Source organism: Silene latifolia, chromosome Y (genome assembly GCF_048544455.1).
Source record: "Silene latifolia isolate original U9 population chromosome Y, ASM4854445v1, whole genome shotgun sequence".
Taxonomy (NCBI): domain Eukaryota; kingdom Viridiplantae; phylum Streptophyta; class Magnoliopsida; order Caryophyllales; family Caryophyllaceae; genus Silene; species Silene latifolia.
Window position 1 is genome coordinate 189,924,822 of NC_133538.1, and position 72,089 is coordinate 189,996,910.

Below are 72,089 nucleotides of genomic sequence, written 5' to 3' on the forward strand. Positions count from 1 at the left end.
CATACCTTTGTTTTGTTTGATTCGGGGGCGTCTCAGTCGTTTGTATCTTCGAGTCATGTTAAACGGTTGGGTTTGAGGGTATATGAGTCTGTTAGTGAGGAAGTTTTTATACCTTCGGGTGAGCCTGTAACATCTGGGAGGTTATATAGGGATGTACCTATGATAGTTGGACAAGTTGATCTACCTGTAGACTTGCTAGAGTTTCCTTTTAGCGATTTTGAGATGATAGTTGGGATGGATTGGTTGGGAAAGTATAAAGCTAAGATAGACTGTCATCAAAAGAAAGTGTCTTTAAGAGGTCCTAAGGGTGTTAGTGTGTCTTATCGTGGGTTTCTGGTCAAACCCAAAGTTAAGTTGATTGCAGCTGTTACTTTGAAGTCTTATCTGAGGAAGGGATGTCCTTTGATCTTGTGCCATGTGAGAGATGACCGGATAGAGAGTCCGACGGTTGATCAAATACCAGTGGTGGGAGAGTTTGAGGATGTGTTTCTGGAGGAGATTCCGGGGTTGCCACCGAAGAGAGAGATAGATTTCACAGTTGAGTTGAAACCGGGGACGGGGCCAATCTCTAAGGCACCGTACCAGATGGGTCCTAAGGAGATGGAGAAGCTTAGGAAGCAGTTAGATGATCTGATAGAGAAGGGATACATTAGACCAAGTGTATCGCCGTGGGGAGCACCGGTCCTTTTTGTGAAGAAGAAAGATGGGAGTTTGAGGTTGTGCATAGACTATAGAGAGCTGAACCGAGTGACAGTGAAGAATAAGTATCCTTTGCCAAGGATAGATGACTTGTTTGATCAGTTGAGTGGCGCATCAGTCTTTTCCAAGATTGATTTGATGTCGGGGTACCATCAGGTGAAGATTAGAGAGGTGGACATACCAAAGACAACTTTCACGTCGAGGTATGGCCATTATGAGTATGTGGTGATGCCGTTTGGGTTATCTAATGCACCGGCAGTGTTTATGGATTTGATGGATAGGATCTTCAGACAGTTTTTGGATAAGTTTGTGGTGGGTTTTATCGATGACATCTTAGTCTACTCCAAGACTAAGGAGGAACATGAGGAGCATCTGAGGATTGTGTTGCAGACTTTGAGGGAGCATGAGTTGTATGCTAAACTGTCCAAGTGCGAGTTCTGGTTAGAGAAAGTTGCTTTTTTGGGGCATGTGATCTCTAAGGAGGGAATAGCTGTGGATCCGGCGAAGATTGAGGCAGTGACAAAGTGGGAAGCACCAAAGAATGTTGCTGAGATCAGGAGTTTTCTGGGTTTAGCTGGGTACTACAAACGGTTTGTGAAAGATTTCTCCAAGATAGCTAGACCTATGACAGCGTTGATGAGAAAAGAGAACAGGTTTCATTGGGATGAGAGTTGTGAGACGGCGTTCCAAACATTAAAGGAGCGTTTGACCACAGCTCCTATCTTAGCATTGCCTGAAGGGATCGAGAACTTTGAGGTTTATACAGATGCCTCAAAGAATGGGTTGGGATGTGTGTTGATGCAGAACGGAAAAGTGATTGCCTATGCTTCTAGGCAATTGAAGCCTTATGAGGAGAACTACCCTACTCATGATCTGGAGTTGGGTGCAGTGGTGTTTGCTCTCAAGATATGGAGACATTACCTTTATGGAGCAATCTTTAAGGTATTTTCTGATCACAAGAGTCTCAAGTATATTTTCACTCAAAAGGAGTTGAACATGAGACAGAGGAGGTGGATGGAGCTGATTGGCGACTATGACATGGAAATTATCTACCATTAAGGGAAGGCCAATGTTGTTGCGGGTGCTTTGAGTAGGAAAAGTGTAAATTCCTTGTGTACATCTCTATCTTTGATGAGGTTGAGAGATGAGGTAGCGAAGTTTGGTATACATATGATGCAGAGAGGAGATGCCGTGGGAGATTTGACAGTACAGCCTGATCTTTATGAGGATATTCGTGGTAAACAGGCTTTGGATCCTAAGATGGTTGAGTGGAGAGCTGGAGTAGAGAAAGGGACAGTGTCTCGATTCTCCATTCACACAGATGGTAGTTTGAGGTTCGATGGTAGGTGGTGTATCCCTAATGACGAGGAGCTGAAAAAGACAATCATGACAGAGGCACATTGTACACCATATTCAGTACATCCAGGTGGTGACAAGCTATACAAGGATTTAAAGAACATGTTTTGGTGGCTTGGGATGAAGAAAGAAACAGCAGAGTTTGTGGCCCGTTGTTTGACATGCCAGAGAGTTAAAGGGGAACAGCGATGACCACAAGGTAAGATTCAGTCTTTAGAGGTACCTGAGTGGAAGTGGGAGTCCATTTCTATGGATTTTATCGTGGGTTTGCCAAAGAGTCAACAGGGTAACAACATGATTTGGGTAATAGTGGATCGATCGACAAAGTCGCTCACTTTGTTCCAATGAAAGATACATGGACTAAAGCACAATTGGCTATGACCTATCGAAAGAACGTGCTTAAGTTACATGGAGTCCCTAAGGACATAGTGTCTGACAGTGATGCGAGATTTATATCAAGGTTTTGGAAAGAGTTGCAGGAATCGTTGGAAACAACTTTGAAGATAAGTACAACATTTTATCCTGCGACAGACGGTCAGACTGAGAGAACGATCAAAACTCTTGAGGATATGTTACGAGCTTGTGTGATGGACTTTGGTGGTAGCTGGGAACAGAGGTTGGATTTGATAGAGTTTTCTTACAATAACAGCTAGGCCTTACTCTGTCGAGTAATGGTGAGTTGCGTTTTAAAATAGTTTCTGACCTGTTGGGTACTCGATCGAGTAACTGGGATACTTGATCGAGTAAGGGGGCACTCGATCGAGTACCTTAGCTACTCGATTGAGTAGCCGGTTTACGGGGTGTTATTTCTCGGGTTTTGTTAATTATGCGATTAAGGTATATAATCTTTTTCGTCATTGTTCTAAACACTTTTCAAAACCTAAATTACTGTCAAGAGAGAAAGCAAAGTACGTTCTTCACTTTAATCGCATTGTTAGCAAATCCCGGAGTTTGGAAGGTCGGTTTTCATCGTTCGTTATACCGTTGAGATCCTTGCGTCGAGGGTAAGACCGATGTACCGTTTTTATGGTATTTCCTTTAAGTTGTTTAAACCCTAATATGGGAATTTGGGAGTTTTGTGTATATTGTGATTTGGTAGTGTTTATGTGTTTGTATGATAGGAGGAGGTTTTGTAGAAGAGGCTTTTTGATAATGACTATTGAGACCGTCGATAGTTGTGCTTTCAGGTAGGATTTCCTACTCGTATTAGTCCCATAATGTGATGTTGATGTGTTGTGGTTGATTGAATAATATAGTAATTTTATTGTGACGGTTTGTTGATTGTGATTGTTTGTCTCTGGTTCTCGATGCGTGTCCTCGGCTAAGTGGGGTCACTTGCGGGAGTGGCTTCACGCCCTAATTTCGCCCTTCGTGGAACCCGCCACGGAAGGGGATGTGCACATTAATGGACAGGGTTATCGCTCATTATGAGGAGCGGGGATTTGGTGGGTACGGCTGCGGTCCCCCACTGGCAGGGCTGGTCCAGTGGATAGTCGGTGATTGAGATTGATGGGACTGATGTGATTGTGTATGTGATTAGTACTGACTCCGTGTTGTTGTTTGTAAAACCTGCGGTGATCCATTCGGGGATGGTGAGCAGTAATTGAGCAGGTTTGAGTTGAGTCACATGGGATTGTTGGGATGTGCCACTGTCAGATGATAGAAGTCTTCCGCTGTAGCTTAGTCGTTTATTAAACTTTACATTTAGTTGATTAGACAGTTGGTTTGAGAACTTGTACGCGTATTTTGGGATTTGGCTTGATTTGTACTTTTCACTAAATTTATACCATTAAATGTTGTTTCGTTATTGTCTTATGATTATCATGCCTCGGGTAACCGAGATGGTAGTATCCTTATATCTGAGTGGTCCTGGTAAGGCACTTGGAGTATGAGGGTGTTACAGTTTTGAGGTGAGGTATGAGGGCAAGAGAAACGAAATACCAGGCCGTATTTTATAGCAAAGGAAGAGAAAGTACTGTTGTCAAATTCGCGTCCCATGTCGCATTGAAAGGACTTAATTGTTCGATTAAATTGTGTTTTGACAAAAGTGTGAAATTGAAGAAATTTATCGAAAACTTGTGATTTATAGGTAAGAGGATACACCCAAACAAATTGGGTTAAATTATCGACCAAAATCATGTAATATTTGTGACCGGATTTACTAACTATCGGTGACGTCCACAAGTCACTATGTATTATATCGAAAGGTGCAATAGATTGAGACGATGAGTCAGTAAAAGGCAATCTTTTATTCTTAGTAAGTTGACAAGAGGAACAAACGTGAAGCTCATTAATTTTATTACAATTAATATGACTTTGCGATCTTAATAAACGAAGAATAGATGAGCCGGGATGACCAAGACGAGAGTGCCAAACGTCATGGGTATGGGCAAGAATTGCTTGAGGCTGAATCGTGGAGGGGAAGTGGTGACTTGAAGATTGAATTGTGGACACGGGGTAGAGCTCGCCGTTACTGTCACTCCGCAAAATCATTTTCCTAGTCGGAATATCCTTCACAGAAAAACCAAAAGGATCAAATTCAACACTAACATTATTGTCTTTGGTGAATTGGCGTACGGAAATGAGATTTTTAATTATGTTCGGGGTGTGAAGGACCTGGCGAAGATGTAGGGTACGGGAATTTGTGGGTATAGTTGTAGTGCATGATCCCGTAACTGGAATACTATTGCCATTGCCGACATAAATTGAACGAATATTACTCGTATTAAACGGAGCATAGAGCATACCTGGGTCAGACGTAAGATGTGATGAAGCACCCGTATCCATGTACCAAGGATCGCCTTGTGACTATACTGAGAGTGCCTGGAATGCTTGGCTTAAGTCAGTGGGTTGAGGGGCTTCAGATTCGAGCATATAGGCCTGACCTTGATTGTTGCGATTAGAGTGACCACCACGAAAGAAAGGGCGAGTTGAAGGAGCACCATGGGAAGGCCACGGTTGAACCCAACCCGGATAAGTGGGTTATGGGCATGGGGGAGGCGTCCACGGAGATGGCCAAGGAGCTGGTGGTGTCCACGGAGACATGGGTTGCGGGGATGGCTGTGGTGTGGGATTGGTCGTATTATTACTGGAACGGTTGTTGGTATAGGAATTGTTATTGCGATTGTTAGTACTGGAATTGTTCGAATTGTTGTTGTTGCGACGATTATTTTTATTATGTGACGGACGAGGAGGACCCGAAGGGGTGGCCTTAGGAGAGGGTCGACCCACGTATCCGAGACAGGTGTGGCAGGGGCAGCCAAGGTAGTGGCGGGTTCGTCACTGTTGTTTTTGCGATGGAGTTCAAGCTCGAGCATGCTACGAGCGGTTTCAAAATTAGGGGATGTTTGATTGATGTAGGAGGCAACAGTGTTGTATTCTTTTGTTAGGCCACGAACCAACTGAATGACGAGACGACGATCTATGACAGGAGCATCTGCATCCTTGAGCATTCCGGCTAATTCGCGGAGGCGTTGACAGTAGGCCTCAAGCGATGGCAAACTAGCGAGACGAAGAGTGTTAAATTATTCCTCGAGTGCAGCAGCGCGGGCACCCTTATTGTTGTTGAAGATGTTTTCAACACGGACCCATGCTTCGCGAGCAGTGGATTAATCTTCAAGAACACGAGGGATGAGATCGTCGCTGAGCGTGCCATATATCCATTGAAGGACATGGGCATCAACTTCATACCACGAGTCATATGTAGCATCTGACTTGTCGGGCGCAAGTGTGCCATCGATATGTGACAGTACCTTGTACCCACGGGCATGGAGTTTAAATAGGCGAACCCACGATGCGTATGTCACTTTGGAGCCGTCGAGAACACGGACCTTATGCTGGATATTAGACACGGTAAACACAGGATGCAAGCCGGATTTAGATGAGGATGACGAATCATTGGTCATGGTAATTTATGCGTGAGGCAGGTAAAGGGGACTGCTTTAAAAAACAGTACGAAAGACACAGGCAGGAGTCGGGATAGATCGAAATACTATCCGAGTAAAACTGATACCATGTTATGATTTGAATCCCTGAAGTGGGATAGCTTTCTCATTGATATATATATATATGAAATATACAACAGAGTTAGCTTAATTACCTTCCTACATACAAGGGATATGATACACTTAGATAAGGAGTCAATAACTGACTAAATCAAAACTAATTATATACAAAAGATATCATTGACTAACAAAAATAAACACGTCTCTAGCTTGTACTTACGAGCTCATATTAAACATGAAATGCATTCCCCTTAGCTCGGGACTTATAAATTAACATGGCACATCAATTTTAGCTTCATTACTCGTAATTAGCTCCGCCTTACTTGGGATTCTCTATACTGTAGGAAATTGATGGAAAACCCCCTTCAAATCCTACAAATGACACTAGACTTGATGACACTAGACTCGATAGAGGTATGGAAGGGTGAAAACCCTTGCTTGCTAGACTAGGGTTCAGACTCCGGTTCGGACTCGGCTTCCTCAAACATAGGCCCTTCTCCCAAACTGATTTTGATACTCTTTCCATTAGTTGTAGTCCACTTCCAGGTTTTACGCCATCCATTCTCCATGTTATTGTGGTTGTGATTAGCTTAGTGGGGTCAAAGTGGCTATCTTGAAGTGCCATGACAAAATGGTCCGAGTGCTTTATGGGTGCCTGTCCAAAGAGTAAACCAAAGGCATTATTATTTGTGTTTGGAATCCAATCTTCGGTTGTCATTTTTAATTGGAGGGGAGGTGCCTCCTCATAAAAGTAACATTCCTCGAATATTTCAAACCCGGGAACTTTATGTTTTGTTTTTTTCACAGAGAATGGTTCTGGAAAGTTAAAATATGGAAAATAATCACCTTCTTTGACAATTTTTCCATTTAATGTGTGTGGATATGCACCTATTGTATGGCTTGTAGATTTATTATCTTTCTTAGCTGCTTTCTCCTGCATTCTTTTTGTCAATGCTTCTCTTATTTCTTTTTTGGATGGCTGATATCCTAACCCAACGAGGTCATGCTTGATTCGGTTAAATGAAGGGTCGGATGCGCTTTTAGGCGTCTTACTAAGTGTTGTCCCATGCATGTAGCCACTGTTTTTCATTATCAAATTTACAGTAGTGTTTGCATAATAGGGGCTAGTTTTATTATCAATGGGATGTGATTCATCTTCAATGAGAGCGACTTCTTCGCTGAAACCCCATAGGTCTATTTCATCTTCACCATGGTTAAGTTGTAATACTGGATTTGGTGTGACTTCAACTTTGGCACGGGATGCGTCTAAAGTAATTATTGATCCTTGAATAATCATCTTGACTTTTTGATGCAGAGATGAAGATATTGCATTAAGCTCGTGAAGCCAAGGAAGAGAAGATTATCCGAAGCAGGTATGTCAATTACCAGGAACGTGACTTTCTTTTCTATGGGTCCAGTGGTATTAGTTGTCAACAGTCCAAGTACGTCTCTACGCGTGTTGTCATATGCGCGAACTATTCGATTAGTCTTCTTAAAGTCTATTCATCAAAGCCTAAAGTTTGGGCTATTCTGAGTAGGCAAAGATTTACTGTCGATCCATTATCGACTAGTGAGAGGGGAACATATTTTTTGTTGCATAGTGTAGTAAGGTGGAGTGCCTTATTATGCTTTATACCCTCTGGGGTTAAATCTTTATTAGAGAACGTGATAACTGGCGCCTCTCTGTCCGTTGTCAAATAACTAGCCAATTCAGCCGGAATAGTTTCAGATGGGACACTCATATTTGTCAATGCATTTAAAATAGCTTGTATGTGTTCAAGCGAGTTGCATAATAAGTCCCAAACAATAATGTCAGCTTTTAATTTCTTGAATAACTTAATGGGAGCATCATCTTCCTATGCATTTTTACTTTCGTCTTCTTTATTTTGCATAGCCTAGGATAGGCTTGCCTCAGTAGGTTTATAGTGTCTTTCAAAGCGATTCAAATATTGTACATTGTCTTGGTCGAGTTCATTATCTATGTCGTCTTCACCTTCATTATCTGCCCAAATGTCACGAGCCTCACGTTCTTCATCACCCCAAATATCATGAGTCGTATCATCATCTTCCCATTCATCTTCCTCATCACTCACCCATAAACCCATAACATCAGATATAAACTAAGTCGGGTCAGCATAAACGGAGTCATTAGCTAAGATGGCCAGAACGTCTCTGAGTGGATTTTTATTATTGTTTGGCTTTCGAGCTGCTTTGGGTAAAGGGATAGTGCGATTGTCAATCAAATTTTGGATGGTATGCCTTAACGTGAAGCAATAATCCCTATCGTGCCCTTTACCTCTGTGGTATTTGCAATATTCATTTTCTCTCCATTTCTGACTTTTGTTGGCTGGATCTGGGGTGGGTCCAATAGGCTTTAAGTACCCCTCCTTAATTAATTGGTCGAGTGCTCATGATAAAATATTTCCTATGTCAGTAAAATCCCTTCTTGGTTTCTGTTCCACATCATTCACCGTGTCTCCCCCTTTAGAAGTCGAAGCAAAATTTTTCTTGTCCTTGTTAAAGCAACCTTGGGACTGATTTTGGCAGTAGACTCAACAACATCATCTTCTATTTGTATATCAATCTTGTTTAGCCGAGCAAATGATTCAATGCCTGCATATCGCAAGTGTGATTTATAAGGTTCCCGTAAATTTTTCACAAAAATATCTACCTGCTCTGCTTCTGGCGGCCTTTCGATCATCTTTGCAGCTTTATTCCTCCATCGTGCTAAGAAATCTGTAAAACCTTCTTTCTCAGTCTGTTTCGTAACCTCTAAATCCTTTCTGGTGATGAGTAAGTCTGCATTGCTGGAGTATTGTGTTAGAAATTCTCTTTTTATGTCTTCCCAATTAGAGACACGTGTAGGATCTAGGGAGAAAAACCAGCTTCGGGCTACATCTTCTAGAGTGGAAGGAAAAATAGCCGGAAAAACTGATGCATCCACTTCTTTTAAGGCCATTTCTTATACAAATCTTCTTATGTGGGGAGCTGGATGCTCGGTACCCTTGAATTTTGGTAGGTCAGCGGTCGTAAATTTAGGAGGTAGTTTGCCTCGCATGTTCGGCATGTTACATTCAACATCGAGTAGGTCAGCATACTTTGTGTTCCGTTTGATAAGTTTCTCCATGTCTTTGAGCTTTCTGGCTACTTCATCGTCGTCATTACTATCATCCTTAATTCTATTTTCGAGGGATATTAACGGGTGGTCAAAGTGAGCAGGCTTTCCTTAAGGTCCTTGACTGATTCTTCGAGTAACATGGTTACTGGTGGTTGGGTTATGAGACTGCCTGCGGATGGAGAGTACGGAGTTGTGTGAGTAACGATTATTGTTTGGGGTATGCTAACTAGTCTTCTTGTACCCCTCTCTCGTCCCCAAGCTGGAGTGACTACTAAGTTAAGGTCTTTTTTACGCCTGCCTATCCTAGATCATGACATAGTAGCTTTTAGAAAAACATTTTATATCTTTAATAACAGGACTAGAATGGAGTTAAATTAAATAGTGAATGCACATGTATCTAATGCTAGCTAAAGCTAAGACCTGAATGCATGGACCTTTTTTTTTACATGAATGCAAACGTTGAGCTAAATCAGGTACTGGTATTACTGTTGACGCGTGACTGATTGAAGGACTGAACTAATATTTTTTTGGTTTCTTTTTAGTGTGCAGGACCGACAGACAGAATGACGAACTGACGGACTGAGAAAGTGACGGGCTGACCTGTGAACAGTTAAATGCAAAACCTGGTAAGTTGATGAATGGATATACTTATGTCCTACGATGCCTCCCTAAGTGGAATGGTTCATGATGATACGAGATCTTATATGGAAACAGGCACAAACAAATGTGGTGATCATGCTGGACGCTACCATTATGAAGACATAACGGCAAATGCATGCTTAGGCTAATTTATGGCTGTACGTACGTACGTGAGTGGACAATGCATACTAGCTATCCCGGTTAACACACGTCTAGAACAATTTCTATTTATCATTATTATTTTTTTGGGTTAGTTTATTACGAGTAAGATTATGTTAAAAATTATCAACAAACATGACACATAATATAGCCTAACAAAGGTTCTACGGGTGTAACGCCCCGTAATTCCGGCTCGTTTCGATAATAATTAGAACCGTAGGTCAAATGCAAATTCTGACAAGACCAAAGTTTTTAAACACGAGATTACAAGAAAATTGAATACTCATACGACCCATTTCCAAATTCGTTTACCCAATGTTCAAAAGAATTGTCATTTTCCCCCCGATACGCCCTTATTTCGAAATAAAAAGTTTTACACGGTTTAAACTATTTTTAAACATCTCGAAACTATCAAAATAAATACTTTTCTTCAAATTAACGCCCCGTAATTTCGGACCGTTAATATATTTCGAAAATAATTTATTAATCAAATAAAATTTGATATTTAAGTATTTAAAGTAAAAATAATTCAAAGAAATATAATTTTATTATATTTTGAAGAAAAGTATTTATTTTGATAGTTTCGAGATGTTTAAAAATAGTTTAAACCGTGTAAAACTTTTTATTTCGAAATAAGGGCGTATCGGGGGGAAAATGACAATTCTTTTGAACATTGGGTAAACGAATTTGGAAATGGGTCGTATGAGTATTCAATTTTCTTGTAATCTCGTGTTTAAAAACTTTGGTATTGTCGGAATTTGCATTTGACCTACGGTTCTAATTATTATCGAAACAGTTTTAACCGACTCGTAAAATCCCGACTCAAACCCGCTCTCTTCCTTTCCTTTCTCCCTTTCCCGCGGACACCCCTCCCCCTTCCTTTCTTTTTCTGTTTTTTTTTTGTTCTTTTGTTCATCTTTCTCTACCTTCTCTAATATTCCATCATCAAACACCATTTTTATACATTTCAAGCTTAAAATCATCACATCTTTCTCGTTTCTTATCGGATTTTCACGAAATTTACATTTCCGGAATCCCCTCGTCGAGATCTACAACCTAGTATGTTTTAATTTCAGTTTTCTTGAAGTTGTTTTAAGACGAATTTTGGCACAAATTCGGTATTTATACTTATTGTTGTGTTTTTATTGTTTGTTTAGGTGAAGAATTGGAAGACGAGTTTGGGGACTCGTATATTGTCGAGGATAGCGGCTAGTGCTTGTTAGGGTTTGGGTTTTAAGGTGCTAATTGCTCATTTTCTAGCTTAAGGTAACATATTTCGAGTTACTCGACGAAAAATCGTCACAATCTTTGTTGTTTTTGTATGTTTTGTGATTTTTGTTTGTGTAGTAATTTTCACATGATGAAATTTGATGCATGCATGCTTAATTTATGTCTTTTGTTAATTTAAGTTAACATAGTTGTATTGGGAACGATTAATTAGTGTTCAGACGATGTTATAATGAACAAAAATGGAAAAAAAAAGAGGAGTAAGGGTGGCGGCAGCAGGCCGGCAGGCCCATGGCAGGCCCCACGGCTGGCCCGGGTCGGCCCGTTGCTTGTTTCGCGGTTTTCCATGCATTGTTCGTCTCTTTAGGTTCATTAATGATATAATTAGAATAAGTAATGTATGGGTAAACTTTTGAATTAAATCAAGTTAGTAGTAAAAATTATGTTAAAGGTAAAAATTATATTTATTTTGGTAGTTGCACATGTTAGTATAGGTTAGAAAATGAAATTGTAAAGATTAGGCTCAAAATGAATTATATAGCGATAATTGTAATGTTTTGTTGATTGTCTTGAAAATCGAGCCTTAGTCCCTTTGGTCGATGCGATGTCGATTAATTGAGTGATTGGTCACCCGCAATTTAACCTGCACTGTCGCAGGTGGGGTTGCGGGTAAAAATTCGGTTGAATGAATTAGATAATCGGCCTTTTTCTTGTTTTAGGCCATTTATTATATCTCTATTTCACATGTGTAGTTAGTTGAATTTAAGTAGCTTCTTATATTGTAGAAACGGCCCTAGATTCCCTGAAGCCTTTAACATGGTTAATATTGTTAGAATTGGAAATTAGTATTGAATACTTATTGAGGATATTGTTGGATTGTTTGCTGAATAGACATTTATATAGCCTTTCACATGATAGAATGTTAGCATTTATGTTGGTAAGTTTGACTCTTTGCCCTCTTATGGTTAAGTGGGTGTCTTACTTGTCTTGTGTGGTGTGGGCTAAAGTATTCAATTTGGGACTAGTGGGACTAGGTCCTAGGTGAGTATTTCGGCCTTCATCATAGACAGGTCTTTATAGTCTTTGACGAGTATATGTTCACTGCTTGATAGCCTTTGTGTTCCTGACTAGTGGATTTATATCCAAGTCGGGGCATGACCTCGTTACTTATTTTGAGAGTAAGTGGTCAGCTTAAGTACTAGCCAACCCTTTGGTGGACTCCTTAGGGTACTCACTTTGTTTTAGAAAAATTGTGGGTCTTGGGTGCGGTGGTGTGTATCCGCATGTCTAGGTCTGCGCAGATTTTAGGCTAGGGTTGTGTTGTGTCTTGGCCATGTTTTATTAATATTAACCGCTGAGCCAAGATACCGGTTCGATTACCTTCCCTACCTCGTGGTATAGACTCGAGTTCTGAGTGACTATTGACCGTGCTAAGAACTTATGCCTGTCTTTGATATATTGCCCTTTCTTGTATGGTGACTTTATGAATTGTAATAGGTGAGATGTAAGCTGGTTACAATTGATAAAGTTTGGATTACAATTTGTTATATGTTTCACATGATAGTTTAATTTGGTCAATTTAGTATTCATATGTTATAATACTTGGAAATTAGATTAATTATCTTCTTGTTTACATGTTTTACTACATGTTACATTAATTTTGACGATTCGTGGTTGGGAGGACTCGAAGTTACTCCCCATTGAATTGTGGCTTTCGTGTTTGTATAAAATGCGATTGTGGGTTGTTGATGCTTTGTTGGGGTCACGAGACGAGCTAGTGAGCATAAGGAACCTTGGACCTAGTTTTGGCTATTCTTATAGTAAACCTTTTAACTTTTGGTTTTGTATATAATTTGAAGGGACATATATCTCCCTTTTCTATTTTGGGTTTGTATCATTACATTTTCTTATCGTTAGCTATGACATGTAAATTAGTTCGTTAGCATTGCAGGTTTTGGCACCCGCCTCTTGGGAATGTTGGAAATGTTGTGATTGGTTTAGAAAATTTTTTGAAATTACAGGTTTTTACATAGTTGGACCAATTACAAACATATCCTACCAGTTTTTCCGTAGATTTTAGGTGTTAATTTATCGCGTTATTTAAGGGTGTCACAACGGGATCTATGGTTAGGTTTATAGTTGGCGATTGGGTACTCACAACATTAAAATACCCGAGGGTATCTGTGACACCCCCATACTCCAAGTGCCTTACCAGGACCACTCAGGTATGAGGATGTCACCATCTCGGTTACCCGAGGCATGATAATCATAAGACAATGAAGAAACATACTTTATTAAATAAGTTTAAGTGATTACATTACAAAACCAATTGTAAGCAAAATACAGTTTGTCCTCAAACTATAAACCAATGAAAGGAACTGTTCTAATAAACACAACGGAAGACTAAAGACTCTGATATGTGATGACTCCATCCCGAGCTAGATCCCACGCGTATCCAAGATATACCGCTTAAGCAACCGCTCACCACCCCGAATGGATCACCACGTTTTTAAAACATTTAAACGGGGTCAAGTACTAATCACACAACTTATATATATATATCATTAATAAGACAAACAGACAAATTGAATCACACACACACACACACACCACCAACCAATCCCCATCATCTCAATATCGATCGTCCACCGGACCGACCCCGCGATGGGGGACCGCAGCCGTTCCCACCTAAGCCCCGCTCATCGTACGAGCGATAACCCCGTCCATTAATGTGCACATCCCCTTTCGTGGCGGGTTCCACGAAGGGCGAAACTAGGGCGTGAAGTCACTCCCGCAAGTGACCCCACTCGGCCGAGAACGCATCTCGAGAGCCATAGAAACCAATCACAATCACAATCACAATCACAATCATCATATCAAACAACTAACTACAACACATCACCAATATCCCATTATGGAACTAATGCGAGTAGGAAATCCTACCCGGAAAGCACAACACGCACACGGTATCTACAAAATTGCCTCAAAACGCCTCTTCTACAAATTCTCCTCCTAACAAATAACACATGAAGGCTACCAATTACTTACTATTCATAAAACCCCCAAATCCTAAATTAGGGTTTCACCAATCTTAACAAAACATTATAGAAATTATATTAAAAGCTTACCCTCGACGCAAGGAATCCAACGACACGAACTACGATACGAACCGACCGTCCCAGTCGAACTCAGGGAATTGTCAAGAACGCGATTAGGAAGAAGAACTAGTTGCTTTCTCTCTTAAACAGTTTTTAGGTTTTGTAAAAAGTGATTTAAAACAATGACGATTATGTTTAAATACCTTAATCGCGTAATTAACAAAACCCGAGAAAACTCCCCCGTAAAACCGGACACTCGATCGAGTACCCAAGGTACTCGATCGAGTACCCCCTTACTCGATCGAGTACCCCAGCTACTCGATCGAGTACCCAACAGTCGAAACTATTTTACTTCGCAACTTGCCCATACTGACAGAGTAAGGGCTACTCGATAGAGTACCCCAAGACTATAAATACGGAGTATTACAGTCTTCCCTCCTTAAAAAGAACTTCGTCCACGAAGTTCAAACCATACTCTAAAAACAACCATACTAACTCGACCTAGACACAACAACATAACTAAGAACTCAACAACTCGACCAAACATAAAACATGAACTCTTAACACCCACTCCACCAACTATGTTTACTTCCTTAACATGACTCACGATATCGTATCCACCACATATATATCTCTCACGACACCAACTTCATACATAACCAACCACCATCCACTAACACTGCTAGCTCCATAATATCATCCACTATCAAATCCAAAATCAAGACACTCCTAGACATCAAACGGAATGTTACATTCTACCACCCTTAAAAGGAACTTCGTCCTCGAAGTTTACTCGGACTCATAACATCATCCTTCAATCTGTCAACACTATATAAAATATTCCCACACTCAAGCATCACCCTACTACAAGCACGGCCATGGCCTTTTATAAGTATTGTCCACAAAACAAATCCCTCCTTTACGCTACGCTAACACTCTACTTCCAATTATATTGCCGCATGCACCACCATGAAACTCTCTTTTATTGCATCCTACTCCTCTTAAGACAAATGTTACGTCCTCGTAACTCACTAATACTAAACCCTTAGCTATATTATCTCATTATCCTCATCACCACCATATGTCAAAGGTAACTGCCTATAACCTCATTTCCATAATCACTCCTATTTCTCAAGGCTCTCTTACTTCAACAGTTCTCATACTTCAAATCAATATGCACACCCCTAACCTATACCATAAGGCTCGTAGCAAAATCACCATACTAACTCTCCATTATCACCGCAAACCAGCATACCTCGCTATGTAAAGCACTTATCTTCCAGAAGCATAACTCCCGATCCACACTCGTTACTTATACTCACACTAGATCCTCAAGTTCTTTCCTTCATTACCGCAAAGCTCATACATAACTTAATATGACACTAATTCCCCCAACACCCTACACTCCTTTGTCCCAACAAAAGATTATGAACTACCGCCGCTTTGGATCATTACAACACATGTTCCACGAATCATTTTCCATTACCATGTCTACTAAAGCCTTATCTAGAACAAGATCAAAATTACTGTAACAACCTCTCACAACCGTGTCCCATCAATAGAACATCACTATACCATGACAACAACGAAAACATATTCAACTCTATTTCATATCATACTCTACCTCATTCTTAACTTAACCTGGTAAAGAAAACATCAATAAGCAAGACAACTGTCTACCTGTTCAACCAAAACTCACAAAGAACAACAGCAAACGAAACAACAATCTATGTATAACTGGTATGCACTTTCGAAAACTCGTATCATAATCATCCCGCCTACTCCACCACAACCAGTGACGGCATCACAACACCGCCACCAACAGCCACACCACAATGCGAAAATACCCGCATCACAATACTAAATACCGTGCCCGGATCACCACCGGAGGCACCACAACCACATCGATAGACATCACAGCTACATACAATTCCATAAATACTGACTCGGAAATAACCTTTCGGACAAGAAAACTTACTCACATCCACTTTACTCAATCACAACGCAACATATTATATGAATTAAACAGATAAGCATCTCATGAACATCATCTCTACCATTTCACGGAATACACATGTGTTATTAATACACATAAAATTATAACTAGCCATGTCAAATTAATCAAATTATTACCTTTTTGGATATCATTCAATTAAACTACCGTGTCCAACATATATATTACAGAACATTCATAAAACAGCTTTATAATTATCACACCATACCACTTCTTGTGAGGTCAGAACCTCACACAAACATTTATACATATCATAGACCCGTAATCACAACCAACTAGTCAATCCTGACCACGTAAGTTACCACTCAACAAAGGTTACCTGTTGTCCGAGCTTAACTCGCATGCCCCTTATCACATTCTTCCATAAGCATCACCAAAGACCTTCGCCATACATAACCATACAAACTAACACTCATTATGAGAAACCACCTCCTAAGACTATGTCTTATACTTCCTGACAACCATACTTTTATCAATTCGGTCTTTACAAAATCACCTCTTTAGAATTGCCACTTTTCTAATATACCCTTAACCTTAACCACTAGTCAAAGACCATAACACTACCACTTTGTCCAGGACATCAAACCTCTTCACTCATCTCTAAACATCATGATTTCTTTTCTATCTTTGGTTAACATCCCAAACAACGAACATCGAATCCATGAACAAAATTACCTCAACATTCTTCCCAATATTTTCCTTAATTGAATCATCATCCATTTTTCCACCAAAATCTCATATCATGCAGATATTCTACTAACTTCTTACTTTCCTTAATTTCTCGAAACTCATTATTAAACATGTTGTCCTGAAGCTCCCATATAACCATTAACTAACATCCTCATGATAATATCACACATTTCGATGATTCCTTACCTTTATATCACATAACTCCAGGTGAATATTTTCCTCGACTTACTTTTATCCTTCTTTTCTCTTTACACTCAATAATACCAATTAATAGTTCAACTCCTTATTCCTTCTAGCTAACTCTTTAGAAATCCAGTTACCCTTTCGTTGCTCCAAAACTCAAATTCCATTATTTTCTACCGACATCATCCCACTCTTTCTTACCATGGATCTTCTCTTATTATGCTATCACTCACACTTGCCACTAATCTATCCAAAGAATCAACGTTTAATGTTCAAACAATTGCATCTCCCTTTTTACATCTCTAGAAATCATAATTCATTTAATACCGTTAATTACCCAAGGAAATCACACAGTAGTTTCGTCTCTCGATAACACAAATTTCCAAACTCGGTCACTACACCGCAAATCCACGTCGCGACATGTCCCATTAAGTTCGCTATATACCACTATTTCCAAACGACCTTTCATTACATATGTTCTTACTCAACACTATTTCTAGCCATCTCCCTCCATAATTTATTATACATCTCAAGTTGCTACTATCCACATCCTTTCTTTCAATCTTTTCATTCTCACGTTCCTTAAACTTACATCATGCCTTGCCCACATTCACTTACATTTTCATTACTCAACATACAATCATGTCACTCATCTCGTCTCACACAACATGCTCTATGCCTCAATTAAGTCTTACTAATCCCAACACATATAAATCATGTCCTCCCCACCAAACTCATACTCATCATAGGTGCCACTCTTTACACCACAAAATTGGGTAACTTACGCGTCAAGACCAACATACATGTAAAACAATGCATAAAGAAGCAAAATAACGCCTTTGAATTAAACATAATATGCAACGAAGTCAAAAGATAAACATATGACCCAAAATAGGGGTCACTAGATCGAGATCGAGCCACTCGATCGAGTAAGGGACTTACTCGATCGAGTAGGTGAAGATCAGAAGCACGTAAAACAGTTACCGGGGCTACTCGATCGAGTAGCTAAGGTACTCGATCGAGTGCCCCCTTACTTGATCGAGTACCAAGGATACTCGATCGAGTACCCCAATTCTCAAGACTGTCCAGCTTTCGTAAAACAGATCATAACTCACTCATTTCTTGGTCGTTTTGGACGTGTGACCTATCGTTAGAATCGTAAAAGAACAAGCTATCACCTCCAATTGGAATCACATTAAAATCATTTACGCATCTCAAGTTATAACAGTTTAAAGACAACTTTGTCAGAATCGACGACATAATTATTTGATTTTTACTTCCAAACAACTTAAACAACAACCAAGTTAAACGAAAACAACCCAAAACTCATAAAACCAGTATTCATAATCATATGTTACTATTTTCAAAAGCCAAACAACAACATTCATCATGCACTTAGCTTATCTAACTTGCCAATTATGACTTACCCACATGTTTTTATTCTATCACTTTTCGTAAACAAAATCACAAATACATGACATCAAGTCCCCTATTAAAATGTTACTACCACGATGATTCATCTTTTCCACTAATTCATCCATCATACCACATATTTATCCACCATATACGTTCAACATATTCACCCAAAGACATGTTCAATTCATACAACATACTACTACATAAATACACACAAAGACACAATAAGCACATAACGATCCCGACACATATCCCATGGTGACCGGTTCAAAATTGTAGGGCGAGTTCGCGACTTTAGGACGTCTCCCAAGTCTTTGCATTAGCTCCTACAACCTTTACCCCGGGTTCATTTTAATTGACTCCTTAGATTCATTAGATTCATTGGTTACCGGTTTCAGGATCGTCGCTCTGATACCATTTGTAACACCCCATACTCCAAGTGCCTTACCAGGACCACTCGGGTATGAGGATGTCACCATCTCTGCTACCCGAGGCATGATAATCATAAGACAATGAAGAAACATACTTTATTAAATAAGTTTAAGTGATTACATTACAAAACCAACTGTAAGCAAAATACAATTGTCCTCAAACTATAAACCAATCGAAAGGAACTGTTCTAATAAAACACGGCGGAAGACTAAAGACTCGATATGTGATGACTCCATCCCCTGACTAGATCCCACGCGTATCCAAGATATACCGCAAGCAATCGCTCACCACCCCGAATGGATCACCACGAGTTTTTAAAACATTTAAACGGGGTCAAGATTAATCACACAACTTATATATATATATATATCATTAATAAGACAAACAGACAATTGAATCGTCACACACACACACACACCACCAACCAATCCCCATCATCTCAATCTTCGACCGTCCACTTTGGACCACGCCGCGATGGGGGACCGCAGCCGTGCCCACCTAAGCCCCGCTCATCGTACGAGCGATAACCCCGTCCATTAATGTGCACATCCCCTTTCGTGGCGGGTTCCACGAAGGGCGAAACTAGGGCGTGAAGTCACTCCCGCAAGTGACCCCACTCACCGAGAACGCATCTCGAGAGCCATAGAAACCAATCACAATCACAATCACAATCACAATCACAATCATCATATCAAACAACTAACTACAAAGACATCACCAATATCCCATTATGGGACTAATGCGAGTAGGAAATCCTACCGGAAAGCACAACACGCAGACGGTATCTACAAATTTGTCTCAAAACGCCTCTTCTACAAATTCTCCTCCTAACAAATAACACATGAAGGCTACCAATTACTTACTATTCATAAAACCTCCAAATCCTAAATTAGGGTTTCACCAATCTTAACAAAACATTATAGAAATTATATTAAAAGCTTACCCTCGACGCAAGGAATCCAACGACACGAACTACGATATGAACTGACCGTCCGAACTCGGAATTGTCAAGAACGCGATTAGGAAGAAGAACTAGTTGCTTTCTCTCTTAAACAGGTTTTAGGTTTTGTAAAAAGTGATTTAAAACAATGACGATTATGTTTAAATACCTTAATCGCGTAATTAACAAAACCCGAGAAAACTCCCCCAGAAAAGGACACTCGATCGAGTACCAAGGTACTCGATCGAGTACCCCTACTACTCGATCGAGTACCCCTGACTACTCGATCGAGTACCTAACAGTCGAAACTATTTTACTTCGCAACTTGCCCATACTGACAGAGTAAGGGCTACTCGATAGAGTACCCCCAAGACTATAAATACGGAGTATTACAGTATCTCTCACTTTTGTGCTCCCCAAGTCATATGGACTAGACGAGTTGTCAAAACGCGATGTCATGAGGTGGAAAATATGCATAAGGCCTAGTCGGTCGAAGGAACCTTCTAACTATACAACATACTTACCGAGGGTAAATAGGGTAGCTTAAATGGCGTAATATTGGCTAACGAGAAGCCTACACCTTTTATTTTGTCCGAAATAGAGCAACATAAAATATATATATATATATATATATATATATATATATATATATATATATATATATATATATATATATATATATATATATATATATATATATATATATATATATATATATATATATATATATAGATAAGATCTTGTGAGTTTGGTTTACGGTGAGTTGTGAGTTTGTCTTTGAAATCTCACCACTAGATTATATTAGAGATGAATGGCTAAGATCTAATCTTACCTGTCATATAAAATCACTGTCATTTACTTATTTTTCTCTTCTTTCTAATGTTAATTTTTTTTTTACTTTAATTTTTTTTATCTCTTTTTTTACCTCGTGTTATTATACTTTTTTTTTTCCTCTAATTTTCTCATTATGTTACCTTTTTTTCTTTTTCTTCTTGTACTAGATTTTTTTTTACTTGAATTTTTTTTACTCTTATTTTTTTTTACCTCGTGTTATTATGCTGTTATTGCGCTTTTTTTTTACTACGATTTTTTTACGACTTTGATTTTTTCCTCATTTTTTTTACCACATGTTATTATGCTGTTATTGTTATTCCGCTGTTATTGTGATGTTATTCTGCTATTACTTTGATTTTTTTACGACTTTGATTTTTTTTTTCTTTTTTTTTTTACCACATGTTATTGTCTTTGTTATTCTCTTGTTATTCTCTTTGTTATTGTGATGTTATTCGGTGTCACTTTGATTTTTCTACTACTTTGATTTTTTTACTCTTTTTTTACCGCATGTTATTGTCTTTATTATTAGGTGGTATTGTTATTTATTTGTTATTGTGATGTTATTCCGGTGTCACTTTGATTTTTTTTACTACTTTGATTTTTTTAATCTTTTTTTTTACCACGTGTTATTGTGCTGTTATTCTAGTGGTATTGTTATTCTGGTGTTATTGGTATTATTGTGATGTTATTCCGGTGCCACTTTGATTTTTTTTTACTACTTTGATTTTTTTACACTTTTTTTACCATGTGTTATTGTGTTGTTATTCTGGTGATATTGTTATTCTGGTGTTATTGTGATGTTATTTCGGTGTCACTTTGATTTTTTTTACTATTTTGATTTTTTTTTTACTTTTTTTCCCGTGTTATTATGCTGTTATTGTAGCGTTATTGTAGTTTTATCCGTGTGTTATTGGAGTATTATTCTGGTGTTATTGTAGTGTTACTCTGGTGTTACATATTAGAGTGCGAACAGTACATACTGTAGCATAACGGTGGTCGGAGGATATTCAAATATGGACATTAAAGATTTTGATATTCATAAAAATACACCAAGTCTACTCATTTACCGTCAAAACCTCGGCCAAACTAAAAACACAAGCCACATAAAACTGAAAATATGAATTTTTTACATAGTTCGAGAAAAACTGAAAAAAATAAATAAAAAACCTAACAAACAATGTGGCATTGCAGTATTTCTAAACTTTGAACATTTCCTTTTAAGTAACTATAACATTAACCTAACTAGTTACAACACCCTTAAAATTACATCAACCTGAACAATATGTATACCATACAAAGGGGGTGAAACATGACCACTTGTCGAGCGTACTATTTGAAGATCCTAATCACTGGCAATCGAGTTTTGTCAGAAACTTGTAAACAACGGCTCTAGTCCCGAGGTCGGGGGAGCCAGAGAGAGCTGAGTGCTGTTGCATAAAACGATGCCTATAAAACGAATAAACGATGCCTATAACCACAAAAGACAAACAGTAAAAATGCTGTCTAAGGATCCTTAAATATATAAGTGTCTTAAAAGTAGAAGAGATCATTATAAACACCCAAAAACGAATATGTGAATATGGATTATAAGTTAGATAAAGAGCATCTGAAAGATGTGCAGGTACTGACCATCGAAAGGCATTACACAGGTCAATAGGTCATGCTATTTAATCGATAGGGAAATAAACTCCAAAAACCAACACTCTCTGCTCTACCAAAATACAGTCTTACAAGAGGAGGCGAGGCATAATTTAAAAAACAGAATTGGGAGACTTACAGCATTTAAGAGGTGATCAACATGCATTGTTCGGAAATGCTGATAACTTTTAAAACACCCATCCTTTGTCCAACCCGCACAAAACCATTAATGCCGTTAAGTCTCACATACGCATCCTTTGTCCATCAAAAATTGACGATATTGTTGAATTTAATGGTAGAATTCGTGAAATTGCAGGAGATATCATTGCTAATATACTAATTTTGCCCAAAATTCTAGGTATTTTTTATTTTTTAATCGTTTTTTTTTTACCCAAATCTGGGGTTTTTTTTGGTTTTGGAGGTGGAGGGAGAATGAAGATAGAATTATGAGGAAGAGAGACAATATCGATGTCAGGCTTTTTTTTTTCTTTTTAGTTTCAATCTCAGGCGTTGGTTTCCCTTAAATCAATGGTTGAGATTTTCAAACTCACAACTCACCGTAAGAACCAAACCCACGAGATCCCGCCTCTATATATATATATATATATATATATATATATATATATCCAAATCAAGGCACAAATTAGAAATAAATAGAGACAAGGGAATAAGTAATGATAATCACGTTTCTATTACACAAAAGAAGCCCCTGCAAATAATTCAATATGAGTTCCGACATTGTTTAACACGTTAGTTCCGGTAAACTCGACGTCAAATATATATTATTACAATTAAATATCAAGTCTTACCCTCTTAGAAAGTCCCCAGCGGAGTCGCCACTGTAAGATCCTGTGAGAAATCTCAATTTTTAAATTAATTAATAATAGGAGTGGCCAGTTGGTTTTACAAAAAACATACAAAAATAATTTTAACGAAAAAGGCCCCTTTTGATCCTTGCAATGGGGACTGATTTGTCACTCCGATCTAAACCAAAGATTGCGGATTCGGGGGTAAAGGTACGGTCAGGGAAGGTGTTAGGCACCCAGACCGCCCATCAAACTGACGGCCTCTACTATTTATTTTTAATATTATACATCTGACGATTTAAACAAAAGAAAACGCTTTTAAAACAATTTTATACAAATTATTTACAAACAACGAAGCTAAATTACGATAATATGAGAAGTAAAGAGTAGATATGACACCCCCAGGCCAACCTGGGTACGGCGTTTCGAGAATTATTTTACTCGAACTGACTTTAGGGCGTCTTTATGCTCAAAATAGGATGGATGTATGTATGTGAAGGTATTTTGGGAAGGTAGTATTTTGTATGAAATAGTATTTTTATGTAGATTTTCTGTGTTTAAATAAATAAGGTTGTAGAGGGGAGTATTTATACTAGTTAAGATGAAGTGTTTGACAAGAAGTGGAGTTTCTGTAAGATAGAGTTGTCCTATGCAAGTCCATCCGTAATTCATGAACTCGTACCATAATTCCTTGTTTTAGCTGGCTTTTTATTCTCTTTGATTTTTAATTGTCATTCTCCAATATTCGATATGGCCTCCGCCACTTCTTATGCATACCATACTTTATCCGCATACCAACATGTTAGTTTTTGAATTAAAACCCAATTTCTTATTTTGCCAGATGCCAATTCCGATCACTGAACTTTATCTAACTCTTGTCATAAGTTGGGCTTTTATGATTTAACAGGAGGGGCCATATGGTATAATTAACTTGGGCCAACGCATAAAAAGGTTGATTGCCTCTATGTTTTACTTACTTATTATTTGGCCCGATTAAATGTCGTCTTAAGTATAAAAATCAGGGCAGAGTATGGATCAGATACCTGATCCGAAACCATACTTCGGTTCGGATATCCGATCCGAAAATCCAAAATTTCATTATCCATGATCTGATCCGAATTGATCGGATATCCGAATTTTACTATCCGGAAATTTCGGATCAATTATCCTATATCCAAGATCTGATCCGTTTAGATATATTGTCAAAATTGGCATCTAAAGCTCTAAACCACTTCACATAATATTAATTTCATTCGAAATACATTACAATAACATAAATCCGCTACAAAACAAAGAAAACTAGCGTAATAGTTCGCCAAATACAAAGATAAATATCCATATACATAACATTCCGAGCATAATAGTCCACCAAATACAAAAGTCCTCGTACATTACAAGAAAATGAAGCAAGTCACCGCCATGGCGCCATTGACATGAAACTACCACTACCATGTATGGCTTATGCGACACTTCAATAGTACTCTTCGCAAGTCAAGTCCTCGTCTTGAACCTCTGCCAGCTCTAAAAATTAAGAAGAATAAAGAGCCTTAGTGAATCAATAAAAAATCAGAATGTACTCTTCAGCTATGAGACAATATAAGTGACGATATAAGTGAAAATATAAGTATAATAACAATATAAGTGAAAATAGTAGAAGTACATACTTTTATCAAACTTCTCAACCTCTTCAATGTACTCTCTTGACTAGGAGCGGACCATGTGTGTAGTAACCGGTCTTGTGCGCACACTAATACTTCCACCATCCTTGGAGAGAGAGAGCTCCGAAATGGGTCAAGGATCCTACCACCAAGTACAAAATGCGATTCGAAGCAAACCGTCGATACGGAATTGCTAGAACATCCCTAGCCATCAAAGCAACAACAGGATAAATCTCCTCATGTCTTTTCCACCAGTCAAGGACATTAAATTTCCTAGAATTCACTTCTCTAACATCCTCTAAATACTTGTCCATAACACTTTTCTTATCATTAGTAACTTCGGATTTACTTACGTCTCTCTCAAATTGTGACTCCACCACATCTTGCCAATCATCCATGTTCTCACACTTATCGGGACACACTTCTACTTCGCCGGTGGAGTACGCACTTGTGTGGGTTGAGAGCCCTTGTAATGATCATACAAAGAAGTTAAAGTTTTCATAACTTTAGAACGCAAAATCAGAGAATTATCACTGTCAAATTCTTTGATTAATTGCCCAATTAACATAATCAATTTTCCGTCTAGGATCAAGAACCACGGCAATATACTGACAATATGTTCACCTTGTCGATTCTCGCCAATACTTGGCATGTTTTGTCTTCATTAGGAAGCCATTAATTTCACACCAACATCCCTACTCTCACATTTCTTATCAATCATCATACCAATACCAACAATCTCTTGCAAGTAGACATTTGAGGTAATGTATAACGAGCCGGAAAGTCTCAAGGTAGCATTGTAAAAGATTTTAAGAAAAGGTAAGAGAGAAGAAACAGATTCCCAATCAAATTCATCTGGGACACCTAGATTCTTATTCATCTCAGTTACAAATTTACCACCGTCAGAAGTTTGAAGTTTCAAGAAAGCTTTACGATAGATTAAATCACTATCCAACATCAAATAGGTGGAGTTCCACCTAGTTTCAACATCCAAACAAAGATGACGACTTGACCTAATTTGTTCTTTTTTCACGCAAACATTAAACTTCATTAATTTGGCAGGGGAAGACCTCACAAACCTGACAGCATTACATATCCTCAACATTAAATCATCACTATCTTTCAAACCCTCCTTCACCGTTAGACTAAGTATATGAGAAACACACCTCATTTGTAGAAATTCTGCATCTAAAACAGCACTATTCCATGACTGAAGTCTGCCCTTCAAGTACTCAACTCCCACATCATTTGCACTAGCATTATCCATCACAAGATAAGCACTTTAGTAGTAATCCCCACTCAATCAAACAGTTTTCAATTGATTTGCCAATTATCTCACCAGTGTGACCAACAATAGGACAAAAGTTAATGACCTTTTTATGCAATTTCCAGTTTTGATCAATAAAGTGAGCCGTGAGACACATATAACTCAAATTTTGACAAGACGTCCAAGTGTCAGTGGTTAGGCATATACGAGAAGACAACTTGTTAAAGTAAGTTTTGAGCTTGCTCTTTTCCTCCAAGTACATATTAAAAATATCTTTAGCAATCATCCAACGAGAGGGTATCATAAAATGAGGACAAGCAACAGAACAGAACAATCGAAAACCATCATGTTCAACGGTTCTAAATGGTTTCTCATCCATTATTATCATTTTACACAAAGCAACTCTAGTATCAGCTTGATTGAATTTCCACAACTCAAGCTTACCTCTCTTCTCAACCAAACTTTTAATACTATTGTTGCCAACACTAGTACCCCGACTATCCCCACCATCCCCACCAGTCAAGTCACTTTGCAAAGAAATAAGTTTTTGTTTTCTATCAACATTAGGAGGGTACTTAGGACATCTAAGTAGGTGATTTTTTATGGCAGTGGTACCACTCTTAGAACCACCACTTACGTTTGTTGTACAATAATTACATTGAACTCTTTCAACCTCGCCTATTTTAAAAGGTTCGAAATGATTCCATTGTTCAAAACGTTTTTTACCTTTTTGACGTGGTTCATCATCCCTAACCCTTTTTGTACCTCTTCCCTTTGGTTCATTAGCTTCAACATTAGCTTCACCCATCTCAATATCCTCATTAATGGAGGGCAGCGATCCGTTATTTGGAACGTTTACACTAGCGTTACTAGAAGAGGACGCCATATAATCTTGCAAAAATTAACAGTTAAGACGTCAAATCATCAGATTAAAAAAGTAGTAGTACAAGGTCAAACAGAAAAAACAGCATCAAAAGATTAAATGATTTCACTACAGTAAGCAACACGGTCTAGACTAAGATACTACTCTATTTCGTTCATCATTTTAAGAAACCAAGGCATAACAAGTTAGATCTACAACTTAAACTCAGAAAAATTGAATACGAGATTTAAAAGTACAGAAATCGAATTATACCTGCTATCAAGTAGAAGTAGATGGCGGTGGAGAATCAAGAATGGAGATGAAGAAGATGAAATCGGAAAAAAAAAAAAAAAGAAATTAGGATAGGATTTGAGCTGGTGAGGTAGATTTGAGAGAGGTGAGACAAGAGGAGGCAGTGAGAAATGAATTAGATTAGGTTTTTGAAAATATGAGGAAAATGAATAAGAAGGTTCGGGAATGTGGGTTAATTAGAGATTTTTGTGATTTGTTTAATACTAGCTCAGCCTCAGAGTGTGTGTTATTTACATATCAGATCTCGGATACGGATCAGATATTAACGGATATCGGATATCTGATCGGATATTTGATATCCGATCCGATTATTTTCGGATATCGGATATCCGAATTTTTTAAAGATGATATCCGTATCTGATCCGATATCCGATTTTTTGGATACGGGTATCCGATCCGAACCGCTTTTCGGATCAGATATCCATTACTTCGGATTGGATGTGGATCGGATATCGGATATTGGATCAGTTCGGATCATTGGATTTTTTGCTCTACCCTAATAAAAATGTATAGTTTCTCACTAATATTTACGGCTTCGTGCCGTCAATATAAAATATTACTCCCTTAATCAATTGAGTGGGTTAAGAATGCACTAAGGTGTTGAAGTGGACCGGGATATAAAATGGTTGTGTTTTAGGATAATTTTGAGCATAGATAACCTTCTATCAAATTCCTGTAAGATTCATTCCGAATTAAATAAGGGCCTCATCATCGGGTGTTCAGAAGGCTAATAGACATTTTGAGGTGTCTTCAATATTAAAAATCAGAAGGAGTAGAAACGTTACGCTAAGTGATGTAGTGTGATTTGTAGGTGTTAGGGATGTCGATTTAGGCTAGTTTGGAGTATTGAATTGGTGAATTGGATCGGTTATTGTCTTTATGTTGTGATGTTGGAGGATTGTCTTATGTTGGATAAAATACGGGTTTAGTATATTGATTCCATGGGAGATATGGAGTGTTGGAGTTTGATCAATTGAACAAGAGAAGATAAGATGAAGCTTGGGTGATTATCCTAAAGAAGAAGCCCAAGAAGCGTGTATGGAGTATAGGCGAGCAATGGGCGAGCCATGGGAGAGCATGCGCTGATCAGATTCACGAAGAGCAGGGTAGGAGAGTAGCCCACCCTATAGGCGAGCCGCATGACCTTGGGCTAGCCGTCCAAGAGCTGAAGATGGGAACTTTACTTTTTCGTGTTTCGTTGCTTGGTTTTAATAAAAGACCTATTTGTTTTACTTAGTTTTTATCATTCATATTATCATTCATACTTTGTAATTTGGTGAAGAACTCTTAGAACCCTAATTGCTTTTGCTTAAATAATTATGAGGAACTAATCCCCACTTTTTTGGATCGACAAATTGAAGCTATTGACTAACTAATTGTGAGATTGTTCTTTCTCTCTTTTACTACTCAAGTATTGTTTATGTCACTTGCTCGTATTTTTATGATTATCGTTCCCTTTTACTAATATGATCAATTAGTAATTGTTTACTTTAATCTATTGCAAATTAAGATATTTAATCCGTAATTGTTCAATTAATCTAGACTAAAGTGGCAAACTTTACCCTAATAATTTGTATGCGTTTCATCGTTATTAGGACAAAGAGACTAAACATATAATTCGAATCGTTAACCGCGTGTGTTAAAGATCGTTATCTTTATTGCTTACTTGGATTGTTAATGCTGTTGTTGGATTAAATCTAAACGCTTGGCTTAGATTATTCAATAATGAGGGTCTTCTAATATCGCGTTACGAGTTGACAAAACTCAAGAGGAAGAAGGAAACTCGTATTTCCACAATAGAGTACTTGAGAGTAATTTAATTAAAGACAATCGACGATCAATTGGTTTGTTGATAGTGGATGTTTGTTGACCCAAGACCTTTAGCTATCTGAATTCACCCATCTTCATTACTTGCATTTCTTACTAGTTAATTAGTTAGTTAAATCAATCATAACCCTCTACATATTATTGTTACTTATACTCTGTACTTATTACACAATTAAGTTGCATTGTCTTCTCTGTGAATCAATTCTTGTTACCCTATACTATTATTTAGTTTAAGGTTTTAAGTGTTATAAATATGATCTTTGGGAGCATACGACTTCGGCTCACCAAATTTTGGCATCGTTGCCGGGGAAGGCAATAGTTAATTTTTATGTATTAGTGTAGAGAGTTTTAGTTAGTTTGTTTTGTATTAGTTTACATGATTGATACATAGCTACTAAATATTTTCCCCAATATGAGCATGAACTATTTTATAAATATTGCAATAGGCTCCATGAATATGTTATAAGATGTCGTCATCCTTATCAAACATGGGAGCTTTGTCATGTAATTTATAATGGTTTGAATAAGGAAACTCTTGGTCATGTGAGTTCTTGAGTTGGGGAAAGTTCATTAATAGGTTGAGCTATGAGGAAAAGTGGGAACTTTTTCAGTATTTGGCTCATGACACCGAAGAATGGGAGCGATACAATTCACTCCCTATACAACCCCAACCCATTTAATTTGATGTTTTGAATTGTCATGATAACTCACATATGACTACTGATGATATGATTCATGCTCTTACGACTGATACAGTAATCATGCAAAATGATGTTGTCCCCCTTCAATGAAATCCATCTAAATCTACCGAGGATACGATACGTGCTTTTATGTGTGATGTGGATTTTTCTTGTGCCAACGATGCTTTGAATTGTCATGATAACTCAACAATGTCTACTGAAAACATGATACGTGCTTTTATGACTGATGTGAATTCTTCTTGTGCTAATGTTACTCCCACCCCATGTCAGACTAACCTAGTTAGTCAAGATTTACAGGATCGAGTTGAACAAGTGACTAATCACTTTGATATGCGTGTGCCACAAGAAGATGTTGATTCTTATTATATTAAGTGGCAAGTGATAGGCTATCGCCCACCTAACAAAAATACCCTAAACTTGGCTAACAAATGAATGTAGTAAGTAGGGGTCGAAAACAAGGAGACGAGAGTTGCGTAGTGAAATGCTATGAATAGAATTCTATCAAGGTCGGTTACGATTATTTGTTTGGTTTGGTTGGTAAACTTGTGATAAAATGTTGTATAATTAATAATGATAAAAGAGTCTAGGGGAGTCGGGTCACACATGCAATTATGTAAATGCTCATGTCAAACTAGGAATTGATAATAACGATAATTTTTTAGGTCTAATGACAACCACCTCTCGACCTTATTGTCAACCAAAGAAAGGGTTCTAGAGAGCTCTGGCTATTACTAGATCGGTCTACTAAAGCATGCTTAGTCTAATTCAATTTCGTGTCTCTCAACTTTTAAAAGTGAACAAACAAATTTAATCTAAGATAATGATCAATTATCAAAACTAGCAAATAAAACAAGCATGTGATAGAAACTATTAAACGATATTATAGCATCCTAATTCAATATTTACAAGTACTACATATGCATGACTCCCCTAATCCTTAGACAAAATAGACTACTCACACATATTGAAAACTAAACTAATAGCATATGATATAGTAAACATGATAATAATAGAATTGTAACTAAATGAATAATTGAGAATTAAGATAATGCTAAATGATGATAAAAACATAAATATTAGAAACAATGCTAAATAGAATAACTAGGGAATGATAGTAATATGTAATTAGCAGAATAACTATGATGAAATATATATATATATATATATATATATATATATATATATATATATATATATATATATATATATATATATATATATATATAGGGGCGGGATCCCGTGCGAACTAACTTACGGTACGAACTGCACGAACCAACCCATTATACACTTTCGTTATCTTTTCTTACGCGCTTCCATCTTCTTCCACAAAACAAGAAACAGACTTCCATGGTTCTCTTCTTCAACCTCTCGCGATTCTCTTCTTGGTAAACTAGTTTCTACCATCACTATCCTCTACGAAACAAGCTTCTAGATTTACAACATTCAGCTCATCATTAATTCATCAAACAAGGTTAGCTTCAATTACTGTTATTTTTTCATAAAATAATTTAATCGAAAATTTTACATTTAATTGATTTGGTATTTTAGATCAATGCACATATATGGATTGTAGAGTAGTTTATGAGGTTAATTTTATGAAGAAATTTCAAATTGTTTGATAAATTAGGGTTTGTAATAACCGAAAAATTCAAATCGTTTTTTTAGGGTTTCAATTGGGTTAAATTCTTTAAAGATGGTAACAGTCTCAACCAATTGTTCTTCAACTTCAGGTACAAATTCTTCATTTTGTTGTGCGATTAACATTTTAATTGCAGATTTTTAGATGCACTTACTAAGATACTATTGTGATTTTAATTGCAGATGTTTGTACTCAAGAACATGCCTCAATAACTGAAACCGTAAATGATGAAGATGATTCCCAAATGGTAGATGGTACGAATTCTTTCACTCTTTTTGCATTGATTCTGCATTTTATATTAAAAAGAGATGGCTGCAAATTTGGTTCATAAAATCTGAAAAAGAGATCTTCTTTTTTTTGTTTGGTTGTGTGTAAGAACTGGGTTCATGATAAGTTGGTTATTATTACAGTCAAAACCGAACAATATGGGTATAATGATGAAGGCCCTCTTTTATTACCTTGTGATGTTAATTTATTCTGTAGAGTTTTAGCTGAGATGGATAATGAGAATCCGATGTTATTCATCCTCATTGTTGTGGTAGTTACGGTGCTTATAGTCTTCTTAGCCCGTCTAGATTGCTTAAACTTAACCATGTTTAGCTGTATAAACTTTGTGTTTCGACAATTTGTTCTGATTAAACAGTGCTCATCATAGCTGTATAAACTGATATTTTAATTAGGCGAACAAAGGATTGAGACGGAGTGAGTATTGAACTAGAAAATTGTGTTAGGTAGTTTATTTTTTTAAGCTTATTTACCATTGACCGAGACGGAGTGAGTATTATTTATGTATTTATTTATGCGGTCTGGAAGTTTAGTTCAGGAAAATCGAGTAATGATAGGATAAGCTCAGGGATGGGTAACTAAGTAATGCTGCACTTTTGGGTTAAAGTTCAACGCTTTATTGGGTTGTAGCTCTGTTTCTAGTGATTATACTGTCGTCGATTTGGGGAGCTTGTGTTTGAGGTGGTTTTCTCATTGTTTATTTCCTTTAAATTGAAGCTTTTCCGTTTTGAACTAAGCATTTGGACATGACATATCCCATATTTGACTTTAATAATCCCTTTTAATAGTAAACCATTTTTCTCATTTAAATTAGATTAGTGTTTTTTCTTTCTCTCTCGTTTTAGTTTACCAATGGAAATCCCATGTTTAGCTGTATAAACTTTGTGTTTCGACAATTTGTTCTGATTAAACAGTGCTCATCATATCTTCTGCCTTTTTCTCAGTATTTAGTTTCCCTGAACCTTTGTTCTTGTAATCTTGTTAATGTAAATAGAGTCACAGCAGATGTACCTTAAACTTAATTTAGTTCATAGACTTCAAACTGTCGCATCGAGTCAGGTGACTGCAATTCTTGCAACCATTTTTCTTATGAGTCTCATTAGGTTAATGTCAATACGGGTGAAGGATCATTGCATGTTTGATGTTACCCTGTCAATTTGGGTACATGCCCATTTGGGTATGGATCAATTTTGGGTTAGTGGTTACAGACTTAATCTTAAGTCTTAAAATATTTTGAGCGGGAATGGGTAATGGGTTATTTAGACGAAACGTACCCACAATATATGTAAAACGTACCTAAGACTATTTCGAAATGTACCTAGTACGTAAAAGGCAACAAAATCAAATTATGAGGTTTATGGTTTCCACAATTCAAAGGTGGAGTTACATCACTCTGAATACCTCATTCTCAGCAGCTTTTTTAAGATCTTTGATCCGGATCTGGAGCATATCGTCTCGTGCCAGAAACATTGCTTTGCTTGACCTCGATTACATCGGTCAATCTCGGAGATATCTCGAAACCAAAGATTCGGTGAATAACAATCTAGCATATCCGAGGTTGTTACAGGATGATCCAATGAGAACATAAAGAGCTATAACCCGGAAAAAGCAAATTTTTTTTTTTAGTAAATGGAGCTAAAATGGTAATTTTGATCTTGTTGGTAGTACTTGGGGATACTTATGTTATAAGTATGGGATTTAAGGACTTTACCAGCTAACTAGATGATATTTGTATAATCGACAGTGCATGCAATGACATAATGTTACCTGTCCCATCTGAGGTAAAACCACTGTGTTTAGAGTGGCTCCAACAGCTAGAGATGCTGCTATTTCGAAACGTACCTAGTACGTAAAAGGGATTAAACGGGGGGCGGGTATCCTAAAACGGGACGGGAAAGGGTTAATTGAACAATTTTAATTTTTTTGCTGTGTTAATTGAACAATTGATTATTTGATTGATTGTTAAATTTAGGTGTTTGCCTGTTTGTATGACAATGTTGGCAATTTTGTTGTTTCGTACACTTTCCCTCGTTACTTTTCCTAATAACCTTTCCCTTGTGACAATTTTAGCTGTTGAATTACATTAGTTCGAGCTAGGACAATCATCATTTTTCAAAATTATTAGCGAATAAGTGCTCATTTGGCCATTCGTTGTTTTTGCAGCTATAGTTGGTGATACTAATGACATGGATATTTCAACAAATCCAGAAGAAGATATATTATTGCTTACTAATTGTCCAGATCAATTATTAGTGATTGATGTGCCATTAGTGAATGATGTGCCAGGTAAATCATTTAGTTTTATTTATTGCATTTTGTTAGTGTGAAGCAAGACGACAGTTTATAAGTAATTGTTGTTAATTTGAGTCTTCCAGATAGCCCGGAAGTTGTTGCTACTAGTGAGATTCACGGAGTGCCTCATTGTTCAGAAGAGCTTAAACCATTTGTTGGAATGAAATTTGAGAATTTGGAGCAAGGGTTGGATTTCTACAACGCATATGCCAAAGCTTGTGGCTTTAGTCCGAGATTGGATTCAAGTAAAATCATTCAAGGAGTTACTACACATAAGAGCTGTGTGTGTAACAAAGAAGGTAATAGGCAGCATGGTGGGCAAAAAAGGAGGAGGGCAATAACAAGAGTTGGGTGTCCTGCCAAGATTAAGTTTAAGAGACTTCTATTTGGTGAGTATGAGGTGTATGAATTTATCGAGGTGCACTCACATGCAATGGTAACTCCAGCCACAATGATTCACTTAAAGTCATTTAGGAAGCTCAACCTTGTGCATAAGAAAATGATAATGGATAACTCACGTGTTAACCAGGGGCCTGTGAAGACATTTCGAATGTTTAAAGAGTACGTTAGGGGATATAAAAACGTAGGGGCTTCCTTAGAAGATTTTAAGAATTTTTCAAGGGATGTAAAGAAATACATCAAAGAATATGATGCGGAAATGCTGATAGAGGGCTTCATGCAAAAAAGAGCTAGGTGTCCCTCATTTTACTTTGATTTTGATGTTGATGACAACAAAAGACTCACTAAGGTTTTCTGGGCTGATCCAATTGCAATTAAGAACTACGCACTCTTTGGTGATTCTGTGTCTTTTGACACCACATTCGATTTTAATGAATACCGTATGGTGTTTTGTCCTTTTACGGGGGTTGACAACCATAAAAAATGTGTCACTTTTGCGGCTGGTTTGATAATGCGGGAGAATGAAGAGTCTTTTACCTGGCTTTTTGACAATTTTATGAAGGCAATGGGTGGGTGTTATCCTACTACTTTGATTACTGACCAATGTCTGGGTATTAAAGCGGGGGTTAAAAATGTGTTTTCAGGCAACACAACACACAGATTCTGTATGTGGCATATCATGAAAAAATTGCCTGACAAAGTTGGTTCAACCATTTACAAAGACACAGACTTTCTAAAAGAAATAAGTTCTATTGTTTGGAATGAAGATATTGAGCCAACTGAATTTGAGTCGAGCTGATGTTCAATTATGGAAAAACATGATTTGTCTGGAAATGAGTGGCTGAAATCCATGTTTGAGGATCGCAAATTATGGATTCCTGCATATTTTCGGGACACTTATATGGGTGGGCTTCTAAGGACAACTTCAAGGTCAGAATCAGAGAATAGTTTCTTCGGCAACTTCACCAACCCCAACCTATCACTTGTTCAGTTTTGGATGCGCTTTCAGTCAGCAATGGATGCTCAACGCTGGAAGCATTCTAAATTAACTGCTAATTCTAAAAACTCCTCTCCTATATTATCAACTCCCCTTTCTATAGAAAAGAAATGTGCTGAATTTTACACACCACCTGTGTTTTATGATTTTCAAGAAGAGTTGAAAGGTGCATGCTACTCTTGTAATGAGGCCAACAAAAGCACGAAAGAAAGGGACGTGGAGCGTTTATTTGTTATGGATCGTGAGAGCAAGAAAGTCTATGAAGTCGATGTCGATGGGAAAACTTTAGTGTGTTCATGCAAGAGGTTTCAGAGATTTGGGATACTTTGTAGACATTGTGTATGGGTGTTGCATAATAAGGGGTTTGATGAAATACCTTCTGAATATCTATTGCCGAGGTGGAGCAATTATGCAACATTTCGTCCTCTCTTTAATGTTGTAGGGACGTCCTTAGAAGGCGATTGTGCGTCAATTGACACAAGACAAAACACTATCGGTGAATTATGGTCGGGGGTGTTCACGCAGTTGCAGTGTCACTTGTGGAGGATGATGAGGAGAAGGAGAAAGAGTTACTCGAATTGCTTCAGAGTTTTAATGAGAAGTTGTTGATTTCAAGTAGTGGTGGGAAGTCAAAAAGCAAGAAAACTCAAATCGAGACGCTTCTTGGGTCTAAAATCCCTACTAAAGCTCATATTCTTCCTCCAAATCAAGCAAAAAATAAGGGGTCTGGTAGAAGGATGACTTCTGAAAAAGAAAAGGCAATGGAGGAGCATGCTAAGCCTCTTAGAAAATTTCGTGCTTGTGGAGAAATGGCACGCCATGATAGTAGAAATTGCCCGAGTCAACTTCCTAACAAGTAATCTCATAATCATAATCAGGTACTTTATTTGCTTGTTTTTTTTTAAATTTACATATTAGTGGAAGAGGGCATATATACAAAGTATTAATGATATTTTACATGATTTGATGATGTAGGTATTGTCAATGAAACATTTTGGATTGGGATGCGCATCAATTGTAGCGAGAAGGTGTGTAATAAAGTAAGGCGACTACAATGGATATTGTATTTTGTTGATGTTAGCTGTTGGCGTATGTTTTGACCTCTATTAGTTATGTTTGAATTTGAATTAGTATTCTCATTTTCGGTGGATAAATTGTTCCATTGCCTACGATGCCAGCTTCTGAGTTAGTTTGTCTTGTTTAGGGACCTTGATATTATATTTTGTTACTGTCCAAATGTAGGAGGAAGCTTTGATTTGAATGGATATTGTATTTTGTAAATGTTAGCTGTTGGCGTGTGTTGTCACGTCTATTAGTTACGTTTCAATTTGAATCATTATTCTCATTTTCGGTGGATAAATTATTCCATTGCCTAAGATGCCAGCTTTTGAGTTGAAAATGTGGGTGTTCAGCATTTTTCTGTTAATTGAATGCAAGCTTTAAGCATTCTTCTCCAACTAATTTCTTCAAAAACTCAAATGTTTTTCCTTGTGATTTTCAATTTCCATCCTGCAAGGTTGCACCCTAAGTTGACGGTATTATTTAGTGTTTGTTCTTTACGGGTCTACTTACTGGGTTAAGACACAATATACCCCAAGTACCAGTGCTAGTGAGAGAGGTCTACTTACGGGTTTAGAGTATGACTTTATGAATTTTATAAAAGTGGACTAGATGGCAATCGGTAGCCTTTGTAGCTATTAGTCCTATTTTGAGCTTAGTTTTCCAGCCATTCTCTTAGTTTTAAAAAAGTGCTTGGCACGCTGAGGCGATAAGAGCACTTGGCAATTAGGAGTGAGGCAAAGGCGTGCAGCACATGTCCACATGCACACTGTTTTACAAAAGGGTTTATTTAGACGAAACGTACCCACAATATATGTAAAACGAACCCAAGACTATTTCGAAACGTACCTAGAACGTAAAAGGGTTTAAACGGGAGGCGGGTACCCTAAAACCGGACGGGAAAGGGTTTAGGGTTGGATTAGGCGGACGGGTCCGCCTAATCCAACCCTAAACCCTTTCCCTTGTTATCGGGAATGGGTTATTTAGACGAAACGTACCCACAATATATGTAAAACGAACCTAAGACTATTTTGAAACGTACCTAGTACGTAAAAGGGTTTAAACGGGAGGCGGGTACCCTAAAACGGGACGGAAAAGGGTTTAGGGTTGGATTAGGCGGACCGCTAACGCGGGTCCGCCTAATCCAACCCTAAACCCTTTCCCTTGTTATCGGGAATGGGTTATTTAGACGAAACATACCCACAATATATGTAAAACGAACCTAAGACTATTTTGAAACGTACCTAGTACGTAAAAGGGATTAAACGGGGGCGGGTATCCTAAAACGGGACGGGAAAGGGTTTAGGGTTGGATTAGGCGGACCGCTAACGCGGGTCCGCCTAATCCAACCCTAAACCATTTCCCTTGTTATCGAAATGGGAACCGTAAACTGAGCCCTAAAAGGGGAAGGGTGAACCCTTTCCGAGGGGACCGGGTATCCAAAAACGGGACGGGAAAGGGTTTAGGGTTGGATTAGGCGGACCGCTAACGCGGGTCCGCCAAATCCAACCCTAAACCCTTTCCCTTGTTATCGGGAATGGGTTATTTAGACGAAACGTACCCACAATATATGTAAAACGAACCCAAGACTATTTCGAAACGTACTTAGTACGTAAAAGGGTTTAAACGGGAGGCGGGTACCCTAAAACGGGACGGGAAAGGTTTTAGGGTTGGATTAGGCGGACCGCTAACGCGGGTCCGCCTAATCCAACCCTAAACCCTTTCCCTTGTTATCGGGAATGGGTTATTTAGACGAAACGTACCCACAATATATGTAAAACGAACCCAAGACTATTTCGAAACGTACCTAGTACGTAAAATGGATTAAACGGGGGCGGGTACCCTAAAACGGGACGGCAAAGGGTTTAGGGTTGGATTAGGCGGACCGCTAACGCGGGTCCGCCTAATCCAACCCTAAACCCTTTCCCTTGTTATCGAAACGGGAACCGTAAACTGAGCCCTAAAAGGGGAAGGGTGAACCCTTTCCGAGGGGACCGGGTATCCTAAAACGGGACGGGAAAGGGTTTAGGGTTGGATTAGGCGGACCGCTAACGCGGGTCCGCCTAATCTGTCCCTAAACCCTTTCCCTTGTTATCGGGAAAGGGTTATTTAGACGAAACGTACCCACAATATATGTAAAACGAACCCAAGACTATTTCGAAACGTACCTAGTACGTAAAAGGGTTTAAACGGGAGGCGGGTACCCTAAAACGGGACGTGAAAGGGTTTAGGGTTGGATTAGGCGGACCGCTAACGCGGGTCCGCCTAATCCAACCCTAAACCCTTTCCCTTGTTATCGGGAATGGGTTATTTAGACGAAACGTACCCACAATATATGTAAAACGAACCTAAGACTATTTTGAAACGTACCTACTACGTAAAAGGGATTAAACGGGGGCGGGTATCCTAAAACGGGACGGGAAAGGGTTTAGGGTTGGATTAGGCGGACCCGCGTTACTTGTTATCGGGAATGGGTTATTTAGACGAAACGTACCCACAATATATGTAAAACGAACCTAAGACTATTTTGAAACGTACCTAGTACGTAAAAGGGTTTAAACGGGAGGCGGGTACCCTAAAACGGGACGGGAAAGGGTTTAGGGTTGGATTAGGCGGACCGCTAACGCGGGTCCGCCTAATCAAACCCTAAACCCTTTCCATTGTTATCGGGAATGGGTTATTTAGACGAAACATACCCACAATATATGTAAAACGAACCTAAGACTATTTTGAAACGTACCTAGTACGTAAAAGGGATTAAACGGGGGGCGGGTATCCTAAACGGGACGGGAAAGGGTTTAGGGTTGGATTAGGCGGACCGCTAACGCGGGTCCGCCTAATCCAACCCTAAACCATTTCCCTTGTTATCGAAATGGGAACCGTAAACTGAGCCCTAAAAGGGGAAGGGTGAACCCTTTCCGAGGGGACGGGTATCCAAAACGGGACGGAAAGGGTTTAGGGTTGGATTAGGCGGACCGCTAACGCGGGTCCGCCAAATCCAACCCTAAACCCTTTCCATTGTTATCGGGAATGGGTTATTTAGACGAAACGTACCCACAATATATGTAAAACGAACCCAAGACTATTTGAAACGTACTTAGTACGTAAAAGGGTTTAAACGGGAGGCGGGTACCCTAAAACGGGACGGGAAAGGGTTTAGGATTGGATTAGGCGGACCGCTAACGCGGGTCCGCCTAATCCAACCCTAAACCCTTTCCCTTGTTATCGGGAATGGGTTATTTAGACGAAACGTACCCACAATATATGTAAAACGAACCCAAGACTATTTGGAAACGTACCTAGTACGTAAAATGGATTAAACGGGGCGGGTACCCTAAAACGGGACGGCAAAGGGTTTAGGGTTGGATTAGGCGGACCGCTAACGCGGGTCCGCCTAATCCAACCCTAAACCCTTTCCCTTGTTATCGAAACGGGAACCGTAAACTGAGCCCTAAAAGGGAAAGGGTGAACCCTTTCCGAGGGGACCGGGTATCCTAAAACGGGACGGGAAAGGGTTTAGGGTTGGATTAGGCGGACCGCTAACGCGGGTCCGCCTAATCCAACCCTAAACCCTTTCCCTTGTTATCGGGAAAGGGTTATTTAGACGAAACGTACCCACAATATATGTAAAACGAACCCAGGACTATTTCGAAACGTACCTAGTACGTAAAAGGGTTTAAACGGGAGGCGGGTACTCTAAAACGGGACGTGAAAGGGTTTAGGGTTGGATTAGGCGGACCGCTAACGCGGGTCCGCCTAATCCAACCCTAAACCCTTTCCCTTGTTATCGGGAATGGGTTATTTAGACGAAACGTACCCACAATATATGTAAAACGAACCCAAGACTATTTCGAAACGTACTTAGTACGTAAAAGGGTTTAAACGGGAGGCGGGTACCCTAAAACGGGACGGGAAAGGGTTTAGTGTTGGATTAGGCGGACCGCTAACGCGGGTCCGCCTAATCCAACCCTAAACCCTTTCCCTTGTTATCGGGAATGGGTTATTTAGACGAAACGTACCCACAATATATGTAAAACGAACCCAAGACTATTTCGAAACGTACCTAGTACGTAAAAGGGTTTAAACGGGAGGCGGGTACCCTAAAACGGGACGGGAAAGGGTTTAGGGTTGGATTAGGCGGACCGCTAACGCGGGTCCGCCTAATCCAACCCTAAAACCTTTCCCTTGTTATCGAAACGGGAACCGTAAACTGAGCCCTAAAAGGGCAAGGGTGAACCCTTTCCGAGGGGACCGGGTATCCTAAAACGGGACGGGAAAGGGTTTAGGGTTGGATTAGGCGGACCGCTAACGCGGGTCCACCTAATCCAACCCTAAACCCTTTCCCTTGTTATCGGGAATGGGTTATTTAGACGAAACGTACCCACAATATATGTAAAACGAACCCGAACCCAAGACTATTTCGAAACGTACCTAGTACGTAAAAGGGTTTAAACGGGAGGCGGGTACCCTAAAACGGGACGGGAAAGGGTTTAGGGTTGGATTAGGCGGACCGCTAACGCGGGTCCGCCTAATCCAACCCTAAAACCTTTCCCTTGTTATCGAAACGGGAACCGTAAACTGAACCCTAAAAGGGCAAGGGTGAACCCTTTCCGAGGGGACCGGGTATCCTAAACGGGACGGGAAAGGGTTTAGGGTTGGATTAGGCGGACCGCTAACGCGGGTCCGCCTAATCAAACCCTAAACCCTTTCCATTGTTATCGGGAATGGGTTATTTAGACGAAACGTACCCACAATATATGTAAAACGAACCCAAGACTATTTCGAAACGTACCTAGTACGTAAAATGGTTTAAACGAGAGGCGGGTACCCTAAAACGGGACGGGAAAGGGTTTAGGGTTGGATTAGGCGGACCGCTAACGCGGGTCCGCCTAATCAAACCCTAAACCCTTTCCCTTGTTATCGGGAATGGGTTATTTAGACGAAACGTACCCACAATATATGTAAAACGAACCTAAGACTATTTTGAAACGTACCTACTACGTAAAAGGGATTAAACGGGGGCGGGTATCCTAAAACGGGACGGGAAAGGGTTTAGGGTTGGATTAGGCGGACCCGCGTTACTTGTTATCGGGAATGGGTTATTTAGACGAAACGTACCCACAATATATGTAAAACGAACCCAAGACTATTTCGAAACGTACCTAGTACGTAAAATGGTTTAAACGAGAGGCGGGTACCCTAAAACGGGACGGGAAAGGGTTTACGGTTGGATTAGGCGGACCCGCGTTAGCGGTCCGCCTAATCCAACCCTAAACCCTTTCCCTTGTTATCGGGAATGGGTTATTTAGACGAAACGTACCCACAATATATGTAAAACGAACCCAAGACTATTTCGAAACGTACCTAGTACGTAAAATGGTTTAAACGAGAGGCGGGTACCCTAAAACGGGAAGGGAAAGGGTTTAGGGTTGGATTAGGCGGACCCGCTAACGCGGGTCCGCCTAATCCAACCCTAAACCCTTTCCCTTGTTATCGGGAATGGGTTATTTAGACGAAACGTACCCACAATATATGTAAAACGAACCTAAGACTATTTTGAAACGTACCTAGTACGTAAAAGGGATTAAACGGGGGCGGGTATCCTAAAACGGGACGGGAAAGGGTTTAGGGTTGGATTAGGCGGACCGCTAACGCGGGTCCGCCTAATCCAACCCTAAACCCTTTCCCTTGTTATCGAAATGGGAACCGTAAACTGAGCCCTAAAAGGGGAAGGGTGAACCCTTTCCGAGGGGACCGGGTATCCAAAAACGGGACGGGAAAGGGTTTAGGGTTGGATTAGGCGGACCGCTAACGCGGGTCCGCCTAATCCAACCCTAAACCCTTTCCCTTGTTATCGGGAATGGGTTATTTAGACGAAACGTACCCACAATATATGTAAAACGAACCCAAGACTATTTCGAAACGTACCTAGTACGTAAAATGGTTTAAACGAGAGGCGGGTACCCTAAAGCGGGAAGGAAAGGGTTTAGGGTTGGATTAGGCGGACCCGCTAACGCGGGTCCGCCTAATCCAACCCTAAACCCTTTCCCTTGTTATCGGGAATGGGTTATTTAGACGAAACGTACCCACAATATATGTAAAACGAACCCAAGACTATTTCGAAACGTACCTAGTACGTAAAATGGTTTAAACGAGAGGCGGGTACCCTAAAACGGGACGGCAAAGGGTTTAGGGTTGGATTAGGCGGACCGCTAACGCGGGTCCGCCTAATCCAACCCTAAACCCTTTCCCTTGTTATCGAAACGGAACCGTAAACCGAGCACTAAAAGGGGAAGGGTGAACCCTTTCCGAGGGGACCGGTATCCTAAAACGGGACGGGAAAGGGTTTAGGGTTGGATTAGACGGACCGCTAACGCGGGTCCGCCTAATCCAACCCTAAACCCTTTCCCTTGTTATCGGGAATGGGTTATTTAGACGAAACGTACCCACAATATATGTAAAACGAACCCAGGACTATTTCGAAACGTACCTAGTACGTAAAAGGGTTTAAACGGGAGGCGGGTACCCTAAAACGGGACGGGAAAGGGTTTAGGGTTGGATTAGGCGGACCCGCGTTAGCGGGTCCGCCTAATCCAACCCTAAACCCTTTCCCTTGTTATCGGAAATGGGTTATTTAGACGAAACGTACCCACAATATATGTAAAACGAACCTAAGACTATTATGAAACGTACCTAGTACGTAAAAGGGATTAAACGGGGGCGGGTATCCTAAAACGGGACGGGAAAGGGTTTAGGGTTGGATTAGGCGGACCGCTAACGCGGGTCCGCCTAATCCAACCCTAAACCCTTTCCCTTGTTATCGAAATGGGAACCGTAAACTGAGCCCTAAAAGGGGAAGGGTGAACCCTTTCCGAGAGGACCGGGTACCCTAAAACGGGACGGGAATGGGTTTAGGGTTGGATTAGGCGGACCGCTAACGCGGGTCCGCCTAATCCAACCCTAAACCCTTTCCCTTGTTATCGGAAATGGGTTATTTAGACGAAACGTACCCACAATATATGTAAAACGAACCCAAGACTATTTCGAAACGTACCTAGTACGTAAAATGGTTTAAACGAGAGGCGGGTACCCTAAAACGGGACGGGAAAGGGTTTAGGGTTGGATTAGGCGGACCCCTAACGCGGGTCCGCCTAATCCAACCCTAAACCCTTTCCCTTGTTATCGAAACGGAACCGTAAACCGAACCCTAAAAGGGGAAGGGTGAACCCTTTCCGAGGGGACCGGGTATCCTAAACGGGACGGGAAAGGGTTTAGGGTTGGATTAGGCGGACCGCTAACGCGGGTCCGCCTAATCCAACCCTAAACCCTTTCCCTTGTTATCGAAACGGAACCGTAAACTGAACCCTAAAAGGGGAAGGGTGAACCCCTTTCCGAGGGGACCGGGTATCCTAAACCGGGACGGGAAAGGGTTTAGGGTTGGATTAGGCGGGCGCTAACGCGGGTCCGCCTAATCCAACCCTAAACCCTTTCCCTTGTTATCGAAACGGGAACCGTAAACTGAACCCTAAAAGGGGAAGGGTGAACCCCTTTCCGAGGGGACCGGGTATCCTAAAACGGGACGGGAAAGGGTTTAGGGTTGGATTAGGCGGACCGCTAACGCGGGTCCGCCTAATCCAACCCTAAACCCTTTCCTTTGTTATCGAAACGGAACCGTAAAAACCGAACCCTAAAAGGGGAAGGGTGAACCCTTTCCGAGGGGACCGGGTATCCTAAAACGGGACGGGAAAGGGTTTAGGGTTGGATTAGGCGGACCGCTAACGCGGGTCCGCCTAATCCAACCCTAAACCCTTTCCCTTGTTATCAAAACGGGAACCGTAAACTGAACCATAAAAGGGGAAGGGTGAACCCTTTCCGAGGGGACCGGGTATCATAAAACGGGACGGGAAAGGGTTTAGGGTTGGATTAGGCGGACCGCTAACGCGGGTCCCCTAATCAACCCTAAACCCTTTCCCTTGTTAGCGGGAATGGGTTATTTAGACGAAACGTACCCACGATATATGTAAAACGAACCCAAGACTATTTCGAAACGTACCTAGTACGTAAAAGGGTTTAAACGGGAGGCGGGTATCCTAAAACGGGACGGGAAAGGGTTTATGGTTGGATTAGGCGGACCGCTAACGCGGGTCCGCCTAATCCAACCCTAAACCCTTTCCCTTGTTATCGGGAATGGGTTATTTAGACGAAACGTACCCACAATATATGTAAAACGAACCCAAGACTATTTCGAAACGTACCTAGTACGTAAAAGGGTTTAAACGGGAGGCGGGTACCCTAAAACGGGACGGGAAAGGGTTTAGTGTTGGATTAGGCGGACCGCTAACGCGGGTCCGCCTAATCCAACCCTAAACCCTTTCCCTTGTTATCGGGAATGGGTTATTTAGACGAAACGTACCCACAATATATGTAAAACGAACCTAAGACTATTTCGAAACGTACCTAGTACGTAAAATGGTTTAAACGAGAGGCGGGTACCCTAAAACGGGACGGGAAAGGGTTTAGGGTTGGATTAGGCGGACCGCTAACGCGGGTCCGCCTAATCCAACCCTAAACCCTTTCCCTTGTTATCGGAAATGGGTTATTTAGACAAGACGTACCTACAATATATTTAAAATGAACCTAAGACTATTTCGGAACGTACCTAGTAGCTAAAGACGTATCTAGTGCATAAAATTCTCCTTAAAGTGGAACGAGAAAGGGTTTAGGGTTTTGATTAGGCCGCTCGCTACGGGTAAAATAAAATTTCATCTATGTTTTTTTTCGGAGAAGCTCAAAGTTCATGAAGAAAGAAAAAACCCTAAACCAAACAAGGAATTCCGTCACCGTAACTTTGACAAGTTTTTACAAAGCGTACAGACCGAAAGTGCGCCATTCTAATTGGACATACAAAGGAATCATAATACTAGTTTGGGAATGAAGTCATATATGACACATCTAGAAGGCCAAAACCAAGTCATATTTCAACCAAGTCATAGTTTTAAAACGTTGACATCAAACATATGAACGAGTCATAAATGAGGAGGAAAACTTGGCAACATTAAAGACATCAAAAATTAGAGAAACTATAACAAAGCTTTGACAAATTTCTTCCGGCCATCTCATATGAAGACATGAATTTGTTATTTTAACATTCATCAACCGCAACATTGAAATTCAACCTAACTTGAAGACCTGCATAAAAATCAAATCATAAGAAAAGTGTCTAAATGGGTGCCATAGTGTTATGAGGCTAGGTCAATTAAAATGAGGACTATTAAATATGTACACTCATCAAAATGTTACCGTTACTGTATTCTTGTCCCATTTTAAAAGTTCAAGCATAATATACTTTCGATAAGCAGCCATATCCTAGGGAAAAAAAATAGATTAGCTTCAATTTCATATAGAATGTTACAAAAGATGTAACATTGAATTAATTTAATTCAAACCTTGTAGTGGTTTTTGTTTTTCAATAAAGTCTCATCAGTTGTTACAGCTTCTAAGAACTTAATGACAAACAATCCACAGTCATGCCTGCGCAAGAACATAAAATTAGATCGTATAGTGATGTGAATAAATTTTGCTATGGAAAAAAAAAATAATGTAGTCGGAAACTAACAAATTGTCTTGCTGAGGGACAGTGAAATTGGTAGTTGTAAACAAGACCATCTGACTAAGGTGTCCATACCCAGGTTGGTTGGCGAGAACATTTGCAACATTGTAGACCTGACATGATAATGGTCTCAAGAGCGCTGCAAGTTAATCTACTAATTTAAAAAGCTGCTAAGTAAGAAAAAACTTACAATCTCTTCCACATATTCATTTCGCTCTCGAAGCTCTGTAGCTGCTCTTGGCTTAAGTGAATCTAATATATAATTTTTCCTTTTCTTTATATCAGAGAGTAAAGCATACCAATGATCACCATCTTTATTACCAATTGTCCAAAACACCTGCAACATAAATTAATGGATGTCACATAACATGTGACACTGAATATATACAATTCATAACCATTGTCCAAACCCGATTACCTTATCAATAGTGCTTCCATTAGCAGGCATATAGTGCATCTTAAGATAGGGGCAGCGAATGCAATTCTTTGTTTCTGAAGCAACCTTAACACCCTGCCATTTTTTGCAGAAAAAGCTATGTTAGATACTACTAACTACTATCAACTTTAACACCCAGCCATTGTAAGACACGCTGATTTATCACCTTGACTGTTACGGGCAAGTAAAGAATATTTGGCTTATTCAATGTCCACATCACTCCAACTGCATCAATAACCTACAAATATATATAGTTTGAAAATGTCTAGGTTACACAAAATGTCGAGATAAATGAACCTAGGTCCCTTAAGACTTGAACAAAAGTAAACTATGAATAAATATGAGGAGTCCTTACAGTGTCTATTAACCATTTGTCCGCACCGAAAGTTCTTAATTCTTTTCGAGTGACATTAATCCACTCTGTGTTAACTAGAATCTCAAACAAGTATCTGACAGGTTCAAGTTCAATGTCAGTGTATGTATAAAATTATTGTTGTTAATAAAATCAGTAGTAAAAAAATAAAAATATGATAGTAAATTGAGAGCTTACGGTATACTTCTGCGGTTGTTGAAAACTAGATTGAGAAGCTCATCGTCAGTGTATGGAAATGGAGGCTGTGTTCTATTCAATTTTTTCTTACTGAAATGCAAATGAATAAAATGAGCATAGATTTAAAAAACCTGTTACAACTGTCAAGTATAAAATTAGTATAGGTAATACAGTATATATGTATTATTACCTGAGACGTGAACAGAGAGCATGGGCATCAAATAGAATTTTGTCTTTGAAGCGATTTTCAGTGAAAGTTACTATTTGGTAGCAAACCCTTGCACCGAAAATTTTGAGCTGCTGCTTCTACAAAATACAAAAGAACATCCAATAATTTGGCATTCAAGCTTGGGATTTGGTAGTAAACACTTTATCTACTTGTAAAGTTAATATAACACTTTTAGCAATGAACTTACAAAGATGTAGATCACTGGAATTATCTTTTTTATCACCTTTGTAGGTCTCTAATAAGCGGAGCGGAGTAAATCCCACTATCAGCTTCATCAAGAACACCAATAATCGATTTAGGAACTTCCTCAAGTGTATGCCCATATACATTCTCGATAGTAGGCATTTTCTCTCGCAAGTACTTAGTCACGTACTTCCTCTGCCAAACAAGATTTAGAAAACAAAGTGTTGATTGCCACTTAACATTACTAATTATCGCATACGCATTTGATAACATTGAAACACATATCGCATATTCAATATGATCCGCATAGTCCAGGGAATGCTTCTTCATATGGTGTAAGACTTCTAACTTTTGTTTGGGGAAATTAAAACAAAACACAAATTGCTGCGTGTAGTTGTATGGAACAAAAATCTGAAGATAGGAAAAAAGTCATAACATTTAGCTACAACAAATATCACATGTCAATAATTAACATAGTCATTAATAAAGACTCACAAGAGCCGCTCCTGCAAAATCATCAAAATCTCTTCTAGTCTGAAAACATTTAGAGAAGTCTCTAATTATATGCAAGACGAATAATTTTAATAACATAAGAAATAAGAATAAGAAGTAAAAGACTGAAATGACACTTACGGTACACAGTCTGAGAGGCATATAAAACCTTGACAATGATTCACGTGATTTTGATTTTTCACTCTGATTCAACATGTGACACCACATACATGTAACCGTCTCAGACAGTCTCTCACCGGACAGTATAGTCTTCAAATCTGCCCGAGTAAGTGAATGGATGGCGTTTTCGAAAAGAATTTCACTGCAAGGGTAAAGAGAAAATTTAGTAGAAGTGTATGTACAAGATCAAAATAAAGTATCTAACCTGACTAGTTACAAGTCGCATAATTGTCGTCAAACGACTCCCCAAAAACATACTCCAATACTTCTTTTTCAGATCGATTCAAGTCCCCACGACACTAACATTCCTCTGTAGAAAAGGTGATCTAAACACCTCGGCGGGCACTCTACTCCTCTTATGTGGCAGAATTTGGTGGGGAGATGCAGGAAACGAAGGAATAATCGGATCTCGCTCCGGTGATAACGAAGAGACAGGTGATACACAAAGAGGTGATCCAAGAGGGGGCACTTGTGGTGATCTTTCACATGGAGGTGATTGTGGAGAGTCACCGTGTTGCGACTCTGAACTGAGTAGTTTAAAAGAAGGTGGCGTAATGATAGGAGGTGACGGAAAAGAAGGGGGTGTAAACCTTGGAGGTGGTGTAAACCATCGGGATGTAGATGCTTGCTTCTCAAAGTTCAGTGGCTCAAGTTCCTGAGACTCCGAGTCCACTAAAATGACAGGAGACATCTTTGAGGTGGCAGGTACACTTAAAGGCTCCTTTATTACCTCACTTACAGTCTCTTTTGGTACCTCACTTAGAGGCTCCTTTGTTACCTCACTTACAAGCTCCTTGGTTTCATTAACGGGGCGTTTACCCAAAGCAATTTCAAGTTTCACAAGCGCTGCCAATAACTCGTCTTCGGAGGAGAATTTGCGTTTAGCAAATTCACTAAGTGGATCAGAAGCTAGATCTTCAATCCCTCCAGCCATTTTGCATTCATCACTGTCAGTTTCAATCCCCTTTCCATTTACAGAAGCCGGTTTAGCTCCATGATTGACTTCATCTTTGCTTGGCTGAGACGATTGATAGCCTTGACCCAATGCTTCTGCCATGGACGCCATCTGACGCACAAGATCACAATCGGGCCGCTCTATTTTAGCTTCAGAGAGGACATCCAAGAATGTATTATAAGCAACAAAGCAAACCCGTTTATAGCTTCCGCTAACTTCTTAACAATATAGCTTCCCTTCTTCAACTTATCTATCGTCTCAGGTGCTTGATCAGAAGGTCCAGCAGGTGGGTGATCAGAAGGTCCAGCAGGTGGGTCCATGGGCTCTTGGACAGAAGGCCTAACTGTGGTGTGTGATAGGTTGGGATTGCTCTCTCCATCAACATTAGGCTTGACAATACGAGGTTGAACAACTCCCCTCCCAAACCCTGCCGGTTGCTCATCTTTCATCCGTTTTGAAATAGCATTTTTGGACCATGAAGACAATGTCGGGAAGACTCGTGGAGTCGTGTCATACTTGAATTTAACTCTATCCAGATAGATAAAAACCAGAACCATGACTGGACCTCCAAAATTAGATGTGTCACAATTGGTGCGGTTCCAAGAATCTACACTGTTAATTAGGTGCTTGAGTGTAAACCCACACCAGTTCAAAGATTGAACACAAGAAAGATCCTTAAGACACTTCAAAATTCGAAGGCTTGCATGAATACCTTTAACACCCATTAAAAATGTTGAGACTATAAAAACTATGAAGTTCCTTTTAAAGTCATCTCCACCTTCTTTTTGGGTAATCATCAAATCAAATAATTCTGATGTCGTTACTTTTGCGTGGCTATCACTAAACTGCTTAAACCAAGCACGTTTTAGTTTCAAAAACTCCTCATTCGGGTCATTTAAGGTGGCTATTTCTACTTCAGTAGGACCCATGGGAATACCAGTAGCTAGGTGAATATCTTCTTCGGTAATCACAAGTTTTTCATCCATAAGAGATGTTGAACACGTGTTGAAGTTGGAAACCAACCAATAAGATAAATACCCGGGTACCATGTTAGTGTTAAGCGAATAGGCCACCAAAACCCATCGATTGGATATCCGACTTTTGTTTATCACTCATATGTTGCTTGATAAATTGTAAAAGCAATTTTGGTTACATTCTGGTCCTCAAAAATACATCGGGAACATCATTTTGTCTCCCTCCCCAATGGCAATAGCAGTCCGAGCAGGAGATCGTTTGGATGATATTGGAACTAGAGTAGACTTACTTGTACTTGCACGGGCTTTCGAACTGCTCGGCTGAAATTGCTTCGAAGCTGTTCATATATAAAGGAACATGTCACAACAATGATTTCATGTTATGGTAAAGACGACTAGCGAGAAAATGGGAATGCTAAGAAACCGACCTTCGAGGTAGAACCATAATGGAAGCATGATCTCTTTTTCTTTTCCTAGCAGGAGAGCCCTTCGTCTTGCTTGGACTTGGAGTAGGATCACCTATCGCCTTTTTCTTCATTTTTCGTTGAACCAGGGAAAACCAATTTAGAGGAAACTCTAGCAAGAAAGAACTTGTAAGACAGAAACTAAGCTAGCAGGAAATCAAAATCATGAGTACAAGCAAACATAAATGCAACAGAATTTGTGTATGTAACGAAATTAGAGGATCCACAAATGCAACGAAATTTGAGTATGTATAAGCATAGATAAATGTATCTAGCATGAAAAGGACAAATAAAGCTACCACGGGACGCACAAACTAAGCTATCATCAAATCAAAATCAGGAAAACGAGTTCAAATCAAAATGTACGAAACCCTAACTTTCGTAATTGGAATTGTTTAGTAAACCGTAGTGTTTCGAATACAAATTGGTAACTAAATAAGAAATAAAAGTGTGAATTGAAGCTTACCTTTAATTATAATGGAGCCGTAACTATGGAAGTTGATGAATTGCGGAAGAGACGAAGAGTAAGTAGACGAAAGTTGGAGATGAAATGATACTCTTGGTCAGAGCACGACATGCGACGGTCGCCGGAAGGTCCGATGGTCGGTGGCAATGGCGGTGGCGGTGGCGGTGGAAAGGAACGAAACTCAGGTGGTATTGATGGAATAAATGTGTCGGGGGTGTTGGTGGTACTGTTGTAAGAATTGGGAGGTAATTAAATGAGTGTTTTAATATTGGTTCGCACGGTTCGCACGTAAGATAGTTCGCACGAGAACCCGATTCTATATATCTATATATATATATATATATATATATATATATATATATATACATAAGTCCTCATCTAAGCCATTAGTGTAATACTCCGTATTTATAAGTCTCTGGGTACTCTATCGAGTAGGCCTTACTCGTCGAGTAGGGGGAGTTGCGTCTTAAAATAGTTTTCGACTGTTGGGTACTCGATCGAGTAACATAGATACTCGATCGAGTAAGGGGGCACTCGATCGAGTACCTTAGCTACTCGATCGAGTAGCCGGTTTACGGGGAGTGATTTGACGGGTTTTGCTAATAACGCGAGTTTGATACAAAAGGTTTCCGTCGCGTTGTTGGCAAATCCCCAAGGCTAGGAGTATCAGATCATCTTGTTCTTTGCATCATAGTGATCCTTGCGTCGAGGGTAAGACCTGTATACCAATTTTATAGTATTTCGTCAAGTTTCGTTAAACCCTAATTTTTGGGATTTAGGGTTTTTATGATTTGTTAAGGTTAGATTGTGATTATGTGATTATGTGATAGAAGAAGGATTTGTAGAGGAGAGGTTTTGAGACAACTGCTAGATCGTCTGATGATTGTGTTGCTTTCCAGGTAGGGTTTCCCTACTCAGTATTACTTACATAATTTGAGTTTTGGAGCGATGAGAAGGTAATTGGAGCACTAAAGGGGTTAGGTAGAAGTAATAGGAGTTGAGATATTAAATGGAATTGTTGAGTATGAAGAGAAAAGCAGGATAAAAGTAAGCTGAGAAAAAATATTCACCGGAGTTATGTGATATAAAAGTAAGGAATCATCGGGATGCATGATATTATCAAGAGTAAGTAAGTTAATGGTTATACAGAAGTTTCAGGACATCATAATTAATCATGAGTTTCAAGGAATTAAGGGAGTATGAAGTTGGTGGAGTATTTGCACGATACGAGATTTTTGGTGGAGATTTAGATGACGATACAGTTCGAGATAGTAGTGGGAAGAATGTTGAGGTAATTTTGTTGATGGATTTGATGTTCGTTATTTGGGATGCTAACCACAGATAGGAAAGAAATCGTGATGTTTAGAGATGAGCGTAAGAGGTTTGATGCCCGGACAGTGGTAGTGTTATGGTTTGTGACAAATGGTTAAGAGTGATGGTATATTAGAAAGGTAGCAATTCAAAAGAGGTTGATTTGGTAGGGACCTGATTGTTGTGTATAATTGTGAGAGGGTATAAGATGTGGTTAGATGAGGCGGATGCTAATAGTTGAATAGTAATGGTATGGTTATAATTGGCAGGAAGTGATGGTTGTGCGAATGGGGGAAAATGTTATGAGGGGCATATGAGTTAAGCTCGGGCGGCAGGTAACCTATGTTGGGTGGTAACTTACGTGATCAGGATTGACTAGTTGGTTGTGATTATGGGTCTATGATATGTGTAAATGTTAGTGTGAGGTTCTGACCTCACAAGAAGTGGTATATATGGTGTGATAGTTATAAAGCTGTTATCTGAATGTTCTGTAATATATGTTGGAAACGATAATTTAATTGAATGATGTGTAAAAAGGTAATAATTTGACTGTTTTGGCATGAATAGTTATGCTTGTATGTATTCATGAAACATGTGTATTCCGTGAAATGGTAAGGATGATGTTCATGAGATTCTTGTCTGTTTATTCCGCATAATATGTTGTGTTGTGATTTAGTAAAGCAGTCTGAGTAAGTTTTCTTGTCCGAGATGTTATACTGAGTCAGTGTTTATGGGATCGTGTATGTAGTTGTGATGTTTATCGATGTGGTTGTGGTACCTCGGGTGGTGATCTGGGCACGATATTTAGTGTTGTGATGCGGTTATTTTCGCACTGCGGTGTGGCTGTTGATGGCGGTGTTGTGATGCCGTCACCGGTTGTGGTGGAGTAGGGAGGATGATTATGATTCGAGTTTCGAAAGTACATACCAGTTATACATAGATTGTTGTTTTGTTTGATGTTGCTCCCTGCGAGTTTCAGTTTGTGCAGATAGACAGTTGTCTTGTTTATTAATGTTTTCTTTAACAGGTTAAGTTGGGAATGAGGGTATAGTATGATATGAAATAGAGTTGTATATGTCTTCGTTGTTGTCATGGTATAATGATATTCTGTTAATGGGACACGGTTGTGAGAGGTTTTTACGGTAATTTTGATCTTGTTCTAGATAAGGCTTTAGTAGACATAGTCGTGGCAAGTGATTCGTAGAACATGGGTGGTAATGATCTGATATATACAGGTGGTTCATAATCCTTTGTTGAGACAGTGAGTGTAGGGTGTTGAGTAATTAGTGTCGTGTTAAGTTATGTATGAGTCTTGCGGTAATGAAAGAAAGGAACTTGAGGATCTAGTGTGAGTGTACGTAACAAGTATGGATCGTGAGTTATGCTTTTGGCGATAAGAGTTTTATATAGTTTGTATAGCGAGGTGAGTCATGTTGCGGTAATAGGGAACAAGCGAAGTTTTGGGTTAAGCTAAGGATTTTGTGGTATAGGTTAGGTGGTGTGACGGGTGAGGTGAAGTATGAGAATTGTTTAAGTAAGAGAGCCTTAGATATATGCATGGTGAGTGTTTGGTTTATAGAAGGTTATCTTTGATATGTGGTGGTAAAGAGGGTAATGAAAAGATATATCTAGGATTTAGTATTAGTGAGTTACGAGGACGTAACATTTATCTTAAGAGGAGTAGGATGAGATAAAAGAGATTTTGATGGTTGTTCATATGGTAGTATATTTGGAAGTAGAGTGTTGGTGTAGCATAAGATATGGATTTGTATATGTTGTGGTTGATAGTGTTAAAAGGTCACGGACGTGCTTGTAGTAGTTTGATGTTAGGAATGCGAGAATACTTCGATAGTGTTGAGAGTTGGATGATGAGATTATGAGTGTGAGTAAACTTCGAGGACGAAGTTCCTTTTAAGGGTGGTAGAATGTAACATTCCGTTTGATGTCTATGAGTGTCTTGATTTTGGATTTGATAGTGGATGATATTATGGAGCTAGCAGCGTTAGAGGATGGTAGTTGGTTATGTATGTTGGGGTTGGTGTCCTTAACAGTTAGTGCAAGGACTTATAAATCTCTAAAAGGATCAAAGGGTATACTTTTGTATCATAATCAGTTGGTCCACGTTTATCAATAACGGTTGGCTTGCTAGATAAGTTTGACGTTATTGTCATACAGATGGCGGTGATCAACTGGTCCCTAAAAGTCACACCTATAGGATACGTTTGAGAGATGTGACGGTATGAAAATACAGTCATGTAGATGCCAAATTTGACTAACCAGTTAGTCCGAGTTATTTGACTAATAATTAGTCAAAATGTGATATTGAGATATTTTATTTAATACGGATTAAATAATAATGGCTAAGGCGAATTAAGCAGTTAATTCGTAAATTGAATATAAGCGTTTTATATTTAATTAAATGTATATTGAATATAATTATACAATATCGTCTTTGTTGGACATGTATTAATGTTTCAACTAATCCGTATTATTAGTTGATGCTTTAATAACCGATAACCGATGACGATTTATAACTAAACCGTGTCATATACATTTAGCACATTTCGGGTCGTACCATGAGTTAAAAATAAGAGAAAGTGGAAAGCCCACTCTCTCCCAAAGGGCTCACGGCCGAACCATAGACAAAAGAGAGCTCTCTCTCTTTTGTTAACCCAAGGCAAATTCATTTGTTAGAAAATTAGGGTTTTGGAGATGATTTCTCTCTGAAATTCCTAGATCTCACATCGACAAAAACACACAAATTCTCTCAATATTGCAAGACAATTAGAGAATTCTCTTCTAGCACAAGGGCATAATCTCAGACGGTCTTGGGTGTTTCAATTAGGAGGAAATCTCTGTTGATTTCATTTTTTACGCCGCACTACAAAGGACCCAAGGTTGATTTCTAATCTTTATCGTTTCCTTGTTATTTTCGTTTTATGACTATAAATTACATATGAAATTTGCGTTATAATCCTACAATTAAAGGGTAGTATACGGATATTAACCTACAAGTGGTATCAGAGCGAGGCCACGTAAATTTTTCTATGTGATTTTCATCAAACGAAATGGATCGATTAATTTTTGTTGAAAAAAATCCACACGGCATTTTTTGTTTTGCACGATTTTTTTTATTTTGAAAACCGTGTCCTCTTTGTTTTACTGTTTTTTCCTTGGAAATCGTGCCATGTTCTTGTTTTGTTGTCGATTTTATCTTTACATATTATTTTGTAATCGATATTCATTATAATGTGTTGGAGATCTATCAATTGCTATTTCATTTCTATACGGATTAGGTGATATTGCAATTGGTTTTCATCAAATCGATAATTTTTGTATAAAATATTGTTGAACCGTGTGGCATGTTTGGTCTCGGCATTTTTCATGCCACGGCCTGTTTTTTTTTTCCTTGGGAGTCGTGTCTAGTTTACACGGTTTCCATTTTGTTTTGTGTTGTTTTCGTGTCTAGTTTACACCGTTTTGTTTTGATCTTTAGTTGCTCATGAATGAGCCGTGTAAATTTTTTTGGGATTTTTAATGCTCTCGTTTTTCAGCATTTAAAAAAAAAAAATTTTTTTTGGCCACTGGTACTGTTCACGTACAGCGCAGCAAGAAAAAAAAAAAAAAAAAAAAAAAAAAATTTTTGTTTTTTTTTTCGGCCCTTTAATGCATAAAACGTTTTTTTATGCTCTCGCTTGATTAGTGAAACGGTTCACCCACGTAAATTAAGTTACTTTAAAACGATTTATTGTAACGGATTATCTCGGATTAAAATTAACTTGACTAAAGCGGTTTTGTCATGTAACTTTAATTATCTTTGGTGGTTTGGATAAAAAATTTAACATAATTACGGAATTATGTCACGAATAAATTTAATTTTAGTTGATGCATTTTTTTATCGTTAATTTTAAATGTTTTGAATGCCTTTTATTACGTATTTATTATTTTGCAAACGGTTGTAACTTAGTGTGGCCTTAGTAGAACGTGTTACCGTAATGATGGAACACGGTCTTGGTTGTATTTTGAGATCTCGTATCTCCATTTTATTTCTTTTAATTACAGTTTTTATTTAGAATGTAAATAGGTTTATATTTGTAAATTTTAAATTGTAATTCTTGAGAAGACTAAAGATGGAGACCGGATGCTCACTCCCGCTACATGGACAAAGATGGAACATCAAGACAAGCTTTTCGGGTCCAACGGTGGATTCCAAAGTTGTATTATGTTCTTTTTACTAGGATAGGCCACACTAGGAATTTTATTTACGTATTGCATTCATTTATTTATTTTTCGCTACGATAATATGCATCATATTCCGCCTAAAAATCCAAACCACCTAATTATTGCATGAAAACTGACACATATAGAGGTCACGAGTTAGTTTTCATTGACATTCTCATGTCACACGTTTTAATAAGCCATCACCCAAATTAATTCATTCACGCAGACGCTAGTTATTCGTTCACTTAATATGAATTATAATTTAGTTGATGGGATCTTCCTCGTATAAACAAAAATTGAGAACGGTCTTTATAGGTCAAACTCCAATGAGTCCCTTCTTCGTCGGTAGGCATACTATGACCCCTTCTACGTCGGGTAAGTTGGAACCGATTGACCTATTTTATCTCAACACTATGGTCACTCGTACGATCCTGTGACTATGGTGGACTATAGATAGGATTTACGGAAATCTATCGACCAAGAGTTCTTCCGGAAGAATTAGCTAAACAGTTGGCTTATCAATTTACAGAAATTGAGTCTTGGGATCACTTGTATCATTCTTGAGGGAGATCAATTATGCAAGTGCGAGAGTCTACATGTTTAAAATGAATTTTAAAATAGACTTAAATCACCTCGATGAGTTGCTTATTTCGTTTTGTTTTTCTTTCTTTTTCAGTGTAGATCACGATTTTTAAACCGCAAATAACAAATGGTGGTTCTCTCGATAACCCAATGCCAAGTGCCACATTGGACCGTGAGTCCCGGCTTCGGATCTTCATGAATCGGATGAATCGGTCTACTCGATCGAAGAATGATGGATCAAACTTCGCGGACCGGGAGGCGGCATTACGGAATGCCGCCGCGCGATGGGAAGCTCAAATATCTATTAGAGCCCCTCCCGGCAAACCCAGGTCCCACGGCTAGAGCTGCTGAAATCACCAAGTTTAATGATTTCTGTATGGAAGCGGGTGCGATTAAAAACGTACTCATTTTTGCAATGGAATCCAATTTGCAGAAACGCTTCATAGCCCATGGTGCAAACAAGATTTTCACCACGCTCACTAAGGAATTCTCGAAAGCACCGAGAATCGTGACCTATGAGCATACCACTCGCTTCTTTGATGCGAGACTCCAGAAGGGCCAACCGGTTAGCCCACACATTCTCAGCATGATTGAGAATGTCGAGAAACTGGAGACCTTTGATTGTAACATCAGCGAGAACATTGTTATCGACCGCATGCTTCATTCACTCCACGATGGTTTTTCGCAATTTAGAGCGAATTACTATATGAATGATTTGAAGAAGACTCCCCATGAATCGCACTCCCTTCTCGCGGGGACCGAGAAGGACATGAAGTTCAGTGGGAGCTTGAAACAGGATGTTCTCGTTGTGTCCAACAAAGGGAAAGGTAAGGGCAAAGCTCAGGCAAACCTAGCAGTAGGTAAGGCGAAGTTCAAGAAGTCGGGTTCAGGTAAGAGTGGTCCTGGTGAGTCGAGCAACTCATCAGGCGCGACAAAGAGCAAGAATGATAACATGGAATGCCATCATTGCCACAAGACTGGGCATTGGAGGCGTACATGTCCTGTTTATCATGAGGACTTAAAGGCAGGTCGTGTTAAACCTGTTGGTATGTCTTCATCTTCTTCTACTTTTATTCATATGATTGAGATTAACCACGCAAGTTACGGAACTTGGGTACTTGATACTGGTTGTGGTTCTCATCTGTGTAATCATGTGCAGGGGCTCCGGAACATCGAACCCCACGTAAAGGGTGAGGTGGACCTGCGTGTCGGGAATGGAGCACAAATGGCTGCCGTCTCGAGGGGAACATATGTGATCCAGCTATCAAGCGGATTTGAGTTATTTTTATATAACTGCTATTATGTACCCAGATCTTTCCAAAACATTATTTCGTTTCTGCACTTTACAAGCTTGAATTTTCATTTGTAATAGAGAATAATAAATGCATTTTCTCATTACACGATATGATTTTTGGCAAGGCAGTCTCCATGAACGGAATTTATGTTTTAGATCAGACCACGGAAATATTACACGTAATGAATAAAAAGTTAAAGGTTGGTGACAAAGATCAAACGTATCTATGGCACTGCCGTATGGGACACATTAATGAGAAACGCGTAAAACAGCTCATCAAAAATGGAGCTATCTCGGCCTTTGATTTTCAATCATTTGGCACGTGTGAATCATGTCTCATCGGTAAGATGACTCGTATTTCCTTCAAAGGTGTTGGAATGCGCGCTGCTGACCTATTAGGACTCATACACACGGATGTATGTGGACCTATGTCAATCACCGCACGAGAAGGCTATAGGTATTTCATCACTTTCACGGACGATTTAAGTAGATATGACTATGTCTACTTAATGAAGCATAAAAGTGAATCCTTTGAGAAATTCAAAGAATACCAGAATAGGGTGCAGAACCTATTGGGTAGAAAGATTAAAACACTACGTTCAGATCGTGGTGGCGAGTATCTTTCTCACGAGTTTGATCATCACCTCAAAGCGTGGGATTGCCCTACGAGTTAACTCCACCTGGAACACCTCAATTGAATGGAGTGTCCGAATGGAGAAATCGAACCTTACTTGATATGGTTCGATCCATGATGAGTCACACGGTTTTACCTGATTCATTATGAGGTTATGCTCTTTTGTCAGCCGCTCTAATACTTAACCGAAGTCCGTCTAAAGTTGTTGACAAGACTCCATATGAACTATGGAAGGAACGGTCCCTAACTTGTCCTTTATACGGGTTTGGGGCTGCGAGGCTTATGTCAAGTGGAGACACGAGGATAAGCTCGGCCCGCGATCGGTCAAGACATTCTTTATAGGTTATCCTAAAGGAACCCTTGGTCATTACTTCTATTCGCCAACCGAACAACGTGTTTTTGTTGCGGCTAGTGCGACATTCTTAGAGAAGGAATTTCTCGAGAATGCAAAGAGTGATAGAACCTTCGACCTGTCGGAGGTTCCAGAACCAAATACCGAGCAACCATTGGAGGAACCTATTCCTTCAATCCCTTATGTTAACATTCTGAAGAACCTAGGAGGTCGGGAAGAGTCTCTATTCCTCCGGACAGATACATCGGTATGGTCGAGGAACATGACATAGATGACGTTCTACTCTTAACGAGTAGTGAACCCGCGACCTATAAAGGTGCCATGACTAGTTCTGACTCAAAGCTATGGCTTGAGGCCATGCAATCCGAGATGGACTCCATGTATGAGAACAACGTGTGGGATCTTGTTGACTTACCTGCTAAGGTTCGCCCCCTTCAATGCAAATGGCTTTACAAGATAAAGCATTCTGTGGAAGGTCAACAAGACATCTACAAAGCACGACTAGTTGCTAAAGGTTTCACCCAAGTGCCAGGTTTGCACTACGATGAGATTTTTGCACCCGTAGTCATGTTGCGTTCCATTCGGATTATCTTAGCGATTGCCGCATTTCATGACTATGAAATTTGGCAAATGGACGTGAAAACCGCCTTCTTAAACGGATTTTTAGAGGAAGAGTTGTACATGGTACAACCCGAAGGTTTCATCGATCCAGTACATCCTAAGAAAGTGTGCAAGCTTAAGCGTTCCATTTATGGACTTAAGCAAGCATCAAGGAGTTGGAATCATCGCTTCGACCAAGTGATAAAAGAAAATGGATTTACTCGATCGGTCGAGAAACCATGTCTATATATCAAGTCGAGTGGGAGCAAGATTGTCTTTCTAATATTGTATGTTGACGACATACTCCTGATTGGGAATGACATACCTCTCTTATCTTCGGTGAAAGTATGGTTGAAGAACCATTTCCAGATGAAAGATCCGGGTGAGGCACAAAGAATTACGGGCATCCGTATCTATCGAGATAGATCCCGTCGGATGTTATCTCTCGATCAGAGTCTTACATAGACAAAGTCCTAGAGAGATTCAAAGCATGACTAACTCCAAGAAGGGGTTTCTTCCTATGGCTCCAGGGGTGCATTTGAGCAAGTCTCGGCACCAGAGACACCGGAAGAGAAAGAGCGCATGACACGGATTCCTTATGCTTCGGCTATAGGGTCAATCATGTATGCCATGATATGCACACGTCCGAACGTGACATATGCATTGAGTATGACAAGTCGATTCCAACAGCATCCAGGTGAATCACATTGGATGGTCATCAAGAACAATCTTAAGTACCTACGGAGGACTAAAGATTGGGCATTGACTTATGAATCGAGATGACTCGAAATCTCGACCTGGATTCGTTTTTACTCTTAATGGCGCTTGATCGGTGGAAGAGTTCCAAACAACGTGTTACAAAGAGATTCTACGACCGAGTCCGAGTACTATGTCGCGTCTAGACATGTACAACGGAAAGCTCATCTAATCCGAGATTACGTGGAGCAAAAGGAAGTAGTGATAGAAAAGATTGCTACACATGTTAATATAGCAGATCCTCTCACTAAACCATTACGACAAGATAAGCATGAAGGGCACGTAAATTCCATGGGAATTAAACGTGTTCCTAAGTTGTAGTACTCTTTTATGGATCGATTCATTCCTTTTGTACTCTATACAACATCATCGTTTTGATATTTATATATTTTGTTTTTCATGTGGAATTGTGCGACAATTTTTGAACACCACAAAGTGAACTGAACGAACATTATATTTTTTCAGTCCTTAATTGCCCACATGAGCTGATAACTCGGCAATTATTTTGTGACGTTGGTTGATGGTGGGTTCAACGAGCCATAAGTCAACAAAGTTGGTGACCAATCACGAGGCGATTTATACGGATATTTCGTAGGACACAATTGTGACATCGACGTGGAGTCCTAAATGTTTTATAACATTCGTTGTCTTGGTCGTGGATAGGACTTCCATGGTGATCCTAAGAGTCGATTCTTTGACTATCGACTGTCTCTTGAGACTAAGGCAGATTTTGGGTGACTTTGGTTTCTTTCTCACGGTCATCCGTAAAGGGGGCCAAGTAGATTTTTTCCGGGTCATTTCATGCTTTGTGCTTAGATCGGAAGGAGTTCGAGTTGAAGGAAATATTCAGCCTTTATCAGGTACTCGATATTTCTCAGGGCCACTCGAGGAGTCAGAATCGAAATGCATGGCCATGCTCGGATACGGATTCGTTTTATCGGTTAAGTTACTCTCTAGTCGGGGAAACCACTCTAGATACAGATCGATTGTAAAATACGACCTTTGCGGATCCGGATCCGCAAATTGTTTTACATTGAGTGGGAGAAATTTTAAATGAATATGAGAATCGGTTATCGCACATACACTTGTACGGACAAGTGGGAGTTTGTTGGAGCTTGTGTCCTCCGGTTAGTGCGGATAACGTCATTGCACATACACTTGTACGGACAAGTGGGAGCTTGTTGGGGTTGGTGTCCTTAACCGTTAGTGCAAGGACTTATAAATCTCTAAAAGGATCAAAGGGTATACTTTTGTATCATAATCAGTTGGTCCACGTTTATCAATAACGGTTGGCTTGCTAGATAAGTTTGACGTTATTGTCATACAGATGGCGGTGATCAACTGGTCCCTAAAAGTCACACCTATAGGATACGTTTGAGAGATGTGACGGTATGAAAATACTGTCATGTAGATGCCAAATTTGACTAACCGATTAGTCCGAGTTATTTGACTAATAATTAGTCAAAATGTGATATTGAGATATTTTATTTAATACGGATTAAATAATAATGGCTAAGGCGAATTAAGCAGTTAATTCGTAAATTGAATATAAGCGTTTTATATTTAATTAAATGTATATTGAATATAATTATACAATATCGTCTTTGTTGGACATGTATTAATGTTTCAACTAATCCGTATTATTAGTTGATGCTTTAATAACCGATAACCGATGACGATTTATAACTAAACCGTGTCATATACATTTAGCACATTTCGGGTCGTACCATGAGTTAAAAATAAGAGAAAGTGGAAAGCCCACTCTCTCCCAAAGGGCTCACGGCCGAACCATAGACAAAAGAGAGCTCTCTCTCTTTTGTTAACCCAAGGCAAATTCATTTGTTAGAAAATTAGGGTTTTGGAGATGATTTCTCTCTGAAATTCCTAGATCTCACATCGACAAAAACACACAAATTCTCTCAATATTGCAAGACAATTAGAGAATTCTCTTCTAGCACAAGGGCATAATCTCAGACGGTCTTGGGTGTTTCAATTAGGAGGAAATCTCTGTTGATTTCTGTTCTTTACGCCGCACTACAAAGGACCCAAGGTTGATTTCTAATCTTTATCGTTTCCTTGTTATTTTCGTTTTATGACTATAAATTACATATGAAATTTGCGTTATAATCCTACAATTAAAGGGTAGTATACGGATATTAACCTACAATGTATGGAGTTGGTGTCGTGAGAGATATATATATGTGGTGGATACGATATCGTGAGTCATGTTAGGGAAGTAAACATAGTTGGTGGAGTGGGTGTTAAAAGTTCATGTTTTATGTTTGGTCGAGTTCTTGAGTTCTTAGTTATGTTGTTGTGTCTTGGTCGAGTTAGTATGGTTGTTTTTATGTATGGGTTGAACTTCGGGGACGAAGTTCTTTTTAAGGAGGGAAGACTGTAATACTCCGTATTTATAAGTCTCTGGGTACTCTATCGAGTAGGCCTTACTCTGTCGAGTAAGGGGGAGTTGCGTCTTAAAATAGTTTCTGACTTGTTGGGTTCTCGATCGAGTAACATAGATACTCGATCGAGTAAGGGGGCACTCGATCGAGTACCTTAGCTACTCGATCGAGTAGCCGGTTTACGGGGAGTGATTTGACGGGTTTTGCTAATAACGCGAGTTTGATATAAAAGGTTTCCGTCAGTTTATTTCGTCATTTCTCTTAACCTTTCTAAACCCTTCAAAAGAAAAGGAGTTAAGTAGTTCTCTCCCGTCGCGTTGTTGGCAAATCCCCAAGGCTAGGAGTATCGGATCATCCTGTTCTTTGCATCATAGTGATCCTTGCGTCGAGGGTAAGACCTGTATACCAATTTTATAGTATTTCGTCAAGTTTCGTTAAACCCTAATTTTTGGGATTGAGGGTTTTTATGATTTGTTAAGGTTAGATTGTGATTATGTGATTATGTGATAGGAGAAGGATTTGTAGAGGAGAGGTTTTGAGACAATTTGCTAGATCGTCGATGATTGTGTTGCTTTCCGGTAGGGTTTCCTACTCGTGATTACTTACATAATGTGTGGTGATTGTCTTTGTAATTAGTGTGATTGATTGATTCGGACGGTTGTTGATATTGTGATTGTGATTGTTTGTCTGTGGTTCTCGAGATGCGTTCTCGGCTGAGTGGAGTCACTTGCGGGAGTGGCTTCACGCCCTAGTTTCGCCCTTCGTGGAATCCGCCACGGAAGGGGATGTGCACATTAATGGGACAGGGTTATCGCTCGGTATGATGAGCGGGGCTTAGGTGGGAACGGTGCGGTCCCCCACTGGCAGGTGGGTCCCGGATGGTATCGGTGACGGAGATGGAGTGGAGTGCCCGATTGTGTATGATTGCTTGAGTGTGTGTTGGTTGTTGTCTTCGTTGATTATATAACTTGTGTAAATAGTATCGACCCCGTTTAAATGTTTTAAAAGCGTAGTGATCCATTCGGGGGTGGTGAGCAGTTATTGAGCAGGTACGATATGACGCGTATGGGATAGCTGGGATTGCCACGATATGATGATAGAAGTCTTCCGCTGTAGCTTAGTAGTTCATAACATTTCAGTTAGAACATTGACAGTCAGTTTGAGAACATGTATTTATACTTTTGGTTTTGGTTTCGAGTTTGTAACCTTTCACTAAGTATTTCTATTTAAATGTTGTTTCTTCATTGTTTATTTGATTATCATTGCCTCGGGCAACCGAGATGGTAACATCCTTATACCTGGGTGGTCCTGGTAAGGCACTTGGAGTATGGGGGTGTTACAATTAGATCTTTTAAGATAGATGGTTGAGATTTGTAACTTCTAAGCAATTTTTGGAATGAAACTTTAATGTTTTATAAGTGAAATTTTAATTTGTGACTGTAAATTTAATTCTTTATAATTGTAAATTTAATTTTTTAGAGTCATTTTGTAAATAAAAAAAAAATTTATGGATTTTTGAATATCACATTAATGTTTTACGAGTGAAACTTTAATGCTTAAAATGGTAACTTTATTTTTTTAGATTATTTATAATATAAAAATATGAATTTATGAAATAATATAATTGTGATTAATATTTATTTAATTTAACTGATTTTTTATTGTAACAGTAATGGTATACGAGTGCAACTTTAATGACTAAAAGTGAAACTTTTATTTTTTTTTAAGTAATTTCTAATAAAAGAATTTATAAATTATGTAATAATGTGATTGTGACTAAAATTTATTTATTTTCACTAATTTATTAATGTCACTTTAATAATTTACGAGTGTAACTTTAACGAATAAAAGTGTAACTTTAATATTTTTAGGCCATTTCTAATATAAAATTTTAAATTCATATAATAATGTAATTGTAACTAAGATTTATTTAATTTTCGCTGATTATGATTGAAACTTTAATTTTAAATGACCGAAATTTTAATGATAAAGAACGAAACTTTAATTTTTCTTAGGCCATTTTCGAGTAAAAAACAGTAATTTTTCTAATTTACGATTGCAACTTTGATTGTTTACAAGTGGAACTTTAATGGTATACGAGTGAAACTTTAATGGTATACGAGTGATTTTATATATATACATATATATTTATTTTATGTAATTTTAATAGTTGAATATGTAACTTTATTAAAGTCCATCCACCGTCATCGTATCATCATCAACACCGCCAACAACCCCTTACCTGACCTACCACCCAGCACCCACCCCAACCACCACCACACCACGACAGAGATCTGGAAAAAAAAAAAGAGAAAGGATAAGTAAATAGGCTGCATCCTTCACCAACCGCCACCAACACCGACCACGACCCCCCACCTGACCCACGACATAGATCTTAAATAAAAAAAAAAGAGAGAGAAAGGATGAGGACGACAACCACCCTTAGAACCATACCCACGGCCACGACCACCAACAACAAACTAAAAAAAAAACAACTCGAAAAAAAAAAGACGACACAACCAAACAGCCGTTATAACCACCACTCAGATCTAAAAAAAAAGAGAAAGGAGAAGGGTAAGAGCGGCGGAACCAACAATACCCACCGCATCTCCAACCATGCACCAGTCGCACACATGACCCCCCACCACCACCACCACCAACAAACTTATTTCTCAGAACTGAAAAAAAAAACAAAAGGACAGTTGCGGCACGATGAAGGCGGAAGAGGAGAGCAGAGAGACGGCATGGCAGGCGCTTTGTTGGTTTCGGATGTGTGAGTGGCGGCAGTGGTGGGGGATAGCGTTGGTGGCGGTAGGCGGAGTTGGTGTATGAAAATCAGAGGGAGAGAGAAGTGAGAATGTGAGGCAGTGAAATGTGACTGATATGAGAGTTTAGGGTTTGGGGAGTTTTTATATCCCAACCCTCTATTTTGCTCTAATCTTAGCCATCCAATTTTTAGATCCAAAGGCTTAGATTAGGACTCAAGGACTCACCTTAATAAGGAGGACTCATTGATCTCAATTCCATAAATATATATATATATATATATAGAGAGAGAGAGAGAGAGAGAGAGAGTAAAGTTCATATAAGTCCCTTATATATTTTGAGTCCCTATGTCCTCACTACATCTCTTGGATGTTCCAATATTGATGGTTGAGATTAAAAGCAAAAAACACACTTAACACTAATTAGTTTCTTATACACTAATTAATTCTACTTTCCCTCTCTAGGTTTAATTATAAATTCACTAATTGATTATTCTACCCAATTAACACTATCTTTTGCCTTCTTATATTTTCAAGTTTTTACAATTTTTTTTTTGAGAGAGTTTATACAAATTTTATGACACTTTTACTGTTTTAAAAGTGTAATTCTAATAAAAAAAAAGTGTAATTTTAACAAAAAGAAAGCGGTTTTGACGGATATTATTTTGAAATTTCAAAATTTGAAGCAAGTTTACGACAAATTTTGCGTTTTACGACAAATTTGAAATTTTGAAGCAATTTTACGTCAATTTTTGAGAAATATTTTTTTTTTCGAATTTTAACACAACTCATTGTAAATTGAGTGATTTATAAGTGTAACTTTAGTCTTTTAGAAGTGTAACTTTAGTCAATTAAAGTGTAATTTTAGTCCATTAAATTGTAATTTTAGTCCAGAAGTGTAACTTTAGTCCATTAAATTGTAATTTTAGTCTAGAAGTGTAATTTTAGTCAACTAAAGTATAATTTTAGTCCATTAAATTGTAATTTTAGTCCATTGAGAGTATATCTCTAGTCTATATACAATGTGTAACTTTAATCCATTGAGAGTGTAACTTTAGTCCTTTAATAGTGTAACTTTAGTCTATTGAGAGTATAACTTTAGTCCTTGAGAGAGTACCCTTAATAGAGATAAGTGTAACTTTAACAGAAAAAAATGTAATTTTAATAGAAAAAAGTGTAATTTTAATGGAGAAAAGTGTAACTTTAATAATAGAGAAAAACGAAATTTTAACAGAAAAAAGTGTGATTTTAATAGAAAAAAGTGTAATATTAATGAAGAAAAGTGTAACTTTAATAATAGAAAAAAATGTAACTTTAATAGAAAAAAGTGTAATTTTAATAGAAAAAAGTGTAATTTTAATGGAGAAAAGTGTAACTTTAATAATAGAGAAAAATGTAATTTTAACCGAGAAAAATGTAATTTTAATAGAAAAAAGTGTAATTTTAATGGAGAAAAGTGTAACTTTAATAATAGAACTTTAATAATAGAACTTTAATGGAAAAACGTGTAATTTTAATGGAGAAAAGTGTAATTTTAATGGATAAAAGTGTAATTTTAATGGAAAAAAATTTAACTTTAATAGAAAAATAAAAAATGATAGTATGTGAGATCTAAAATTTTTAAAAAATCAAATTTATTTTCAAAAAATTACATCTAAAATTTAAAAATTATACATAATATCATATTTATTTCCAACCGCCTACACATGCAACAAACTTAAAAAAAATACCAGATCTGAAACATCAAAACGTGAGACCAAATCTGACAAAAAAAAAAGAAAAGCAAAAATGAAATATGAAATAAATAACCACCCCCAAACAATAACAGTGTGATTCAAGACGAAATTTGGGGGAAAAAAATGCAAGAGATCTAGGTTTAAATATACAAAAAAAATGAGATGTAAGAATAACAAAAAAAACGAAAGTAGATCTATAAAACAAAAATGGACAATAAAAAACACAAATAATAAAGCAAGAGATATCCGGAAACAAATAAAACAAGAAAAGAAAAAAAAAAAAAAAAAAAAAAAACTAAAAAAACCAAAAACAATAGATGTCAGGAAACGTGTGTTTGTTGAAGAAGAAGTAAAAAAAAAAAACAGATCTAGAATATACTAGAACAAACCAAAAAAAGAAGGAAAAAAAGAAGAAGAACACGGTAGGGGACAGAAAGAGGACGGAGGTGGCGGCATAGGGGGAGGTGTGAGGGCGTCAGATCTGGGGTGGTGGCTTTGTGGTGGAGTTGTGGTGGACGGCTGATCTGGTGCGTCGGGTGGTGGCGTGAGGGTGGTGTCGGGTTGTGGGTGTCGAGGTTGTGGTGTCGGGGGCAGATCTAGGTTCGTGGAGGAGAGAAGGGAGGTCGGGTGGTGGGCCGAGAAGAAGGGAGGGAGGTCGGGCGGTGGTGGGCCAGGAAGAAGGGGGGTCGGGTGGTAGTGTGGGGTGGGAGTGGGTGGTGGTGGTGGGAGTGAGGAAAATTTAGGTTTTTTATTTATTTGGGTTTGATTTAATTGGGTTTTAGAGAGATGGGTGGGTGATTTATGTGAGATGAGAGAGAAATAGGTGGAAAGATTAATTATATAGAGTCAATTTATGTTTAATTATGTTAGATTAGTGAATGTAGAGAGATAGAGTATTAGATTAGCTAATTAATTCCTTTTTTTTGTTCTCATCTCAACCATCCATTTTTCTCATTTAAGGGCTTGGATGAGGACTTAAGGATTCAAGGCTTGAGGGTGGACTTAGATGATCTCAACACTATATATATATATATATATATATATATATATATATATATATATATATATATATATATATATATATGAAAATGCTATGAATAAACCATGATTATAACTTAATAATAAAATGTAATTAACTAATAACAATATGAAAAATGTCAATGACGATAATGAAGACAATATAACAATGAAAATGATGAGTGAATTAACGAAGTAATGCTAGAAATAAAATTACCGTAACAAAGGAAATATAACTTAAATAATGAAGAACACAAACTATAACCCAAATAACTTGAATGGAAAGCTTGAATTATAACTTGAAATGCTAAAGAAAATTGTTTATAACAATAAGGAAATGCTTAAAGGAATTATAAACTATTCTGAAAACTGAAGTTTTTGTGTGCTTAAGCATATGAAAGTATATCCTAAATGACGGATTCGACACCCCTTATATAGGAATTAAGGGGTGAAACGTAAATGACTTAAATGAAGGTGACCACGATCGGGGACGCAGGAATTCGAGTTTATTGTCTTTAATTCTTGATTAATTGGCAAATGGAATCCAAAGCTCCATCTTAATGCTCCTTAATTCTTCCGACTTATTGCACAATTAGGAATCCTAAGCTTCCAACCTTAGTTGATTATTTGGGCTTTATTTTCATTTCTTTATTTGTGCATCAACCCAAGTTAGTTTCTTCATGCTCGGGATTTCCATGTTCGGATTTTCCCAAAACGCCTCTCCATGGTCAAGTCTTGTTCCTTTTAGCCTCGTGAACTTCAGTGCTTGCTAGTTTGACGGGAAAAAGCTACCGATGGCTTCATTTCCTACCAAATGCAATGAATACAAGCAAAGACACCTAGAACACGGAATTAGCTCACAAATACACTTATAAAAGTGCAATAATCAAATAAAACCGAGCTAAAATAGGGAGTAAAATCGTATATAAATTAGACACATCAGCAAGCTGAGCATGTTGATAAGTTTCATGACCCATTTCCCATTGAACCTGAAGTGAACCACTCTTATAAGTGTGTGATGTTGACACTGATGATGATGGTTTTTGGGATGATGATGATGAGGAGGAGGACGGTTATAATTTGATTCATTCTCCACCCTCTTTCCCTATTTGTATGCCTATTGACTCCTCTTGTAATATTATTAAAATGATACACTCTATGATGATTCCTTGATTCATAATAATTCGAGTGATGTCTTGAGCTTCGTTGATTCTTCAAGTGTGAATGTTGAGGATGAGCATAAGCGAGTTATGGATGAGGAGAGTAAAGTCGACGAGGTAGAACTTGAGATTCTAAGTTCTGTTGGAGATCATCATTCCATGATTGATAATTTGGGAGATATATTACTTGTTAGAGAACCTATGTTTTTAGGGAACGATATAATGATTGCAGGTCTCAAAGAGAGTATCAATGAGGTAAACGTGGATGAGTTAATTGAGTTCTCCTCACCAAAGTAGGAACCACTCACTGCTCATCTTAAGGACCTGCCCGAGTTAGTTATTAAAGCTCCTTATATCTTATCGTTCTCTTATTTGGTTTTTTTAGACCCAGATCATCTTACAAGGAACCATATCGTCACAATGAAGCTACTTTTGAACAACAGAGAGGTTTGGAGAATCACTTATATGCTTGTACCTCAGTTGTTCGTGAATTGTTGTAATTGATATTTTGTTATTATTATCATTCATCTAACTTGTTTGCGAGCATGTTTGATAAACTACTCAGGGCAGTGAGTTGTTCCGCTCTTGACAAACCATTGAGCTAAAGGAGATTTCCGAAAGGTAAATTTCTAGACTCTTTCTTAAGACGGATGGTTCACCACTCTGCGAGATGTCGAGCCAACGACATTAAACAACAGCGCTCCTGGGAGACAACCCGTAGATGCGTGTGCAATTTTTGCAAAAAAAAAAGAAAAAAAGTGAAAAAAAACGAAAATCCAAAAAAAAAAAAAAGAAATCGGAACTGCCTTAATTTATGGTGTTTGGCGACATAAGAAGGGAGACAAAGAAGGTTGGTTGGGTAGGATAGAGGCTATGGTGTGGTGTAACCGCGATGCGTTGTTGTGGGCACCTTGCTATTGCGGTTGGATGGTTTATTGATTTGGTGTAGCGGAGATTAGGACTCACCATATAAGCTCGGAGTTGCGGAATTATTATGTGCATTCTGTTGCTGGCACATGTGTTATTAGAGCTACTTGGTCATTTGTTAGGATTGGAGAGATAAGGGGCGTTAGTGTACTTTACTTGTTATATTATTGGTTTTGACGTTCCTTTGTTGCTTTGGAGTTCATTCGGATGATGTACTATACCAAATGTGGCGAGGAGATGTAGTGTTTAGGGTTGATATATCTATTTGAGTCGGAAAAAAAAAACAAGAACAAAAAAAGAAAATTTGAAAAAAAAAAGAAAAAAAAAGAAGAAAAAGAAAAAAAAAAGAAAAGTATCCCGGCTAGTGAAAACCCAAAAGGGCGCCTAGGCAAGATTGGGATGTGGCCGAGGACGGAGTGAAAACCCAAAAAGGCGCTTCGGTTAAATGAAGAAATGAGTTGCGTTCCACGAGAGTAGGGTGAGTTAAAAAAAAGAAGAAAAAGAAGAAAAGCTTGAGTGAAAACCCGCAATGGTGGCCGCTCTAGGCAAAATGAGAGACCCTAGGAAAAAAATTGATTTACTACTTTCTATGCATTTTGGCGAGGCGACATAAACGGGGACCAAGAAGGTAATAGGGTAGGACTAGTTGATGCTAGAAGGGAGTCCTAGGATTAGAATTTCGTATGATTATGCTACTACTTTTGTGTCATTGGTGGTTAATGCGGATTTTGGTGTTTATGGAGGTTGTTTTGTGGTCACGAGCTTGTTGTTGGAGTTTCATTGTTAACGTGACCTTGTGCTACCATTTTTATGAGGGATGATATAAGGAGAGCGAGTGAGGGAAGTATGATATTGCTTGTTGATGGATTTTTACCCATGCTTCTCTTCTAAGGCCTTGCGTGTTCATTGGTTAAGTTTCAGAGTCTTGCTCGGGACGAACAAAGGTCTATGTGTGAGGAAGTTGATGTAGTGTATTTTGTAGGTGTTAGGGATGTCGATTTTGTAATATCCGCCCTGTTAGGGACCTGTTGACTGACCTATTGACCAAGGGAGAGCCTTTTATAGGGAGACGAGAGAGATTAGTTGACCAATGTAATATGGTACTTGACCTAGCAAAAGCCACTCGACCGAGTATTTGAGGTACTGGACCGAGTGGGGTGTACTCGGCCGAGTATGTCTATACTTGATCGAGTACCTTGTCAGACAGCACGTTATTATAAAACGCGGAGACTTAAACACAAT

At 38.8% G+C, this 72,089-nt stretch overlaps 2 protein-coding genes and 1 long non-coding RNA gene across 3 annotated transcripts; all 3 read left to right on the top strand.

The window, feature by feature from the left end:
* Positions 1 to 30,069: 30,069 nt before the first annotated feature.
* On the top strand, positions 30,070 to 35,294 carry LOC141629671 (protein FAR1-RELATED SEQUENCE 5-like). The gene is made up of 2 exons (XM_074442643.1): positions 30,070 to 30,145; positions 34,180 to 35,294. Exons 1-2 carry the CDS (start codon positions 30,070 to 30,072, stop codon positions 35,292 to 35,294), a joined length of 1,191 nt encoding a protein of 396 aa, XP_074298744.1.
* Positions 31,240 to 34,042, top strand: LOC141626759 (uncharacterized). The gene is made up of 4 exons (XR_012536343.1): positions 31,240 to 31,351; positions 31,546 to 31,610; positions 31,702 to 31,773; positions 33,968 to 34,042. It is a non-coding gene; the product is annotated as an uncharacterized LOC141626759 (long non-coding RNA).
* Positions 35,295 to 35,303: 9 nt separating the features above from the next.
* LOC141629672 (protein FAR1-RELATED SEQUENCE 5-like) lies at positions 35,304 to 36,352 on the top strand. The gene is made up of 2 exons (XM_074442644.1): positions 35,304 to 35,955; positions 36,018 to 36,352. The coding sequence occupies exons 1-2, from the start codon at positions 35,304 to 35,306 to the stop codon at positions 36,350 to 36,352; spliced, it is 987 nt and encodes a 328-aa protein (XP_074298745.1).
* Positions 36,353 to 72,089: the final 35,737 nt, after the last annotated feature.

Excerpts from the sequence above, each read along its gene's own strand:
- LOC141629671 (XM_074442643.1), top strand. The coding sequence starts at position 30,070 with ATGTCTACTGAAAACATGATACGTGCTTTTATGACTGATGTGAATTCT. Across the intron at positions 30,146-34,179 it reads TAATGTTACTCCCACCCCAT|ATAGCCCGGAAGTTGTTGCT; the intron begins GTCAGACTAACC and ends TGAGTCTTCCAG.
- LOC141629672 (XM_074442644.1), top strand. The coding sequence starts at position 35,304 with ATGGAAAAACATGATTTGTCTGGAAATGAGTGGCTGAAATCCATGTTT. Across the intron at positions 35,956-36,017 it reads GACGTCCTTAGAAGGCGATT|TTGCAGTGTCACTTGTGGAG; the intron begins GTGCGTCAATTG and ends GTGTTCACGCAG.